At 40.4% G+C, this 72089-nt stretch overlaps 1 protein-coding gene across 3 annotated transcripts; it reads left to right on the forward strand.

Moving 5' to 3' along the window:
* The first annotated feature begins 1048 nt into the window (after window positions 1-1048).
* On the forward strand, window positions 1049-28394 carry ZNF92 (zinc finger protein 92). Of its 3 annotated transcripts, XM_019030798.4 has the most exons (4): window positions 1052-1320; window positions 15214-15340; window positions 16121-16216; window positions 25646-28394. In XM_019030798.4, exons 1-4 carry the CDS (start codon window positions 1318-1320, stop codon window positions 27181-27183), a joined length of 1764 nt encoding a protein of 587 aa, XP_018886343.2. In that variant the 5' UTR covers window positions 1052-1317; the 3' UTR covers window positions 27184-28394. The 3 variants fall into 3 exon arrangements, with proteins under 3 accessions (XP_055202920.1, XP_018886343.2, XP_055202921.1); XM_055346945.2 differs by lacking the exon at window positions 16121-16216 and having other exon boundaries at window positions 1049-1320; XM_055346946.2 differs by lacking the exons at window positions 1052-1320; window positions 15214-15340 and adding an exon at window positions 17172-17278 and having other exon boundaries at window positions 16203-16216.
* The last annotated feature ends 43695 nt before the right edge of the window (window positions 28395-72089 follow it).

Genomic DNA, 72089 nt, shown 5'->3' on the forward strand with positions numbered 1-72089 from the left:
GTGGTTATTTTATTCTTGCTGCCCTCTGCTCTTTCTATGGTGACTATCTTGTTCCACCCTCAAAACTGTAGAAAGATGTTGGTAAAGAGAGGCTGTCCCCTCACTTCTGGCAGAAAAGGGGTGTTCAGACCCTTCACCCTCCTGATGTCAGGGCTGCATTTCAATGTGGCAGCTATTGGCCATGTGTAGCTACTGGCTGCCTGGCATGTGGCTGGTCTGAATTGCAATGTGCTAGAAAGGTAAAATAGAGTTAATTTCAAAGATTCAGTTCCAAATAAATATATATACTTTATTAATAATTACATATCGCTCACATATTAGAATAAGGTTTTAGATATATTGGGTTAAATTGTTACAATCAATTCCACCTGTTTCTTGTTTCTTTTTAAAGTTTGGCTGCTAAAAAATGTACAATTCACGTATCGCCCACATTTTATTTCAGAGGATTGTCTTCTTTTTAAAATTTCAGGCTGCCTGCTTAAAAAAACAGAAGTTGGCCGGGCTCTGTGGCTCACACCTGTAATCCCGGCACTTTGGGAGGCCGAGGCGGGCGGATCACAAGATCAAGAGATCAAGACCATCCTGGCCAACATGGTGAAACCCCGTCTCTACTCAAAATACAAAAATTAGCTGGGTGTCGTGGCGTGCGCCTGTAGTCCCAGTTCCTCGGGAGGCTGAGACAGGAGAATCGCTTGAACCTGGGAGGCGGAGGTTGCAGCGAGCTGAGCTCGTGCCACTGCACTCCAGCCTGGCGACAGAGCTAGACTCTGTCTCAAAAAACAAAAACCAAAACCAAAACAAAACAAAAAAACCAGAAGCCAGGAAGGTCATAAAATCTGAAAATTTTGAATAATTGGTATTATATTCTTTGCATTTGTGAATAGACATATAATATACTATTTATAAATGCATATGGCCTTATTCACAAGGTTAAATGCAAATACTGTCTGGGGTGGGCCTGACTCAGCTCAGGGAGGAAGCCCCGTCTGAAAAGGCTGCAGCTTAGGCTGTCACTCTTCCTTCAGTCCAGCATCTGATCACATCTCCCGTCACTCAGGGCCTGAAGGGGCGGGGCCTTAAACTTTATCCAGTCAGGAACGCTGGGCTGGGAGCCATCCAATCAGGCACGCAACTGGAGCGGACAGCACAGCTTCCGGGATTTGGCGGGGCCTTTGTCTCTCGCTGCAGCCGGCGCTCCACGTCTAGTCTTCACTGCTCTGCGTCCTGTGCTGATAAAGGCTCGCCGCTGTGACCCTGTTACCTGCAAGAACTTGGAGGTTCACAGCTAAGACGCCAGGACCCCCTGGAAGCCTAGAAATGGTGAGCCTGCTGTGTCCCACATTCCCGAGAGAGGGGGAGGGTCTGGCTGGAACCGATTGGAAGTGGCTGTGGCGGGCCTCGGGCCTTCCCGCAGTCGGCTCCGAGATCAGCGGCCCGAGTTCTCCTTGGCGCAGCTCGGCCCTCAGTCTCCTTCAGCCATAAGATGGCGGCTGGGCTGACAGCCGGGACCCAGGGCGTCCTGTCTCCTCCCTGCGCAGTGACAGTGCTTTGGCCTGGAGCCCTCCCTGGGCAGCTCTGCACCCGCAGCGTCGCATCTCTCGCCGAGTGTGCAGGGACAACGGGAGAATAGTCAAGAGAAGAATCCTGACTCGGGGTGCGGGGTTTATGAATGGGAAGAGCTTTGGTCCGTGTGGTTCTCAGGTCCTCTTTTTTCCTATTAAAAATTTATGGGAGTCAAGGTAAAAATATTGAAGAATTTAATCAAAGAGCGATTCAGGAATTTTAGAGCACCCAGCTATGGTTTGTAGTTTGTGGTCCGTGGGAGGGGCTTGAAGGAAACACTTTTATAAGATGCATAATGAAAAAAAACAAGTTTAATAATTGGTTAGGTACAGTTCAACATCGTTTTTTAATTTGTATGATTAAGGTAGAAATTTCCTGGTCATGTAATCAGAGATTGTCAGTTTATAGTTGGTTAAGCCTGAATTTTGTTCCCTCGGTGTTATTTACCCTCCCCTCCCCCCGCCAAAAATGCATTTGAATTATATTTTTTTTAAAGTAGGAACCCAGGGACTAGAGCCACCTCAATCTAATTGCCTGCCACTTAATTATTTTCACATCCACAGGGGACTGATTTTCCCCTGCAGTTTTCACATGTGTCCCAAGCAGGGTCTCAAGTCTACCCCCCATCCCTCATTCCTCCAGCTTAATTCTGGCTTGCAGTAAAATACTAAATTTCCAGTTCCTTCTGACATTCCCAAATGCCAACTTACCCTCCCTAATTCGCATTAGCAAGTGTGTTTCCTTTAGTGTACATTTTCGATGCCGTATTTTAATTAATCATTTTTGGCAAAGCATTGGATGGCACATTTTAAAAGATTTGTTTCCTGTTTGTAAATATTTCCTATGAGAAGAAAGCAAAGAATAATCCCCTAACATTGTATTGTAAATCTTTGTGCCTCTTTTCTTTTTATCTTCCTTAGGCACAGAGATCTTATCAGAATGTTTTTGGGTCATGGTTGCTTTCCCTTTGGAAACTTTATGGGATGATGTGTTCTCAGCCACCCTTCAGTTCTTTTTCTGGTCCTGGGTTTTAGTACTGTCTGGGGCAAGATACCTACCATGGCAATGTCGCTAGATTGTCTAGTAAATATCAGCTCCTGGGTCATTTTCTCTCGTAGAATAACCTGAAGTATGGAATGTAGCTTCTCAAGGAAGCAGATGGATGCCCTGGGGCTGAGAAGCATCTCCTGGGCTACTCTACCTTTGAAAAGCTTACCCCTTGAGATATTAAGATTGTCTTCACTCAACCCAGCTTTCATTTCTTGGAGAAACATTGCTGGTCAGCCAATCAGATGCTGGTATTGGGAGGAAAACACCAAAATTATTTCTGTCCCCAGGATTCTCTAAGATTTGTGGAAAAAAAAAAAGTATTCCAAAAGATACAACAAAACCTGACCTGGAGATCGAGACCATCCTGGCCAATATGGTGAAAGCCGGTTTCTACTAAAATACAAAAAATTAGCCAGGCATGGTGGTGTATGCCTGTAATCCCAGCTACTCGGGAGGCTGAGGCAGGGGAATCGCTTGAACCCAGGAGAGGGAGATTGCAGTGAGCCAAGATCATGCCACTGCACTCCAGCCTCGAGACTCCGTCTCAAACAAACAAACAAACAAAAACAACCTGATCCCAGTGAGATGGTACAAGAACTTGCAAAGTAAAATACACCTGGGGTATAGTGTCTTCTGAGAGGGTGGTTATTGAGTCTCCCTCTATTGCCCAGGCTGGAGTGCAGTGGCGTGGTCTCGGCTCACTGCAACCTCTGCCTTCTGGGTTCAAGAGATTCTGCTGCCTCAGCCTCCCGAGTAGCTGGAATTACAGGCACGCACAACCACACCCGACTAGTGTTTTGTATTTTAGTAGAGACTGGGTTTCACTCTGTTGCCCAGGCTGGTCTCAAACTCCTGAGCTCAGGCAGTCCACCTGCCTTGGCCTCCCAAAGTGCTAGGATTACAGGCGTGAGGCACCACGCCTGCTGACAAATCTGTTTTCTGATCAGCACTGCTACTTCCTGGGTTTGTCACCTTGAAAATATTTTTTTTTACTTATTTTGACTTTCATTTTATTAGGGCTTGAAAGGTAAGACATATTTACAAAGGGCATAAAAGAGGTGAGTTTCAGGAAAAAATTAATATCTAATCACATATTCCATTTGCTAAAAATTCTTTTACCTTTTTCGTTTTTCTCAGAATGAGTTTAGGAATTTTCTCACTTGTTTTTGTTGTTTTTTGAGACAGACTCTTGCTCTGTCACCCAGGCTGGAGTGCAGTGGTGTGATCTCAGCTCACTGTGACCTCTGCCTCCCAGGTTCAAGCGATTCTGCTGCCTTAGCCTCCTGAGTAGCTGACATTACAGGTGCGTGCCACCATGCCTGGGTAATTTTTGTATTTTTGGTAGAGACAGGATTTCACCTTGTTGGTCAGGCTGGTCTTGAACCCCTGACCTCGTGATCTGCCCACCTTGGCTTCCCAAAATGTTGGGATTACAGGCGTGAGCCACCGCGCCTAGCCCACTTGTGTTTTTTATGGCTGGGTAATTACAAACATAATTCTAAGGCTTAGCTTTTAGAATGCTACCAAGGAAAAGAATAGGGATAATCTCTCTTCCATTTTGGCTGTAGAAAATGAATACATTTCCACAAGAAAATATGGTAGATAATTGGTGAGTTACATAGATTCACTTTGCAGAGTAAATTTGTTACAGTGAATATGTCTGTTCTATACCATGTTATCTTGATGTCTGAGTTTCACGCTAAATTTTACGAGATTAAACTTGGTACCTACTAAAAGTGTTCCCATATGACTACATGATTTTTAATGGAAATAATAAAATAATAAATCTGTTGTCTGAAGGTAATAGATACTTTTGCTTTTCTTATTGAGGTGTGAAATGTAAGCACCTTAAAATTTCCTTCCCTCGTATTTATACTGTGTTTGAGTAATTTTGCTGGATTTTTCAAACACTTAGTTTCAAAAACCAAGAGAATGACTCTAACATGGAAATTAAAGCTTCAGCCCAATGACTCCAAGCTATGGCTATTATTGAGCCTGCAAAAGGAGGTTATTAAAGGCCCAGTTAGGTTCTTTTTGGGGAGCCTCCCCTGAAGATGTCCCAGCCTGCTCACCCCAGCCATAGAAGAAGTCTTTATACTGAGAGAAGCTACAGAGCCCTGGAAAGCTGGGGACCCACAGGCAGATGGAGTTAACATTAAGATGGAAGGGGATTGGGAGGGTCTCACTGAAGATAAAGCTGTCATTATTTTGAGGCAGTTTCTAGAGGCAGTTTGTTTTGAGGCAGTTACTTTTTATTTATTTATTTATTTTTTTTGAGATGGAGTCTTGCTTTGTCGCCAGGCTGGAGTGCACTGGCACTATCTAGACTCACTGCAACCTCCGCCTCTCGAGTTCAAGCGATTCTCCTGCCTCAGCCTCCTGAGTAGCTGGGACTACAGGCGCGTGCCACCATACCCAGCTAATTTTTGTATTTTTAGTAGAGACGGGGTTTCACCGTGTTGGTCAGGATGGTGTCCATCTCTTGACCTCATGATCCACCCACCTCGGCCTCCCAAAGTGTTGGGATTACAGGCGTGAGCCACTGCACCCAGCCTGGCAGTTACTTTCTAAAATAAAACAAAGTTAGAATTATGTAAAAACATTTGAATTCCAAAGGAGTATTGCAACAGGAGGAAGTACCAACTACAAGATCTTTAAGGATTGCAAAGTTTAGGCAGACAAGGGCTTTCTTTCATAGGAGCAAACAAGATTAGAAAGAAGGTAGGCGGGGAACTGCAAATGGAGGGAATCAAACTTTAGGCCTGGCATGGTGGCTCATGCCTGTAATTCCAGCACTTTGGGAGACTGAGGTGGGCGGATCTACTAAAAGTACAAAAATCAGCTGGGTGTGGTGGCGGGCAACTGTAATCCCAGTTACTCAGGATGCTGAGGCAGGAGAATCCCTTGAACCTGGGAGATGGAGGTTGCAGTGAACTGAGCGTTACTGCACTCCAGCCTGGGCAACAGAGGCAGACTCTGCCTCAAAAAAAAAAAAAAATCAGATTTTAGATGAGAGAATGTTTTACCTTGAAGTCAGTATATTCTTAGAAGGGACATAAAGTGAGGTTGTATGTTGGCTCAGACTGAAGGTAGCTCAAAGCGCAGGAGTTGGTGGGAAGGAGATAAGTAAAGTCTGATTAAGAAGTATTTTTGGCCGGGCGTGGTGGCTCACACCTGTAATCCCAGCACTGTGGGAGGCCGAGGTGGGCGGATCACAAGGTCAGGAGATCGAGACCATCCTGGCTAACATGGTGAAACTCCATCTCTACTAAAAATACAAAAAATTAGCCGGGCGTGGTGGCGGGCGCCTGTAGTCCCAGCTACTCGGGAGGCTGAGGCAGGAGAATGGTGTGAACCCGGGAGGCAGAGCTTGCGGTGAGCCGAGATCGTGCCACTGCACTCCAGCCTGGGCGACAGAGCAAGACTCCGTCTCAAAAAAAAAAAAAAGTATTTTTCTTTTGACCACTGAAGCCAAATTCAGCTGATTTTTTTAATGAGAAAAATAAAATGTGCAGTCTTTATCTGACTATGTGATAGGTAAGAAAAGAGAGCACCATCTAAGTCATAATGGTAAGGGTGATTCTTTCCATAAACTGTTCCTGGAGAACAGAAAGGATGGAGAATTTTGTTAATCACAGCTATTTACCAGGATTATCTATGTGCTTCATTTTTCCCTGCATCTTTTTTTTGTCCTATACATTTTTTCCATTTGACTTTTCCCGGGTTGTATCATTTATAATAAACTGGTCAACATAACCACAGTGTTTTGCTGAGTTCTGTGAGCAGCTCTATCAAATTATTGAACTGGAGGGAGGTTATGGGAGTCCCCAGTTTTTAAGCAGTAGCTAAGAAGAATAGATGGACCAATGAGGTTTTTGACTGACATCGGCAGTGAAGACAGTGTTGTGGGACTGAATCCTGAATCAGGGTCCATGCAGACTCTGGATAGTGTCAGAATTCAAATGTTAGAAAATGAATTGGTGTTGGAGAATTGCTTGGTGTTCACCAATCTACAGATCTGGGGACAGAAGAAAGATATCACGGAGGCCTGGCCTGGAATGGAACTCTGGGTGTCTGGGAATGGGAGGCTCTGCTCTCCTGTACACAGGCTGTCACACTGCCCGTTGTCCTAGGATTCCAGGTCTCCTGCCATGGTGAGAGAGGACTGAAAACTTAGAGGAAAGAAGCTCTGATAACAGACATCCTTTCCCCACAGCTGCCACCACATGATTCCCACCCACTTACAAACATACTCGCTAGACATTGATGTGCACACACTCCTCCCAGGACTAGGCACCACCCTCAGGAATTTCACCACAGCATTTTTGAACCTGTTTCTTGCTCACAAAATTGTCTACAAGTCTCCTGGCATATCCCCACCTCCACACTGAATCTACAGCATCAGCCTGCTTTCTCCACCAACCTAGGGTTCTGCACCACCTGTTCATAATCTCATCTGCCTGCATGGACACAAATAAATGAGAGGACAGCCCCACGCCACTATCTGTAGCACCAGCCAGTCTTTCCATCTACATTGCAGTCTCCCCCACCCATGGATCTTTTCTGTTTTGTTTTTGGTTCGGGAGTACACATGCAGGATTGTTCTATAGGTAAAATTGTGTTGTGGGTGTTTGGTGTAGACTATTTTGTCTCTGAGGTACTAAGCATAGAACCAAATGGGTATTTTTTTCCTGATCCTCTTTGTCCTGCCACCCTCTACCCTCAACTAGGCCTCAGTGTCTGTTTTTCCTCTTATTGTCTCCATGTGTTGTTGTTATTTAGCTCTTATAAATGATAGCATGCATTTGGTTTTCTGTTTCTGCATTAGTTTTCTAAGGATAATGGTCTCCAGCTCCATCCATGTTGCTGCAAAGAAAATGATCTTGTTCTTGTTTTATGGCCACACAATATTCCACTATTTTTATGTACCATATTTTGTTTTTATTAAATCTTTATTTTATTTATTTCTGAAGACAGGGTCTCACTCTGTCGCCCAGGCTGGAGTGCAGTGGTGTGATCTTGGCTCACTGCAGCCTCAATCTCAATCTCCTGGGCTCAAGCAATCCTCCTACCTAAGCCCCCCAAGTAGCTGGGACTACAGCGTGCACGACCACACCTGGCTAATTTTTCTTTTTGTATTTTTTGTACAGACAGAGTTTTGCCATGTTTCCCAGGCTGGTCGCCAACTCCTGAGCTCACGCAATCCACCTGCCTCACCCTGCCAAAGTGCTGGGATTACAGGCGTGAACCACTATGCTCAACTACAATGTATTTTCTTTATCTAGCCTACCATTGAGGGTATTTAGGTTAATTCCATGTCTTTGGTACTGTCACTAGTGCTGCAATGAAGATGCATGTGCATGGGTCTTTATGATAGAATAATTTGTATTCTTTGGGTATACACCTAATTAGGAGGTGGGTCAAATGGTAATTCTGTTTTTAATTTTGTGAGGAATTGTCACACTGCTTTTCACAATGGTTGAACTAATTTACACTCCCACCAGCAGAGTATAAGCATTCTCTTTACCCTGCAACTTTGCCAGCACATCTATTATTTTTTTGACTTTTTTGGTAATTGCCATTCTTACTGGTGTGAGATGGTATCTCATTGTGGTGTTTTTTTTTGTTGTTGTTTGCATCTCTCTAATGATTAGTGATGAGCACTTTTTTAATATGCTTGTTAGCCACATGTATGCTTTCTCTTTTTTTTCTTTTCTTTTCTTTTTGGAGACGGAGTCTCGCTCTGTTATCCAGGCTGGAGTGCAGTGGCACGATCTCGGCTCACTGCAACCTCCACCTCCTGGGTTCAAGCAATTCTCCCTCAGCCTCCCAAGTAGCTGGGATTACAGGCACGCCCCACCATGCCTGACTAATTTTTGTATTTTTTTTAGTAGAGACGGGGGTTTCACCATATTGGCCAGGCTGGTCTCGAACTCTTGACCTTGTGATCCACCCGCCTCGGCCTCCCAGAGTGCTAGGATTACAGGTGTGAGGCACCACACCCACCTGCTTTCTCTTAAAAAGTGTGTTTATGTCCTTTGCCTACTTTTTAATAAGGTTTTTTTTTCTTGTAAACTTGCTTAAGTTCCTTATGAATTCTGGATATTAGACCTTTGTCAGAAGCATAGTTTGCAAATATTTTTCTTTATTCTCTAGGTTGTCTGTTTACTCCGTTGATAGTTTCTTGTGGGTTTTGTTTTTGTTTTCTGTGAAGATGCTCTTTAGTTTAATTTGGTCCCATTTATCGATTTTTGCTTTTGTGGCGATTGCTTTTGGTATCTTCATCATAATATCGTTGGCAGTTTCTGTGTCTGGAATTGTATTTCCTAGGTTATCTTCCAGGGCATTTTATAATTTTAAGTTTTACATTTCAGTCCTTAATTTATCTTGTGTTTATTTTTGGATATAGTGTAAGCAGGGAGTCCAGTTTTAATCTTTTACGTAGTGCTAGCTAGTTATTACAACACCATTTATTAAACAGGGAATCTCTCCTACATTTCTCTTGTCAGCTTTGTCAAAAATACGATGATTGTAGGTGTGCCACATTATTTCTGGGCTCTCTATTCTGTTGCATTGGTCTCTGAGCCTGTTTTTGTACTGGTATCATGTTGCTGTGGTAGTGCCCAGAGTAGAGAGCTATTGCTTTAAAATGCAAATAGCCAAAAAGAGAGCACTATATTCAACAATTTCTATAGGAGAGTGAGAGCCTACCTTCAGCAGGCACCTGGCTTCAAATTGCAAAACTACCTCCTGTCACGAAGATGTGAAAAGTTTATTTTGTCATTGAATATAGCCAATTAGCTTACACGGATGGCCTCCCCAGTTGCCAGGTGAATTTAGGATGAACTATGTATAACATGGTACTGTAAATTCTTCTACTTATGGACTAATTATTGTGACCGTCTTTCTGTCTTTGCAGTCTCTTAAGCAGATTGTGATGCGTGTCACATTCTGGTTTAATTGTGTAATAAAACAGTTTTCTTTCTGTTTTATCATTGTGGAGTTACTCTGGGGCTGGAGAAAACTTTCCTTTTAATTATATTTTCCAAACACTGTTTAAACTTACCACACATGATATAAACATATAAGGTGCCAACCAAGCTTTAATCTAGATGGAGCTTTTTGTCTCAGGCTTCCAGTCAACTCATGATTGTGCTGCAAAATGCATGCTGTCCCCTGAATATGCAGGCAGAGTCGTGCCTCTGCCTATTTGGTATCTAGTCCTGTATAATCACATCTAGAGAGGCTAGACCCAATTTCTAAATACTTCACAGAACAGCAATTAGCCATTTTACCTCTTTCAATGACTCTTGTATCTTTAGACCTGAAACTGATTCAGAGACTGTGGGGCCCGTTAGAGTAACATGTATGCATTGAGTAGACATATAGGCATGAGAATCTCCACTTTCCCCTTCCTTCTCTTTTTAAAATGCCCACAAATGTGCAGGTAACACTTACTGCTATTCTACCCATCCAGGACCTAAACTAGTGGCTCCACATTCTGAATCTGGATCTTGCAGTAAACCTTTTATCTGAGAAATGCAAATCCTTTTAGTTATAAGGCTCAAAGAGACATTAAAACGAGACCACAATTGTGTCTTTCTCTCTCCTTTGAGCTATGTATTTATCTCTTGAAACTGCTTGATATTGCCACGAGTAGCTATAAATTAAACTAATAATGCTACACTGAACACTATAACCCACACCCTATACAGCTTAGAAATGTATGTCAATCAGTAATCAAGGTTGTTTTTAGTAAATAAGTAAGAATTCCTGACAATTTTGTATCAGCCCACTCTCTATCTCTTTTTGCCTTTAAAAATCCACTTGTAACTGCTGCTAGATTCCAGGCAACTTGAATCTTTGCTCCCAGTTTACAATCTTCAAGCTTGGCCCAAGTGAACTGTCTACTTACATTTGTGGTTCCTCAGCTTTTTCCTATTAAGGAGGAAATTAAGGACATATTATTTAGAATGTGCCAGAGTAGCCTTTATGAGGGGATCTCTCCTTTGGTTGTACTTTTGCTGTAACACCCAAGAATGCAGAGCCAGGTTGACCCCATCTAGAATCTTCACATGTCTGGCCTGGGATTTACAAGACAGGAGCAGACTTTGGATTGAAAATGTACAGAAAACCAAGAGGAGGCATTCTCTGCATTGTGAGATGTCAACATAGACATCTTAAAGCTACCTCCTTTGAGAGTGTGGCTATTTGAGCTTTTCAGATCTTGTTCAGTGACCTGTTACTGTTACGTAAGAGGTGCCAGGTGTAAATAGAATCTGATGGCAGAATCTGTAAATGTAAACAAAGCATCTTAGGAGTGAGAGATCAAGGCCACAAAGTATCCAGAGCCATGACTACAACTATACCTACCTGTAAAAAATGTGATACTGGAGTAGAGTATTCTTGTCCTTTCTGTTACCCAAAGACTACCTGATCAGGACAGGTGATCCAGGTTCTGGAGCTCCACCAGGGCAGTTCTGTTTTCTATTTAGAATCAGCCTAAGTCTCTACTGCCTGGCTTACCACTGGGCCATCAGCCCAGGATCACTGAGAACCCTCTCACAATCACCTAGGCATCTTTGAAACATTTGAGGATGTCCAGAGTAAAACTGTGTTAGGCTGACAAGAGTGGTTCATTCTGCTTTTGTCTCAGTGTAGGAGAAATGAGTCACACCAAAAAATGGGGGCTTCATTTGGGCCACTTCTTTATATTGTTGTGACTTCTGAGGTCATCATTTGAATGGATGTTTATGGACGGAAGAGTTGTTATTATTATTTCTGTTTCTTTTACCTTGTTAAGAATACATATTTATCTTCTAATACAATTACACTAGAAAGCCCTAAGAGATTTGTTTAAATTGCTTATTAGTATATGTTATAAAATTGACAGGGCAGTGGCTAAAAAAGATTAAAATTACACAAACTGTGGGATTTAAGTTTCTCTTAGGTAAGCTTAGGAAAAACAGAACGGAAATACCCCAGTGGCATAGAGAGCAGAATTCTACATAGTGTCCTCTCCCTGCCCCATTTCTGTTCAGATTCACCCTTTTTGGAGGCCTTATTGAAGTCTGGCTTCACCTTGGAGTCTAGCCTCACAGAACTGATTGAAAGAGAAGTGTTTTGGGTGATGAATTCGGCTGCCTTTCTAGAGCTGTTGCTCAGAATTTCTTGAAATCTAAAAGCAGATAAATGGGAAAAATAAAGTAATATTTTAGGGCCTTAATTTCTTAATTTTGTATTAAAATCAGTGCATGCAGAAACATGCCATTTAGCAACTTATTCCTTATTCTATTCCTGAAGACCCAGTAGTTGCTCCACAAGCCACAAACAAGTAAATATAAACACAATAAAAATTCCTCCAAACTACGTTAAACTCTTTTCTTTATTCCTCTCATCTGTCTATATGTAGCTTTTATTCTGTACATTTTTCAAAAAGAAAATGACGAAATAAAAATGCTGGGCCCTTTTTCTAAATTCTGGCAATTATTAAACAAAACCAACTCCCAGGGTGTTATGAGGATTAAATCACGTAATGTTTTATTCCTAGCAGTACTCTGTAACATACTCTTGAGGACATAGTACCTGTTTAATAAACATTGCATTAGTGCATGTGTAAATGTTGTTTTCCAAATGCAGACTTACTTGGACATTGCTGGCCTCTGTTTCCTCTGTAAACTTTAAAGAGCCAACAAAGAATATACTTTAGGATGAAGATTGGTTGTCTTTATTTGTACCAGAAGTATTTGTATTGTGACAAGAGTGCTGAGTGTAAGGGATTCTGTGATGTGCCTGCTTTGTCTAACTAGTGCTAATAATGAGCACAGGGGGAGCAACATCAGCATCTATAGAGGACTTGTTTAAAATACCCTTTCATGGACCATTTTCAAACCTGCAGAATCACATTACATAGAGTGGGGCCAAAATCACCAAGTGATTTATAAGCTTATCAGTGCTTGAGAGATAATAATTAGCTAAGCGTTTATCAGCCCAGGCTTCTAATTAAGATTACATAGCCAGTTTGCAGAAATCTCTATTTGTGCCCTCCCCACAGGTTCTGTTCTATTGTTCTGGAAACATCCATATTGCTTTAAGGGCCTCATGTGACTCTAAGGTGAGGCCAGAATCAAGTATGAGGGATTCAAGATACATTCGTGAGTGTTAAGTTCTATCTTCGCACTAAAGGGTGGTCACAAGGCCTGTTTTCTTTGGGTTTGGTAGGGACAGGGCAGAGTGCCCCATATTTCCATTACTTTAGCAAAAATTGTTGGTGTCTGTGGTAGCAGAGGGCACCTGAGGACGGAAAAGGAGAAACTTATATCATTATCTCCATAAAGCAGCTTATTTTTCGTGAATCTCTTCTGTTATAGAGGACAGAAATGGGTGGACTTTTTCTGCAGGTCTTGGACCTTCTGCGTGTGGGTGTGGTGGTAGCAGGTAAACAGGTGGTGCCGACACCTTTAAAGGCATATTCTTAAGATTCAGGTGTAATTTCTCCAGAGAATCATCTGAGAAAGAATCCCAGAGCAGGAAGAGAAAGAGGAAAAAATGGCTATTTTTCCGCTAAAAGTGTCTCAGATCAAGAGCTGTGTCCACTGTGCCTCCTGGAATGCCATGTGTTTAGTACTTATAAACATTCTCTACTTGTGCTTTTCCTCCCTAATGAGTTTGTTTTAACTACTGTAAAAAATTTTTCATTATAGTCAAGTATCTGAAAAATTTTTATTTATTTATTTTTGAGAAGGAGTCTCACTCTGTCACCCAGGCTGGAGTGCAGCGGCATGATCTTATCTTGGCTCACTGCAACCTCTGCCTCCCAGGTTCAAGCAATTCTCCTGCCTCAGCCTCCTAACTAGCTGGGATTACAGGCGCGTGCCACCATGCCCAGCTAATTTTTGTATTTTTGGTAGAGACAGGGTTTCACCGTGTTGGCCAGGCTGGTCTCGAACTCCTGACCTTGTGATCCGCCTGTCTTGGCCTCCCAAAAGTGCTGGGATTACAGGCATGAGCCACTGCACCCAGGCAAATATTTCTTCCTATGTACTGGAGCCTTCTCTACATCATGGCTTCTTATATGCCATGTAGAATTCTCACCATGAATTTATGATCTTAAAAATGTTCCCTTTGTGACTGTTGAATATGGGAGGATGAATATACTCAAGATTCCTATTGGGGAAAAGCTGGGGTCCTTAGTCAAGGAGAACATGTAATATTGAGGTTTCATCTGTCTTCTCCATTAGCTCTATGCAGAACAGGATTAAGAAAATGCTTTTTGAAACAGGATGGCATTTACTACCCAGAAAGTTCTGAAGAAAATTATTAGGAGATATATGTTGTCTAGGGTGCTAAAGAAAGACTATTTAAAATTACTATTAAAAATTACAGAACATGGGAGATATCTGTATCTCAAACTTTGCATAAAATGGATGTTTCTTTATGGTTAAATTCAGGCTATAATTTACTTTTTGGGGAAGTAATATCCCAGCAGTGATGCTGTGTCCTTCTGTTCATCAGCACATTATAAAAATTTGTCCTAGTTCAGTTGATATTAATGATTCACTTGGTTAAAGAGCTCTCTGACAGATTTTTTCACTATAGAGTTAGTAATTTTTCTCTCGATTATTAAGTATCTGTTTTCTTTCTTCTTTTTTTTTTTTGAGACGGAGTTTCACTCTTGTTCCCCAGGCTAGAGTGCAGTGGCGCAATCTCGGCTCACTGCAACCTCCGCCTCCTGGGTTCAAGCGATTCTCCTGCCTCAGCCTCCTGAGTAGCTGGGATTACAGGCGCGCGCCACCATGCCCGGCTAATTTTTTGTATTTTTAGTAGAAACGGGGTTTCACCATGTTAGCCAGGCTGGTCTCTGAACTCCTGACCTCAGGTGATCTGCCCACCGCAGCCTTCCAAACTGCTGGGATTATAGGTATAAGCCACTGGGCCCAGCCAGTTATTAAGTATCTTTATGCAGCTGATGTGCATAAACCATTACAGTTAATCTGGCAGCTGCCCTTCTTTATTAGGTTTTCTTTGCATATATCTGTCTTTGGAAAATGAAGGCTCTCGTCTTTGTTTATGGGTCAGAAAAACTGGGAAAACCCACACTCCTCCCACTTACTGGATGCTTGACAAAATAATCTTCTTGGGCAAAAATCATTGGCATTATTGGTGATCTTCTTAGAAATTAAGAGACTCAGACTTTATTCCAGATGTTCTGAAAAAATATATGCATAACAAGATCTTCAGTTTATCATACACATTAAAATTTGAGAGGTCACTTTTAACTCCATGTCTTTTCCATCTGAAACATATACACTCAAAAATGTACGTTTGTGTTCATGCCCTTAATTTTATACTTTATCATCCAGAAAAGTATCGTGTATACACTGGTGTTATGGATCTTATGTCATTCTCTTTTCTCAGAGTTAGAGAATACATTAGAAAATATTTCTGTATTGAAAATTATTTTATTGGATCATTTCAGTCACTCCTGTAAGTCAGAACTTGTTCTCTTTACTCTTTCATTTCACCTTAAGTCAAATAAAAAATTCTGCCCATGGCCACTTAGTAAACATATGTGTGTTTGTTTGTGTGTGTGTTTTTCAGGGACCACTGACATTTAGGGATGTGAAAATAGAATTCTCTCTAGAGGAATGGCAATGCCTGGACACTGCGCAGCGGAATTTATATAGAGATGTGATGTTAGAGAACTACAGAAACCTGGTCTTCCTTGGTGAGGATAACTTCAATACACAATACACAATGCTCTAAAAGTTTCATTTCTCCTCTTTGTAAAATGTTTTTTGGTAATTTATACTTTGCATAAATGAGTTTCAGATCCCAGTTTTCAAGAAAACAGAGATTTGTCAGTATAGAAAAGAACTTCTTCAAGATGTTTCATTTTGACCTGAACTCTCCACATTCCTGAGCTGATCTATATCCTTCACTCTAAATTAGTGGTAATTCCAGAAATTTATTGGCATAAAATATTGTTGCTACCACCAATTTTTCATTTAGTAGTACTGGGCAGTATTAAATAAAATTAAAGATCTACAAATGTAGGCTGGGCGTGGTGGCTCATGCCTGTAATCCCAGCACTTTGGGAGGCTGAGGTGGGTGGATTACCTGAGGTCAGGAGTTCGAGAGCAGCCTGGCCAACATGGTGAAACCCTGTCTCTACTAAAAATAAAAAAATTAGCCAGGCGTGTTGGTGGGCGCCTGTAATCCAACTACTCAGGAGGCTGAGGCAGGAGAATCGCTTGAACCCGGGAGGCAGAGATTGCAGTGAGCTGAGATCGTGCCATTGCACTCCAGCCTGGGTGACAGAGTGAGGCTCTGTCTTTAAAAAAAAAAAAAATCTACAAATTTAAAATATTTAGATATTTGTCATAAATTAGTATTTGGGGATTAATTTACTAGATTAATCTATTGCATCCTCTTTACTGAGCATATTACTATGTTGGTAATTGGAGAATATGAGCACGATTTATGTTATTTATTTTTAATAAAACAGGTATTGCTGTCTCTAAGCCAGACCTGATCACCTGGCTGGAGCAAGGAAAAGAGCCCTGGAATCTGAAGAGACATGAGATGGTAGACAAAACCCCAGGTAGGTGACAGTTAATACAACAGACAACACAAATGAGAGGTCCAAAAGTCAAGGAGAAGGCCAGTCATTTTTTCTTAGTCAGAGTTTTGACCTTGTTGTCCAGGCTGGAGTGCAAGGGTGTGATCTTGGCTTACTGCAACCTCTGCCTCCCAGGTTCAAGCGATTCTCCTGCTTCAGCCTCCCGAATAGCTGGGATTACAGGCACCCACCACCATGCCTGGCTAATTTTGTATTTTTAGTAGAGACGGGTTGTCTCCATGTTGGTCAGGCTAGTCTCGAACTCTCGACTTCAGGTGATCCGCCCTCCTCAGCCTTCCAAAAGTGCTGGGATTACAGGCGTGAGCCACTGCGCCTGGCCTCAGTCTTTAAAATGTAATTTGGGAAGCTGTTTCCAAAAAAAATAGTTTCTGGGAAGCCTGAAACTTTTATTTTGCTCTCACATAGGGGCATTTTCTGTCTAATGCTTTTAAATTTTCTAAGGTGATCTTCTTCAAGTTTACAGTGAGAGCCAAAGTCCTTTTCATGGGAGTAAGAGACTGCACAATCTGACTACTTTTCCATTGCTTTTGAGGACACACAAATAACTGCATAATTTTGAGAAACTCTGTTAAACTACTTTTCTTTTTGTTTTTTTGAGACGGAGTCTCGCTCTGTCGCCAGGCTGGAGTGCAGTGGCGCGAGCTCGGCTCACAGCAACCTCTGCCTCCTGGGTTCGAGCAATTCTCCTGCCTCAGCCTCCCGAGTAGCTGGGACTATAGGCATGCACCACCACGTCCAGCTAATTTTTGTATTTTTAGTAGAGATGGGGTTTCTCCACGTTGGCCAGGATGGTCTTGATCTCTTGACCTCGTGATCCGCCCGCCTCGGCCTCCCAAAGTGCTGGGATTACAGGTGTGAGCTACTGTGCCTAGCCCAGAAATGTATTATTAATATTACTATTATTTTTCTGAGACAGAGTCTCACTCTGTTGCCCAGGCTGGAGACCAGTGGCGCAATGCAAGCTCCGCCTCCCGAGTTCACACCATTCTCCTGCCTCAGCCTGCCAAGTAGCTGGGACTACAGGTGCGAACCACCATCCCTGGCTAATTTTTTGTATTTTTAGTAGAGATGGGGTTTCACCATGTTAGCCAGGATGGAGAAATGTATTATTTTAATGGTATTACAAATAAGATTGTTTTTTCCTCTTTTATATCATGTAGCTTATTTTAAGTGTATGGAACCATAACTTGTATGTTAATTTCATATTGTGCTGAGTTATTATTAGTTTAGACATGTTTAAATGTTTATGATTTTCTCTATATAAGATTATGTGATCTACAAACAGCAACTTTTTACCTGTCTTCAATTTCAATGGCTTTTTAAATTTTTTGAATTCTTTTGCCACATAATTCCAGTGCTATGTTAAAATAGAAGCATTGACATTGGCACAATATAGTTTTGCATTGGTGTCTGTAAATTTGAAGGAGCAAACAGCTCTTCAAGTTTTTATAAGCTGGTTTTAGAAGGTAAAGATCTTTTGTTGGGTTCCCAGGGTGATGGGATACCCTCTGGATTTGTAGTAGAGAGGGGTGTAGCTTGGTCACAAGGCTGCTGGGTCTACGCTAGGGTCCACCTTTAGTGGCTTATTACAAGGGGCTTGGGTATTTGTAATTTCCATTTTATTTTTAGACAGACTGAATATCCTCCAGGACTTTGCTCTGTAGGGCAGACACTAGGGCAGGTTTCTGTAGTCGAGTCTGCATATAATGGACCTTGTATCAGGATGTGGATGAGTATGGCTTTCACTGAGTACCAGAGAGGATTTCCCCAGGCCACTGTGTAGGTTTCTGTGTAGATACAACTGGCCATAAACTGTGGCTCAGAGAGTTGGAACTGAGTCATTAAACTGCTTCAGAGACCACAGTAAAGGCCAAGGTCTGCAAGCCGGCCTGCCTGCATGGCTATAAATGGTTGTCTTCCTCCAGGCCGCTGGAAGGGCAGGACCTTTTCCAGACTGTGGCTGGGAGAAGTTTGGGATGGTTGCAGAGTAAGTTCAGAATTCTCAGTGGGACCAAGTTTGGTGGGCCATTTTCTGGTCTGTAGCCAAGAACAGGAGTCCTTTAGTTTGCCGCCTGAATGAGGGCCTGCCTTCTAAAAACAACACTCCTCAATCTTGGGTTTAGCATTTCACAACTCCCTCCCTGGATCTCAAAGCTCTCTTAAAGGCGCTTATTTTTGAGATGGGGTCTTGCTTCATAACCCATTCTGGTCTTGAAATCCTGGCCTGAAGCAATTCTCCAACCTCAATCTATGATAAAGCTTTCATTACAGGTGTGAGCCATGATGCCTGGGTCTCTCAAAAGGCCTTTTTATGAGGGATGGCTGACAAATTTTCTTGCTGTTGGAGGATAACAAAATAAGGCACCTTTTATTGTCCTATCTTCCTGATGTCACTCTTCCTATACATTTTTACTTTCTATTTTCTATTTCAAATTTGTCTGTAACTTTAGAATCAGACCTTTGGGACAATATGCTAGAATTTACATGTTATGCATGAAGTAAATTAGATAATTTACTCCATAATTACTAAAATAGTTACTTATAAATTTAAGTTTGCGGCAGGCAAAAAGGAATAGTATTTTCACCCACTTTTTAGCCTATATCTAAGTAATAACATAATGTATCCCCCAAATATTTGTTTTATATATCAGAGGCACTAACCATATTCAGCAAAATAAAAATTTTTTCTTTATTTGGCAACGTAAGGCTATTCTTTGCTTCTGTAGTTGGACTGCAGCAGTTTCATCTAGTGTAAGAATAGCATATATTTAAAACATAAAAATTATCTCAATTTTTAAAAATGCTTACTTATTAAGTTTTTTATTAGAATCCTCTATGTATGATTATACTGCATTTTCTCTGAAATTTTACTGCCATACAGTGCATGCCAGTGATTCAAATACTTGCCTTCCATGAGTACACAGTTACACTCAAATATTGCAGTTATCTAGACAAATTCTTTTTAATGGTACATCAATATTGCAAACCAGGTTTTATGAGTAAACATTTCTTTTAATGTTTTACAGTTCCATATTAGTGTTTTTTGTTTAGTGTAGGTTTCTTATCAGTTTTTGTTTCTTGTTTTTACAGTTTTAGCAATTTGCACTTCTGTTTGTACACTTTAAGTGAATGTTGGGTTTAACTGGGAAATAAGTCAGCCATATGTCCATCATAGTCTGATTATATATGTGTGTGTTTTTATCTATAAATATGACTTTAATTTTGGTTATGGCATATCTTGTGTATATTCTTTCTTAGCTGATTTTCAATGGTTGTTTTGTCTAAGTGAGTAGTCATGGAAATAGTCTTTCTACCATGTGTTTAATGATAAATATTGTATAATTTCCTTTGGTTAAGAGAAACACTTTTGTAATGTGAAGGTAATTTTTGGAAATATTTGTAATTCTATTTTTTTTTTTTTTTTTAGTTTTTCTTTTAAAAAATAATTGTTGTAAAAACACATAACCTAAAATTTACCATCTTAAATCTATTTAAGTTTACATTTCATTGCCAGGCATGGTGGTGGCTCACATCTGTAATCCTCAGATTTTGGGAGGCCAAGACAGGAGCATCACTTGAGCCCACATTTTTTTTTTTTTTGAGATGGAGTTTTGCTTTTGTTGCCCAGGCTGGAGTACAATGGTGTCATCTCGGCTCACCGTAACCTCCGCCTCCTGAGTTCAAGTGATTCTCCTGCCTCAGCCTCCCGAGTAGCTGGGATTACAGGCATGTGCTACCATGCCTGGCTAATTTTGTATTTTTAGTAGAGACGGGGTTTCTCCATGTTGGTCAGGCTGTTCTCCACCTCCCGACCTCAGGTGATCCACCCGCCTCAGCCTCCCAAAAGTGCTGGGATTACAGGAGTGAGCCACCGTGCCTGGCCAGAGCCCAAATGTTTGAGGCCAGCTTGGACAACATGTGGAGACCCTCTCTCTACAACTTTTCAAAAAAATAGCCTGACATGGTGGTTGTCACCTGTGGTCCCAGCTACTTGGGAGATTGAGGGGAGAGGATTACTTAAGCCTGGAAGTTTGAGGCTGCAGTGAGCCTTAATTGTGCCACTGCACTGCAGCTTGGGTGACAAGTGAGACCCTGTCTCCAAAAAGCTGTACATTTCAGGCATGTTAACTATATTCACATCATTATGCAAAAGACTTCTTGAAATTTTACATCTTGTAAAACTAAAACTCAGTACCCGTTAAGCAATAACTGCCCATTTTACCCTCTCTCCAGCCCTTGACAAACACCCTTCCACTTACTATTTTTATGAGTGTGACTGTTTAAGATATCTCATATAAGTGGGATCACACAGTATCCATCATTTTGTTACTGGCTTATGTCAGGTGACAAAATATTCTCAAAGTTTATCTTAAAATGTGACAATTTTCTTTTTTAAGGCTGAAAAATATTCCACTGTATTTGTATGTTATATTTTTTGATGTGTTTATAAATCAAGAAGACAGTTGGGTTGCTTCAGCCTTTTGGCTTTTGTGAATACTGGTACAATAAACATGGATGTTCAAATATATTTTTAAGATCCTATGTTGCATAGTTTGGATATAGATTCATAAATGGGATACAGTATTTAATAATAATTCCATCTTTAATTATTTGAGAAACATGTATATAATATTTTAAAATGATGGCTACATCCTTGTTTTTCACCAAAAAATAACATGGGTTTTATTTTCATTGCATCAACAGATTTGGTGCCTTTTAAAAAATGTATAGTGGCCATTCTAACTGGTATGAGGTGATTTTGTTTTTCATTGTGCTTTTTATGCATTTCTCTATAAGTTAGTAATTTTGTCTGTCCTTTCAAATGCTTTTTCCCGTGTATATATATCTCTTGATACAGATTCAATTATTTAAAATTCAATATTATTGAACTTTATATGATACTTTATATGATAAACTTTATATGATAAAGTTCAATTATTCATTTCTGTTCTTCATATCTTCATTTCTCATCAAGTTATTCAACTTTATTGTTCAGTTTGAAGAGTTGTTTATATATTCTGAATATTAGCTCCTATCACATGTGATTTGCAAACATTTTCACTTATTTCCTGGGGGACATTGTCACTCTCTTGAATGTTTTCTTTGATGTGTAAAAATTTTGAAGTATAGCGTAATTCAGTTTTTCTGTTCTTTTCTTTGTTGCTCATGCATTAATATCATAAGTGGTGCCAAGACCAACGTAATGTCTTTCCTCTATATTTTTCCTAAGAGATTTGTTAGTTTTTTTTATGTCTAAGTATTTTATTTAAAATATTTTTTGTATATGGTTCAAGGAAAGGATCAAACTTTATAAGTGTTAGTGTCCAGTTTCACCATTATTTTTTGAAGAGACTATCTTTCCTCTATTGTGTGCTCATGGCAACTTTGGAAGATCATTTGATCATATACAGAAGGGTTCATTTCTAGGCTCTCTATTCTGTTCTTTCATCTCTTTATCTGTCTTTGTGTCAGTACCACATTGTTTTTGTTATTGTAGATTTTAATATGTTGTGAAATCAGGAAGTATAATGGCTGTTTGTTCTTTTTCATGGGTGTTTGGATAGTTATAGGTTTTAATCAAATTTTAAAAATTTAGACAATATTTCTGTTAAAAACTGTGCTATAGTATTTTTATAGAGATTATGTTGAATTTCTTTACCACTGTAGGTTGTATTGACATCTTAACAAAATGAAGTTTTTTTGTTTGTTTTTTGAGACGTTGTTTCGCTCTTGTTGCCCAGGCCAGAATGCAATGGCTGGTGCGATCTGGGCTCACTGCAACCTCTGCCTCCCAGGTTCAAGCGATTCTCGTGCCTCAGCCTCCCAATTACAGGTGCCTGCCTCCACGCCCAGCTAATTTTTTTGTATTTTTAGTAGAGACAGGGTTTCACCATGTTGGCCAAACTGGTCTCAAACTCCTGACCTCAGGTGATCCACCCGCCTTGGCCTCCCAAAATGCTGGGATTACAGGCATGAGCCACTGTGCCTAGCCCAAAATGAAGTTTTTTGACCCTTGAGCAAAAATATGTTGAAGAATGTGTTTTATTTTCACATTTCTTTTAATTCCTAGTTTCTTTCAGTTTTGGTCAGAAAACATACCATTTATTATTTTGGTCTTAAGTTTATTTATTGTTGTTTCTGAGACAGGCTGGAGTGCAGTGGCATAATTTTGTCTCACTAGAGCCTCAGTCTCCTGTGCTCAAGTGATCCTTTTCCTCAGCCTCCTGAACAGCTGGGACTACAGACATGCACTACCATGCCTGGCTAATATTTTGATCATTTGTAGGGACAGATTCTCACTGTGTTGCCCAGGCTGGCCTCAAACTTCTGGCTTTAAGTCATCCTCCCACCTTGAAATCCCAGAGTGTTGGGTTATAGGCATGAGCCCCTGCACCCAGCTGGTATTCTTATATTAATAAGACTTGGTATGTGTCCTAACAGAATACACCAGCTGCAAATAAGAATATTGTGTATTCCCTTGCTTTTGACTAGAAAGTTTTGTACATGTCTGTTAAGCCTAGTTGGTCTATGATATTGTTTGGATGTTCATGTTCTTCAAACCTCATGCTGCGATGTAATCCTCAATGTTTGATGTGGGACCTGGAGGAAGGTGCTTGGGTCATGGGGGAAATTCCTTATGAATGGCTTGGCACTATCCTCTTGGTAATCAAAAAGTTTACACTCCATCAATTCAAGTGAGAGCTAGTTTATTAAAAGAGTAGACAGTTATGGTAGTTATAGATTCCTGGTAAATTGACCCGTTTTACAATTATATAACATCAGTCTTTATCTCATGCTGGTACTTGACTTAAAGCATATATGTCTGATATAATTATGACTGCCTCACCCAATTGTGGTTGCAATTTGTATAGATATAGATCTTTTTCATTCTGTTACTTTCAGCATATTTGGCTTAGTGCCAAAATGGATCTCTTTTAGGCAGTATATTGTATGCTTTCTTATTTATTTTTTTTTGAGATAGGGTCTCACTCTGTCAACCAGGCTGGTTTGCAGTGGTGTGATCATGGCAATGAGCTGCAGCCTCAACCTCCCAAACTCAGATGATCTTCTCATTTCAGCCTGTCAAGTAGCTGGTTACAGGCATGTGCCATCATACCCAGCTAGTTTTTTGTATTTTCTGTAAAGACAGGGTTTTGCCATGTTGCTGAGACTGGTCTCAAACTCCTGCAATCAAGTGATCAGCTCACCTTGACCTCCCAAAGTCCTGGGATTACATTTCTTTTTATTAACTAGTTTATATTTAAAATGATTTTTTAAAGAAATGATGTTACTATTACCAGTTTCATTGTTATTGTTTCTTGTGTTTTTTAGATACGTTTTTTCTCATTTCCTATTTTACTCCTTGAATTTTTGTTTAATCTCATAGTGACCTGCTTTATTTTTTGTTTTGCATAGTTTCTATAAATATTATCTTTGTAATCATCTTGAAAAATGAAGATTATATAAAACATCTTAAAGTTAAAACGTTTTCTAGTTTGTTACTAATACTACAAATTATATTGTGTTTCTATTAACAGATTTATTCAGATTTATATTTTGTTTCTCATATTCTATAGGAGAACTTGAAGGGTTTGATGCTCCATCATTATGATAGTAAAGAATTCTGTGTGTGTCTATATTTACATTTAATAGAGAGCTTTATATTTATATATGGTTTTATGATGCTGTCCAGCATTATTTTATTTTTCAACATAATGGAGTCATTTTAGCATTTCTCTTTTTGTATATGCAGTGTCTCACTATGTTGCTCAGGCTGATCTTGAACTCCTGGTCTCAAGTGATTGATTGCCTTGGCCTCCTAAAGCTGTAGGATTACAGGCATGAGCCATGGTGCCTGCTCACCATGTAGCATTTCCTGTAGGACTGTGCAAGGGATAATAAACACCCTTACCTTTTATTTTGGAAAATCTATTTTTTTCTTGTTTTTAAAGTAAAACAATTTCTAACCAAGTTATTGGTTAGGAATATTTTTTCTCTTATTACGTCAAAATTTGGAAAGTTCTCAGCCTTTTTTATCTTCAAGTATCCTCTGTACTACTTTTTTTTTTCTATATTCTTCTAAGATTTCTCCCATGAATATATTGATTTAATTGATGGTGGCCAGTAAGTTTTACATTCTGTGTTATAATTTTGTTTTGGACTTTGACTACATCACACAGTTTCTTTATGGCCTGCAAAATTTTTGTTGACAGTTCACTGGTTATCTCGTAAGAGTATGCACATAAAATGATGCATTACTTTTATCTTGCAGCTCCCAAGACTCTCTTCTTGTCTGTAACTTCTGAAATTGTGCTTATATATGTGTTTGTTATAAGTATCTTTTTGTGTATCCTAGTTTGTCTAGCTTCTTCATGTTTTATTTTTCAGTTTCTTTTTGTATTTTTTACCTCCACAATTTCTGAGGGGGTGTCGATATTTTGAATATTTTTGTTATCCTCATTTATCTGATTTTCAGAAATCGTCTGTGTTTCTGTTTCACTCATTGAATATTATTCAGTTTATTTTCAATTTCTTTATAACTTTATTTTTTATGGTTGCTTTCTAAAAATTTTATATTTTTTTGACAGGGCCATGTTGCCCTAATATTTTGTATACATTGTAATGTTTGATTGAGATTTGGACATTAAAAAAAAGCTGCCTATTACAATCTTTATTATGTAGCCTTGTCCTGGCATAGTCTTAAACCAACTGTCTTGGCTAGAGATTCCGGGAGTCTCTCAGACATGTTCTTAGGATGTGCCTTGTCTGAAATTTTGTGTTTACTTTTTAGTTAAAGGAGTTCGTTTGTGTTTTTTGTTAAGTCAGTAATCAGTTGCTACACGTGTTCGCTGTCTGTGGTGCTGCTGCATTCTCTCTGCTGCTGTAATGTTTACCTTTGGTCTCAGCAGACAAACTGTCATTCCAAAGTATACCACCATTTCCTTCAGCACTTTATGGCATGGGAGACAGAAACCAGTGTCTTGAAAGGCTCCTAGAGGCCAGAAATAAAGATGTATGTGCCAGTATTTTTCTTGTCTTTTAAAAAGAAACCAGGAGTTGGCAATTTGTTGCTGAAGACACTAGGTTATTGAGGAGCAGGAAGAGCTGTGTTGGGTAAATGTAACACAGTTTTCTTTTCCTTCTATGTAGCTCTTTGCATTGTTCTCACCTGGGGCACTGTACACATTTAACTCATTTATAGCTTTTCTACAAATGTATTTTGGTCAGTATATTTTTGTTACATTTATATTTCTATAAGGAATTAGGGCTTGTATTTTGCTATGCCATCTTGCTTATGTTGTAGTTTGTACAATTTTATAGGTTAAATTTGTAAAGTATATTCATCTGAGTCTAGTAAGTGAAGTAACTTGTTATTTTTATTTTTTTCAGTTATGTGTTCTCATTTTGCCCAAGATGTTTGGCCAGAGCACAGCATAAAAGATTCTTTCCAAAAAATGATACTGAGAACATATGGAAAATATGGACATGAGAATTTACAGCTAAGAAAAGACCATAAAAGTGTGGATGCATGTAAGGTGTACAAAGGAGGTTATTATAATGGACTTAACCAGTGTTTGACAACTACTGACAGCAAGATATTTCAGTGTGATAAATATGTGAAAGTCTTTCATAAATTTCCAAATGTAAATAGAAATAAGATAAGACATACTGGAAAGAAACCTTTCAAATGTAAAAACCGTGGCAAATCATTTTGCATGCTTTCACAATTAACTCAACATAAGAAAATTCATACTAGAGAGTATTCTTACAAATGTGAAGAATGTGGTAAAGCCTTTAACTGGTCCTCAACCCTTACTAAACATAAGATAATTCATACTGGAGAAAAACCCTACAAATGTGAAGAATGTGGCAAAGCTTTTAACCGGTCCTCAAATCTTACTAAACATAAAATAATTCATACTGGAGAGAAACCCTACAAATGTGAAGAATGTGGCAAAGCTTTTAACCGGTCCTCAACCCTTACTAAACATAAAAGAATTCATACAGAAGAGAAACCCTACAAATGTGAAGAATGTGGCAAGGCCTTTAACCAGTTCTCGATTCTTAATAAACATAAGAGAATTCATATGGAAGATAAACCCTACAAATGTGAAGAATGTGGCAAAGCCTTTAGAGTATTCTCAATTCTTAAAAAACATAAGATAATTCATACTGGGGAAAAACCATACAAATGTGAAGAATGTGGCAAAGCCTTTAACCAGTTCTCAAACCTTACTAAACATAAGATAATTCATACTGGAGAGAAACCCTACAAATGTGATGAATGTGGCAAAGCCTTTAACCAGTCCTCAACCCTTACTAAACATAAAAGAATTCATACGGGAGAAAAACCCTACAAATGTGAAGAATGTGGCAAAGCTTTTAAACAGTCCTCAACCCTTACTGAACATAAGATAATTCATACTGGAGAGAAACCCTACAAATGTGAAAAATGTGGCAAGGCCTTTAGCTGGTCCTCAGCTTTTACTAAACATAAGAGAAATCATATGGAAGATAAACCGTACAAATGTGAAGAATGTGGCAAAGCCTTTAGTGTATTCTCAACCCTTACTAAACATAAAATAATTCATACTAGAGAAAAACCCTACAAATGTGAAGAATGTGGCAAAGCCTTTAACCAGTCCTCAATTTTTACTAAACATAAGATAATTCACACTGAAGGGAAATCCTACAAATGTGAAAAATGTGGCAATGCTTTTAACCAGTCCTCAGACCTTACTGCACATAAGATAATTTATACTGGAGAGAAACCCTACAAATATGAAGAATGTGACAAAGCCTTTAACAAGTTCTCAACCCTTATTACACACCAGATAATTTATACCGGAGAGAAACCCTGCAAACATGAATGTGGCAGAGCCTTTAACAAATCCTCAAATTATACTAAAGAGAAACTACAAACCTGAAAGATGTGACAGTGATTTTCACTACACCGCAAACTTTTCTAAACATAAACCATATCGGTGCCCTAGAAATGTGAGGAATGTGGCAAGGCCTTTAAATGGTTGTCACGCTTGATTGTAGGTAAGATAATTTATATTGGAGAAAAATCCTCCAAGTATGAAGAATGTGGCAAACTTTTAACCAATCCTCACACCTTATTGCACAGGAAAGCATTTATACTTGAGAAAAATTGTATAAAGAATATGGAAAAGCCATTTATATCTGCTCACATGTAAAAACATCCGTTCATACTTAATAAGTGCAATTACTGTCAAATCTTTCAGAAAATATAAGCCTTTAATACGAGGAAGAGTATTCTTAAGATGAACATTACAAATAGAAAGAGGGTTGTAGTACCTTTAGTTTTATGATAGATCTTATTGTACACATTTTGTACCACAGGAAAACCCTAAAGCATTAGTTGCTCAAGCTTTGTTCGACATCAGGGAATTTATATTGGAGAAAAACCCTGCAAATGTAATAAATATGGAAAAACATTTTTTCAAAAACTACAGCTTGGAAAACATCAGAGAGTTCATACTAAAATATATTTTTGCAGATGCAGTAAATATGAAAAATATTTAATCCCAAATTAAGTCTATGTAAATATCAGAATTCACAGTAGAAATCATAAGGCATAAGGCACTGACACTTCAGACATTACACTAAATTAGAGTGTTGAGTATAGGAGATCCAAAACTAAAATTGTTAGGTAAGTTATTTATATATAACTTTAAAAGAAGTAGAAGATTTTTTGGAGATTTATAATTACATTCAAAGTATACTTTTTTCTTGAAAAAAATTACAGATTTTTTGAAAAGCAATTGATGTAATTTAACTCTCAGATTCATGTTTTTCTTCATTCCTATTGTATTGACATGTGAAAGCAAGTGATCTGTTGTTGCTGAATCAGAGATATAAGAGATTCTTTTTTATAGGTGGGCATTATTTATGCCCCTTTCTGTGGAAGAGTAAGAAAATTAAAATATAAGATGCATGAGGAAAATGTAGAGACGCTCTTTGTGATTAACTTAGAATATTAAGTGCTACTTGAGGTACATGTTCAGACTAACATTCTTTTGCAGTATAGTGAGAAAAAAACATTTTAAATTAAAATTAATGTATCATTTTGTTGATTGTGCTTTTATGTAATAAAATGCAGTACTTTAGAAAATTTAGATTGTGTGTGAACTTTTGTAATTAAACATTTTTTTTAGCATGCTAAGACTTGTGTATTCGATGAAGTGTTATTATGCCACTAACTTTAACCTTATCCTACCTTACTCAAGGGTGTGGGGTAAATTTATTTTTCTTATTTTTTGTGGGTACATAGTGTGTGTATATATTTATTGCCATATATGCCATATTTTGATACAGACATACAATATGTAATAATGACATCAGGGTAAAAGAGGTCTTCACCTCTAGCATTTATTCTTTGTATTACAGACAATCCAGTTCTATCTAAAAATGAGGAAAAAATTATTTTAATAAGGTGACTAATTTACTAGAAAACTAAAAACCTCAAATATGTGTAAGGCAAATCTATACACTGCTTTGTATTGAATTCATGACTATAAGATCTTATGGCTTATGGTTCATAACCTCCCCAGGCAATTTCTCTGTTTTACTTGCCTGGTACTCATGCTAGACCCATAATTTTTTTGTTTCTTATAATTATTTTGTTTTATAGTTTTTGAAGTATTCATTATGTGAGCTCATCAGGGATTATAAGAATTATTTTTATAAAATTTAGTGCACACAAAATTTTTAGATGTAATTGCACATCTAGTGTATTTTATTTAGTTAGAACATTCCATTTTGTTATTTTACTTGGAGAACCCTATATAAGCCTACTTTTGAGATGGAATTTCGCTCTTGTTGCTCAGGATGGAGTTCAATGGCATGATCTCGGCTCACCGCAGCCTCCGCCTCTGCCTCCTGGGTTCAAGTGATTCTCCTGCCTCGGCCTCCCGAGTAGCTGGGATTACAGGCATGTGCCACCATGCCTGTCTAACTTTGTATTATTAGTAGAGACAGGGTTTCTCCATGTTGGTCAGGTTGCCTCGAACTCCCGACCTCAGGTGATTCGCCTGCCTTGTTCTCCCAAAGTGCTGGGATTACAGGTGTGAGCCACGGCACCCGGCTGTAAGCCTACTTGTATTTAGTTATTGCTGCTTTCAGATTTTTTTTTTTTTTTTTTTTGAGACGTAGGCTTGTTCTTGTTGCCCAGGCTGGAGTGCAACGGCATGATCTCGGCTCATTGTAACCTCCACCTCCCGGGTTCAAGAAATTCTCCTACCTCAGCCTCCTGAGTAGCCAGGATTACAGGTGCCCACCACCACACCCTGCTAATTTTTGTATTTTTAGTAGAGACAGGGTTTTGCCTTGTTGGCCAGGGTGATTTCAAACTCCTGACCTTGTGATCTGCCTGCCTCGGCCCCCCAAAATGCTGGAATTACAGACGTGAGCCACCGTGCCCAGCTGCTTTCAGATTTTTTAATTGACATAAGTAAATGTATGTATTGAGCCAATTTGTTCAGGTATGTACTAGGGAGGCTTCATAAGTCAGGATTTTTTTTTTTTTTTTTTTTTTTGAGGCAGAGTCTCGCACTGTTGCCTAGGCTGGAGTGCAGTGGCATGATCTCGGCTCACTGCAACCTCTGCCTCCCAGGTTCAAGTGATTCTCGTGCCTCAGCCTCCCAAGTAGCTGGGATTACAGGCACCCACCACCAAGCCCAGCTAATTTTTTGTATTTTTAGTAGAGATGAGTTTCACTATGTCGGCCAGGCTGGTCTCAAACTCCTGACCTCGTGATCTGTCCCCCTTGGCCTCCCAAAGTGCTGGGATTACAGGTGTGAGCCACTGCACCCGGCCAGGATGATGTTTTTTATATAAGTGCAGCAAACAAACACGACAGTGCTTGCTGTATAAGAGTACACTCGTCTTGGCTCACTACAACCTCTCACCTCCCAGGTTCAAGCAATTCTTCTGTCTCAGCCTCTGGAGTAGCTTGGTCTACAGGCACGCACCATTACACCTGGTTAATTTTTTGTATTTTTAGTATAGATGGGGTTTCACCATGTTGGCTAGGGCCTGGTCTTGAACTCCTGATCTTAAGTGATCTGCCCACCTCAGCCTCCAAAAATACTGGGATTACATGCATGAGCCACTGTGCTCAGCCTTCAGTGCCATTTTTTATAGATTTAGAAGAAGTAAACTTTTAAAATTCACATGGAATAATAAAAGAGCCCAAATAGCCACAGCAAGTTTAAACAAAAACAATAATCCTGGATGTCTCACATTACCTAACTTCAAATTGTACTGCAAGCTACAGTAACCAATACAGCATGGTTCTGGTACAAAAATATAGGCTAATGAAACAGAGGAGAGAGCCCAGAAAAAAAAGCTACACTTCTACAATCAACATATTGGTGACAAAGTCAACAGAAATAAACCAAGGGAAATAATCCCCTATGCAATAAATGGTACAGGGAAAAACTGGTTAGTCATATTCAGAAGAAGAAAACTGGACCTCTGCCTCTCACCATATAAAGAATATAACTCAAGAGAGATTAAAGGCCGGGCGCGGTGGCTCATGCCTGTAATCCTAGCACTTTGGGAGGCCGAGGTGGGCAGATCACGAGGTCAGGAGATCGAGATCATCCTGGCTAACATGGTGAAACCCCGTCTCTACTTAAAGAAACAAATACGAAAATTTAGATGGGCATGGTGGCGGGCGCCTGTAGTCCCAGCTACTCAGGAGGCTGAGGCAGGAGAATGGCATGAACCCGGGAGGCAGAGCTTGCAGTGAGCTGAGATAGCACCACTGCACTCCAGCCAGGGCGACAGAGCAGACTCCATCTCAAAAAAAAAAAAAAAAAAAAATTGTACTTAAATAGTAAGGGGATTTTATGTCCAGAAGTTTAACCAGAGTCACTGCCTAAGAATAAATACCGTAGTCCCGGCCATAATAGCAGAATATAGAGTTCAATCCAGTATATTTCCTCCATTAAAGGAGCCTTGCCCAAATACAACTGGTAAATAGTCTTTCCTGAGATTTATCTATTGGGGAGCCACACAGATCACATAAACCAAGGAAGTCAAAGGCAAATCACCAATAAAGGGCTAGAATTGTATGGGTAAGCATGACTTACCCCATTGCTTAGTTCCTCTTGATCCATGGCTGAGTGTCACACCTGCATCCATGGGTGACACCTTTAACAAGTGCTGTGGCTCAGGGGACAAAGGAGGACAAACAGGGACACCCCACTGTCTTCCCCTCCACACTGGGCCATTCCAAAGAAAAGAAAGGAGACTAAAAAGAAGAATTTTTCTCACTTATCTTTCTAGATGGGTAACAGATCATCCTTGACCTGCACTACTCTGGAGTGCATTCTGAAGCATTGGGATGCCTTTGACCCCAAGAGTTTTTGTTTTGTTTTGTTTTGTTTTTAAAAACCAGCTGATTTTCTTTTATGCAAGAGTTTAGCCTTCTTACCATCTTGAACTAGCCTGGCCCATGGAGGGAAGCCTTGGTTTTAATACCACCTAACAATTAGATCTTTCCTGTAAATGGGAGGGGAAATGGTCCAAGATCCCCTATGTACAGGTGTTCTTTTCCCGGCAAGACAACCTAGACCTTTGCAAACATTGAACAATCAACTCACCTCTTTTAGCAGTCATATCAGGCAGGCCCAAAAAAGAGATTCCCCAAAACTAGAGAATAAACTTCCAGGGGAATCATCTGAGGCAGCTGTAGAGTGTCTGGGCCCTTCTTGTTCCCCTCATTTTGGGCCCCCTCCAACCATGCCATCAGTTCCTACAGCTCCACCATTTCCAAAACTCCCCACTCCCCCAGCTTCAATCTTATCCTTACAGAAAGTGCCCAATGGAGGTGATGCCACTAGGATTCAAACTCCTTTCACATTGCAGGACCAGGACCTTAGGCAAATAAAGGGAGACTTAGGCCAATTTTCTGATGACCCCAATAGGTATATTGAAGCTTTCCAAAATTTAACTCAGGTGTATGACCTCTCATGAAGGGATGTTATGCTGCGCCTAAGCCAAAACCCTAGCCACAGCTGAAAAATAGACAGCTCTGCAGGTGGCAGAGAATTTTGGAGATGAGCAATGTGTCTCCTGTAGTAGTCCAAAAAGAAAAAGAGAAAATAGGAAAGGTGAAGAGTTAGGGGAACCATCATATCCAATAGTAAGAAAGACAGTACCTCTTTATAACCCTGATTGGAACTCCAATGACTGCATAGATGAATGGAAAAGAAAACATTTTGTAATGTGTGTATTGGAGGGCCTACAAAGAACTAGAGCCAAACTCTGAATCACTCTAAACTGTTTGTGATAGACCAAAAGCCAGATGAGAATCCCTCAGGCTTTATGGAAAGGCTGAGAGAGGCACTAATAAAACATACCTCCTTATCCCCTAATTCAGTTGAGAGACAGTTCATCCTCATCCTAAAGGGCAAGTTTATTACACCGGCGGTTCCCAATATTTGAAGAAAACTGCAAAAACAAGCTGTAGGACCAGATAGCACCTTGGAAAACCTCCTGAGGATAGTCACCTCAGTCTTTTCTAATAGGGACAAGGAGGAGGCTCAAGAGAAAGAGAGAAAGCAAAAGAGAAGGATATAGCTGCGTTGCAGACTTGCAAAGCCCAGGATCCCCAAGGCGCATCTACTAGTTGCTACTGGTGTGGCAACTCAGGGCACTTTAGGAAGGAGTGCCCAGGCAGCAAGAAGAAGCCATCTTGACCTTGTGCAGCTTGTGGTGAGAATCACTGGAGATTGGACTGCCCCCAGAGATGGAGGTCACTGGATTCAGAACCAATCTCACAGTAGTCCAACGGGACTGACAGGTCCTGGGGCTCAAATTCCTGGCTCCAGTGGCTCAAAATGCCATTACTGCATAAGAACCCCAGGTGATTATAGAAATTGAAGAAAGGAGGGTGGACCTCATAGACACTGGAGGTAGCCTTTCTCTTCTCCTCTCTAGTCCAGGCCTCCCCGTCCTTGTAGCATAACCATGATGAGTGTCTCAGGAAAGGTGCTAACCTCATATTTTTCTCAACTTATTAGTTGTAGTTTGGGGGGCCTATTATTTACACATGCCTTTTTAATCATGGCTGAAAGTCCTATTCCTTTATTAGGTAGAGATATTTTAGTGCACTTGGGGGCCAGCATCTTTATAGCCCCAGGACAAACTCTTTGTCTCCTCCTGGTGGAAGCTAATATTAATCCAGAAGTGTGGGCAACACAAGGAAGAATTGGTCAAGCTATAACTGTTTGGCCAGTCTGGATCCATCTTAAGGATCCCACTTCTTTTCCTAACAGAGACAATAGCCCCTAAAGCCAGAGGATAGGAAATGGCTAGAAGCCATTATTAATAACCTGACAATGTGGGGCCACCTCAAACCCTGTAACAGTTCCTGCAACACCCCAATATTAGGAATGCAAAAACCTAGAGGGAATGAAGGCTAGTTCAGCACCTTGCCTCATTAATGAAGCTGTAGTTCCAATCCATGCAGTGGTACCTAATCCCTATACCTGAGGGAACTAAATGGTTCTCAGTATTAGATCCAAAGGATGCGTTTTTCTGTATAACATTACATCCTGACCCTCAATAACGATTTGCTTTCGAAGATTCCTCTGGCCAAACAACCCAGTTAACATGGATGGTGTTGCCGCAGGGATTTTGATACAGTCCTCACTTATCTGGCCAGGCACTGTCAAAGGACCTCTCTGAGTTTTCCCATCTCAGATCAGGGTCTTGCGATCTGCAGATGACCTACTGCTCTGCTCATTTTAGTATGCAACCTGCATTGCTTTAATATATTATTCCTTCAGTTTTGATCCTCCAGGATATGATTCAGTTCTTCAGGATATGATTCAGTTCTTCAGGATATGATGGTGATGTACAGATGGGGTTTTGGTGAGGATGTCCTTTCTGTTTGTTAGTTTTCCTTCTAACAGTCAGGACCCTCAGCTGCAGGTCTGTTGGAGTTTGCTGGAGGTCCACTCCAGACCCTGTTTGCCTGGGTATCAGGAGTGGTGGCTGAAGAACAGTGGATATTGGTGAACCGCAAATGCTGCTGCCTGATCGTTCATCTGGAAGTTTTGTCTCAGAGGAGTACCTGGCTGTGTGAGGTGTCAGTCTGCCCCTACTGGGGGGTGCCTCCCAGTTAGGCTACTCGGAGGTCAGGGACCCACTTGAGGAGGCAGTCTCTCCATTCTCAGATCTCAAGCTGCGTGCTGGGAGAACCACTACTCTCTTCAAAGCTGTCAGACAGGGACATTGAAGTCTGCAGAGGTTTCTGCTGCCTTTTGTTTGGCTATGCCCTGCCCCCAGAGGTGGAGTCTACAGAGGCAGGCAGGCCTCCTTGAGCTGCAGTGGGCCCCACCCAGTTCGAGCTTCCCGGCTGCTTTGTTCACCTACTCAAGCCTCGGCAATGGTGGTCGCCCCTCCCCCAGCCTCCCTGCCGCCTTGCAGTTTGATCTTAGACTGATGTGCTAGCAGTAAGTGAGGCTCCGTGGGCATAGGACCCTCCGAGCCATGCGCAGGATATAATCTCCTGGTGTGCCATTTGCTAAGACCGTTGGAAAAGTGCAGTATTAGGGTGGGAGTGACCCGATTTTCCAGGTGCCGTTTGTCACCCCTTTCTTTGACTAGGAAAGGGAATTCCCTGACCCCTTGCACTTCCCATGTGCTTATTAAATGAATGAAATCGAGAGAAGGCTCTGAAACAGTTTAGCACCTTTCTACACTAGTGGCTCCGATGACCCTCTGCTTAATGTCTACCAGTAGAGAAAATTCCCTACTGACATTTTCACTTGAAAGTCCCATAGTAGCTCAAACTCAGCATGTTCCTTACAAAATGTGTGCTTCTCCTCAATTCTGTGGAGACTTGCCATGTTCTCTTTATCTGTGAATGGCCCCATAATTTATCCTATTATTGAAACTAGAGGCCAGGCACAGTGGCTCATGTCTGTAATCCCAGCACTTTGGAATGCCGAGGTGGGAGGGTCACTCGAGCTCAGGCACTCAAGACCAGCCTGGCCAACATAGTGAGAGCCCTGGTTTTTTCAAAAAAATTTTTAATAAATTATCTGGGTGTAGTAGTGCACACTTGTGGTCCTAGCTACTCAGGAGGCTGAGGTGGGAGGATAGCTTGAGCCCAGGAGTTCAAGGCTGCAGGGAGCCATGATTACACTTCTACACTCCAGCCTGGGTGACAGAGTGACACCCTGTCTCAAAAAAAAAAAAAAAAGACTCAAGCCTGTAATCCCAGCACTTTGGGAGGTCAAGGCAGGTGGATCACCTGAGGTCAGGAGTTTGAAACCAGCCTGGCCAACATGGTGAAACCCCGTCTCTACTAAAAATACCAAAAACAATTAGCCGGGCATGGTGGTGCCTGCCTGTAATCCCATGTAATCCCAGCTGCTTGGGAGGCTGAGGCAGGACAATCGCTTGAACCCAGGAGGTGGAAGTTGCAGTGAGCCGAGATCGCACCACTGCACTCCAGCCTGGACAACAAGAGTGAAACTCCATCTCAAAAAAAAAAAAAAAAAGAAAGAAAAGAAAAGAAAAGAAATTACAAACCTGAGAGTCACACTTTTTTCCGTATTCCCTAATATCTTTAAATCACTAACTTGTAAGCATTTGGTTTTTCCTAATATCTCTTAAACCTTCTTCCTTCGCTCCATTCCCACTGTCATTGCCTTAACACTGCCTCTCGTTGCTTCTCTTGTAGATGATTTCAAGAGTCTCCTAGCTCATCACCCTGTTTCTAGTCTCGCCACACAACCCCTTCAAACTTATACTCTGCACCGCTGCCAGAGTGATATTCCTAACACATATCTGAGTATATTATCCTCTAGCTTGAAATCTTCAAGGGGTCCTTGTGATCTTTAGGATAAAGTCCAAACTTCTTATCACAGCACACATGACTCCCATGACCTGGACCCTGACTGGCTTTCCAACCTTGTTTTTCATCACTTTCTCACACATATCTTTGGCTCCATTTCTCAACTGGGGGCAATTTTGTCCCATAGGGAACATCTTGCAATGCTGGTGGTATTTTTGGTTGTCACAACTCAGAGAAGTAAGGTGCTACTGACATTTAGTGAGTAGAATTCAGGTATACTGATGGTAAACATGCTGCAGTACACAGGACAGCCTCCCACAACAAAGAATTATCCAGCCCCAAATATCAGCAATAACTGTATTAATACTTTGTATTAATACAAAACACTAATACTTTGTATTAATTAATAAACTATTAATTAATAATTAATAAACAATTAATTAATAATTAATTAATCATTAAATAAAATACTGTAATAATACTTTGTAAGCATGCTGCTTTTACTTGTGTGCATCCAAAATGTGCTTGGAATGCCTTTCTCCCCCTTTTGCATTAGGCTCACTCCCACTTGCCCTTCAAAACAACATGAAATTCTCACCTCTTTTGGGAAGCCTTCCCTGACCTCCCATCATAAATTAGATGTCCCTCCTTTGTCTCTTATGGCCCTCAGTGCCTGCCTTCCCATAACAATTATTAGATAGCATTGTAATTATTGTAATTATTTTATTGTCTGTTCCCTGGAGAGACTGAATTCCTTGACAGCAGATATCACAGTTTATTCATCATTGTATCCCCTGTATGTGGCACATGGTACATGTTTCAATAAATGTTTGTTACATGAATGGCCACAGAACCCATACAAATGACCGCTTAGATCCCAAAGAGTAGAAGTTGTTGCTTGTCATCACCTTCACCACTGGTGTGTCTTTAAAATGATGCCTAAAATATTTATGGTGTTGCCGGGATAACACCTGTAATTCCAGCACTTTGAGAGGCCGAGGCAGGTAGACTGCTTGAGGTCAGGAGCTGGGGCAACAGTAGAATAATGAAAAGCTCACTAATGCAGAAACAGTTAAGGTTCATAGAAACAGTTAACATTAACTTTGGCACTGTGTGTCAAGCGAGGCCTAGGCCTGTTATCTCCTTCCCAAGAGTCTCTCAAACTCAACTGTAACACTAAGGTAACCAAATGCAAAGAGGTAAATCTCTACATTTTAAAAAGTGTTCTAATGATATTTATTCTACCTAATTGAATTGCTTTAGGCTGAACCAATGCTAGGAAAAGACTCATTTAGACTGCGATTGGAAAAAATGTTATGAGAAAGATAAACTTTTAAACTTCAGTATGAGAGACCATGCGAGGACAGTATCCTCCAGATGCCCAGAGAAATTTCCGATTGAGATAACATCAGGAGGCTGGGCGCAGTGGCTCAAGCCTGTAATCTCAGCATTTTGGGAGGCCGAGGTGGGTGGATTATCTGAGGTTAGGAGTTTGACACCAGCCTGGCCAACATGGTGAAACCCCATCTCTACTAAAAATATGAAAATTAGCCAGGTTTGGTGGTACGTGCCTGTAATCTTAGCTACTTGGGAGGCTGAGACTGGAGAATCACTTGAACCTGGGAGTCGGAGGTTGCAGTGAGCCGAGATCGCCCCATTGCACTCCAGCCTGGAGAATAAGAGCAAAACTTAGTCTCAAAAAAAAAAAAAGGAGATAACATCAGGAGTTTTTATGGAGTCTCTGGGCAGCAGAGGAAACCTCCCATTTCATTGATCTATTAATTTAACAAGTATTTATTGAGCACCAACTAAACACCAAGCACCTGGGTACTAGACATGCAGCACTGGGGAGGAGAGGAGCAGACAAAAATCTCCAATTTAATGGAGATACTGTTGGGTGCACATTTGGTGAACAAAAGTAAACTGCTCTGCATATGTGTGGGAGTGCCTACTCTGTTCATGTTCAGCTCCCCAAGGAAGATCTGGCAAGTAGAGATGCTGGGTTCCTTCCAGATTCTGTAACTTGTGGGGAGCTACGCTAGATGGATATATCAAATCACGATGAAACTGCTTTGACCCTTAGAAGCAGTTTGAGTTTTCCCCCAAACACCTTTCAGGACTTAGTGGCTGTAAATGGAATCATTCTGGTTCTCAGGAACCATAATTAAGCTCCTCTGGTTGCATGTTCAAATCTTGAGGTTGCCCCTTGGGCATTTGGAGAGCATTTAGCACACTCAGCAGCCTCTGCAACCGAAGCCAAAGTGGCAGCAGGAGGGTATTCCATAAAAGCAGCTCTCTTCCTAAAGTCTGTTATTAGAATGTATTAACTACGTCCTCTTTGCATCTGGTACATGGCAATTCAAGGGTGGCAGAGGCAGAATGGAAAAGGGACCCATAAAAATGTTCTGCTATCTGTAAAGTTAATAAGTTGGTCTTTATTCTCACTTGTCCCCTGGAAATCAGGTTTTTTCCTGCCTGAGTATTAGATACTTATGGAAGCCACACTATCCTCAGAGCGAGATACTATATGCAAACCACTTACTACAGTTACTGGCAAATCATAAGAATTCAACAAATGACAGCTATCATCGTCAACATTATCATCCTTATACCAGCACTTCACCATCTTACAGAGAAAAAGACACTATAGAAGAAAACATTTTGGATTGAGATTTAGAAGTTCAGGTCTGTAATCTGGTTTTGTAAGTAATTAGTCATGGGATCTGTGGGAGCTCACTTAATTTTAAGACTGGGATGACTCATGTGGCATGATAACGAGCTGAGTCTTTGGCAGTATGAGTTAAGGAGGAGGGTGGAAGTGGAAAGAATTATGAGTAGGGCAGATTGGGGTTAGGAAGTAAATCAACCCATTGCATAGTGTTACTGGATGTTCAGAGCCACTCTTCAGCCTGCCCTGTGCCACTGCAGGCTGATCTATATGGATACATTAATGGGCTCCCTTGCTTCCTGACCCCTGATTATGTTTGGCACCAAATGGAGATCGGCAGGTAGGAGGAGAATGAAGTTGGAGTGTTTATTCCCCAGGCTCTTTCTTGATGGGCCAAGTATTGGCAGTGGCTGCGTCCCTCTACTGAAAATCACAGCTCTTATAAAGCCACCCTCTTCATACTCTTCCCTCTTCTTGGCCCTCCAGGCCTAGAGGGGTAATGGCTCCCTGCTGTTACTATCTCTAAGGTACCACCCCATCTCTTGTGGGGTTCCTAGCCTCTACCCACACTTTTCTAAATAGCCTCTTTATGAAATGCTCCCCAGATTACTCAGTTTGAGTGTGCCATCTGTTTCCTGTCCAGACCTTGATGGATAAACCTAGGTGTTTTTAAACTATATCCCAAGCCCCTAGCACAGTGCTTGGTACATGATAGGTACGCAGTAAAGATAAGTTAGAGCAATATATTAATGAACTTGGATTAGGATAGTGGAGTGGTCCAAAGGACATAGGTAACTCAGGTATAAGTCTGAGTATCATTAGTTCTAGGAGGACCAGTCTGGTAGATGGATCCAGCTTTCAGAAGAAAGCTGGAAAAAATTGAGTAAGTATAGTATTTAGGATCCTAGTCGCAGACTGGGGTTCAAACAGGGCCCAATTATGTGTATTTAAGGCCAGAAAAAGCAGCAACGCAGAGTTCAACTTAACCATTGGGGTTTTGAGGGGAAAAGAGTATCCTGACTGGTCAACTTAATGTCTGGGATCTATGGTGAAGGGAAGACAGAGTCTAATTCACTAGGCTAGCATAGTTTGAGGACTCTAAAGTATTCATTCATGTAAGATATTTATTGAGTTCTTTGTTCTGATTTTGGCACTCATCAAACAATCTTCAGGACCTCACTCAGTTTCCATCATCTTCCTTCTTGGGGAAAGAAAGCACAAAGTAGCCAACAGCTCTCTTTTTCAGTATAAAACAATGAGGGGCTGTGAGTGTAGGTGTTAAGGACATTGGCATTAGAATCAGACAGACTTCATTATAAGAATCCCAACTTGACCAGCTTGGGCAAGTCATAACCTTTCAGAGCCTCTGTTTATTTAAAAACTGAAGGTGGTAATACTACTTTACTCACAGTGTTGCCATGAGTGTTAAATGAGATAATTCATGTAAAGTACTTAGAACGTCTCTTGGCATATACTAAATACGTAGTAAATCAATTTTAGTTTATTTTTATTTATTTATTTATTTTTGAGACAAGGTCTTGCTCTGCTGTCCAGGCTGGAGTGCAGTGGCGCAATCACGGCTCACTGCAGCCTTGACCTCCCGGGCTCAAGCAGTCTTCCCACCTCAGCCTTTCAGATAGCTGAACTACAGGCGTGTGCCACCAGGCTTTGCTAATTTTTGTATTTTTGGTAGAGATGCAGTTTCACCATGTTGCTTAGGCTGGTCTCAAACTTCTGGGCTCAAGTGATCTGCCTGCCTCTGCCTCCCAAAGTGCTAGGATTACAGGTGTGAACTACCATGCCCAGCCCCTAGTTTATCATTTATATTAATATGTGTCTTTTTGATTTATCATGGGTCAATCCCCTGAATCTGATTAGCCCTACAGCAACACATAAAATTAAATTTCCAAATGTGCAAAACTGAGAAGGAGCCCCACCACCTGTGGCAGCATCTTCATGGTGCTACTGCAGTCTTTCCCTGCCATATTCCTGGGCCAATCACTAGCACTGGCCAGTGGAGAGCAGTTATCTATCCCCTGGGCTTCCCCAAGCCTTCGGTTCATGCTTCTGTAACAGTGTTTATCACTTTTTACGTGTCCGTTTTCCCTACTGGGCAGGGCTAGGCACAAGAATAAGGGCTCAGAAATGCTTGAAATTTTTTTAAAATAAATTTTCATTTGCACACATCTTCCTAGGTCCTCAGCTTCTTCTGAATAATAAGCTGGGCACTTCATTCAGGATGTTGGGGCACGTGCTTTTCTCCTCTTATTCTGATCCCTATTTCTTCCATCCCCAGACACCTGCCGCCTGCACTGAACAAGTGTTGGAAAGCAAATATGGCAGAAATAAATACCAGTCAAGCAGTGCCTACACTGCAGGGAGCCCATAAAAGGAGAAGGCCCCTCTAAACTGGAAGATATGTTTATTTTACAATTAGCAAAAGGTCAGTAGGCCTGGTATAGAATCCAAGTGTTACTCTGCTGTGTTAGCAAGAATTGTGGGGTTGGGAAGTTATTGCTGGGGATTTGGAATTTTTATTATTAATTCCAGGAAACCAGTGGTTTCTGAATAATACATGAATCACAGGAAAGTAGTCTGCCATCCTTTGACAAAAAGTTGGCTCCTTTTTGGTGACATAACAAGGTCAATAGGTCATGGGAGCTCTTCTGGGTTACCTTAAAATGACCCCTTTTGAGGATGTAACAGATTATTAATTAAGAGCCATATCAAGGAGCTATGGCTAGGCGGGGGCAAGCCTTCAATCTTTGATTTAGAAGCTGGGAATTTTCAGTTCTCTTTAGTCTGCAGAACCCTAAATTGGCCTTACAAAACTCTAATAGGAATATTTGTTTAGCTGTTGCTCTTTTCATCACAAGGAATCATGGGATATCATCCATTCCAGAAAGTTTATTGAGCACCTATTATGTACCAGGTATTGAGCTAGGGTGGATACATACAAGTAAAAAAGACCCTGTCCTCAAAGTACTTAAACTCTAGTGGGGCACACAGACATGAAAACAAAAGGATACAATCAATTGTCACAGGTGACATGATGGAGTATGTTCGGCATAGTGAGACCTAAAGATTGGAGTAGCCCACTGTAGCCAGGGAAAGAGTGAGGAACAGGAAAGCCTTCATAAAGGAGGTGGCCCATTTCAACTGTACAAATAAAAAGAACCATTTCAGTAAGAAAAATGCCTCCCTAAGATACACTCACACTTGTTTTGGCCACAGCATCTTTGATTCTGCATTTATTTGAGCCCTCTTCTACTGAGTTAGATCTACTTGTACTTTGAAAATTAGTTTTGAAGTCTTAGTTGTAAGATTGTGCATCTCAAATTCATTGAATTTGCCTTTGAAGCCAAAATGCCAATGCTCTTCTATCCCTCAGTTAATGCATATATTTGGTTGCTTGACAACGGAACATTTCTGTACTGCCTGTGTCATCTCAGACTGGAAACTTCTTGGAAGGGGAATCCCTTTGTTTTTATAAACTGCCTGGTAAGCTTTGAAAGCTTATTTCAGGAGGTGCATGGTGGGAGGTGAGGGATTAGAAAGTATTTGGGCTGCAAAGCCCACTTCAGAATATCTTCCTCCTAGCTCCAAACTGCCTCAGACTCTCAGTCACATTTTTTACCTGTCGCGAGCCAGGGATGTTCATATCACCACAGCCTTGACATTCCCTCTCTATTGATGAGAATGAGAACCAGAGCAGTATCTCTGTTCCTATTTTCATTCCTGGGTCTCTGAAAAGTTTTCTCAACAGCAAGTCACCATTCCCGTGATGAAGAAAGCAAATGCAACTATGAATCAATATGTACATAGGAAGCCAAAGACCTTTTATAGTTTCTGAACCTAGCTTGATATCTTTCTGGGAAACTAACTGTTCCACACAAACTGGAACCCTTGGCGTGATGGGCTTCTACAGGCTTTACAGCTGAAGTGCTCTTTATCTGATTCAAAAAACCACATTATCATTTAAATATTCTCTTTCCACATGTCCCTCAAATTGATCATAGCTATATTTTCTTAAGCATGTGGCTTATAGCTTGAGGATCTTGGAAAATATTCAAAAGTAGCACATAACAGGTATTGTAACCAAGGGAGGTTTCAAAGAGAGTGACTGGTCACAGCATCTTCTAGGATATTTCCTTTTTAAAAAAAAAGTTTTGGAAAAAAACATAATTCACAAATAAAAAATGTATGTATTCAAGGTGTACAATGTGAGGATTTGATACACATTTACATTGTGTACTGACTACTGAAGTCAAATTAACACATCCATCACCACCAGTAATTGTCATTCTGTGTGGGGAGGTGGGGTGAGGACACTTAAAATCTGCTCTTTTACCACATTTCAAGTAAACAGTTCAGTGTATTATTAACTGCAGTTACCACGCTGTATGTTAGATCCCCAGAACTTATTCATTCCATAACTGAAGGTTTGTACCCTTTGAACAACATCTCCCCATTTCCTCAAACCCCCAACTTCTGGCAATCATTGTTCTACTCTCTGCTTCCATGAGTTCAACTGTTTTAGATTCCACATATAAATGCCATCATACAGTATTTGTCTTTCTGTGTCTGGCTTATTTCCTTTGACATAATGTCCTCCAGGTTCATCCATGCTGTGGCAAATGACAGGATCTCCTTTTTTAAGGCTGAATAATATTTCATTGTATATATATATAATATATATTAATTATAATTATATATATAATATATATATAATTATAATTATATATTATATTAATATGTTATAAAATATAATATATAATATAATATAATACATATATAATATATTATATATATGTCAGATTTTCTTTATCCATTCATCCTTCAATGCATGTTTAGGTTGTTTTCACATTTTGGCTGTTTTGTATAATGCTGCATGAACATGGGTTTGCTGATATTTCTTTGAGATACTGATTTCATTTCTAGGATCCTTCTAAGCCATCCCACTGGTGAGTATTTGTGCTTCCTGTACATGCTGAATGTAAACTAATTTATTTTATTTTATTTTTTTAAGATGGAGTCTTGCTCTGTCGCCCAGGCTGGAGTGCAGTGGCGCGATCTCAGCTCACTGAAATCTCCACCTCCTGGGTTCACACCATTCTCCTGCCTCAGCCTCCCCAGTAGCTGGGACTACAGGTGCCTGCCACCAAGCCTGGCTAATTTTTTGTATTTTTAGCAGAGATGGGGTTTCACCGTGTTAGCCAGGATGGTCTCGATCTCCTGATCTCGTGATCTGCCTGCCTCGGCCTCCCAAAGTGCTGGGATTACAGGCATGAGCCACCGCGCCCGGCCAAGCTAATTTAATTTTACATTAGCCTAATAATGACTTTCATGAAAATGAAAGAGAGTCAGTCTAAGGAAAACAAAGCTGTTGAGCACTAAGCAAGAAAGTCAGCATCCATTCTTGTTGCAATTTAACTTTGTAGTGAAAACCAAGGTAAATAATCAATAGAGAGAAATTGTCACCTATTGATCCTAATAGTAAGATGTCAAGTGATGTGTTTCAGATAGAGAGACAGAGAGAGAGGCAGAGAGAGAAAGAGATCCCCTCTTTGTGTTTACCATTTGCAAACTACTTGAAAATCTGTCTCAGCAAAATCTCATCTATTTGGACTAATGGGGGTGGGGGGCAGGTAGACCAATGTGAATTAGTGACAGGTTGGAATTCTAGAATGTTTTAAAACATGACCTTTCATTAGTTGAAGTCTATGTGTACCATAACTCAAACTAACTGCACACAGTGGTTCCCAAGAGAGATCCTCAGAGATTGGCTTTCATGAATAGATAAGACCCATTGGTTACTAGCAGTATTCATTGACTCATAAACAATGTGCTAAAGTCCTTAGAAACAGTTTGTTTCTTTAAGATGAAAAGGCCTTTGTGATGTGATTTAAAGAATCCTGCCCAGCAAACTTTACCCTCATGGAGAATGCAAAGATCTCTCTCTCTAGAATCTCACACACACAGTTGGCGGCACCTGAGGGATTGAGGTGTGACTGTACTGATGCGGTAAGGTAAAGGGGGTTCACCCTGCTGTCTCTGTTAAGAGATGCATAGAATGTAAAGTTGGGAGAAACATCCTATCCCCACCTCAGCCTCTGCTGGCGTACTTCTGGCAGCAGGAATGGAGACCATTACCTCTGGAGGCTGGTCAGTACTAATGTTTGGAAATGGTTTTCCTTGACCGTCCATTACTTGATGGGCCAACAGGTCCTCTAAGTCTGTGAGTGTGGACTTGATACATCAATATCCCTTGCCTCTCCAGCCTCCTCCACATGGGTGTGAAAGGGGGAAGTTGATCTTGGTTGCCCACCCGTCTCCTTTCTTCTCCCATTGCTTCCTCTCTCATCTTGGACCCCCATAATAAAAAAAAAAATGGGAGGCCAACTGTTAGCTAGAAAATAACTTTGCCCCTTTCTGGTTTCTTTGTCTACTCCTAAGGAATTGCAGAATTTCCTAATCCTTAAAGAGTCAAAAGAAAGAGCTAAAATTTCAGAACATATGACAAGCAATGGAGTTGATATATTTTTGAGAAATGGATCACCAATAATATTTAGTCAAGTCACACTGTGTGGACAGCCTGCCCTCCCTCCATCCTAAAATGCACTCATCTTTGCTCTGTTGGGTAATGTAAATATTCAGCTTCCTCTCCGTATCTAGGCTGAATGTTTGTCTTCTCTTGTCCGTATGGCCTTGACATGCCTGGCCACATCATGAAGGGTCTGTATTACAATGTAAACTCCAGCAAAGGGTTCGTGTTTGTTAATCTTTGTACAATTCTAAAAAAAAGAATGTTTAATAAGTGGCTTTAAACAATTTCTAATTGTGGCAAAATACACATAACATAAAATTTATCATCACAACCATTTCTAAGTGTACAGTTTAGTAATGAGAAGTATGTTCACATTATTGTGGAACCAATCTACAAAACTGTTTCATCTTGCAAAACTGAAACTCTATACTCAGTACACAGTAACTCCCCATTCCTTCCTCCCCCCAGTCCCTGGCAACCCCAATTCTACTTTCTATCTCTGTGAATTTGTCTATTCTAGATAACTCATATAAGTGGAGTCATATAGAATTTGTCTTTTTGTGACTGGCTTATTACACTTAGCATAATGTTCTCCAGGTTCATCCATGTTGTAGCATGTGTCAGAATTTCCTTCCTTTTTAAGGCTGGATAATATTTCATTTTATGTATATACCATATTTTGTTTCTTCATTCATCTGCTGATGGACATTTGGGTTGCTTCCACTTTTTGGCTACTGTGGATAATGCTGCTATGAACATTGACATAGGAATATTTATCTGTTTGATTTTATGCTTTCAACTCTCTTGGGAATATACCTAGTAGTGAAATGGCTGGATTATAGGTTAATCCTATTTTTATTTTTAGTAGAGACAAGGTCTTGCTATGTTGCCCAGGCTGGTCTTGAACTTGTAGGCTCATTATTCTATTTTTAATTATTTGAGGATAATAATGTTTTTCAATGAGACTGAGAAGGAGAAACATAAGCTATATGCATTATCATATAAGAGTGTCTCCCATTTCCCCACATATCTACTGAGTACCTATTATGTTCTTAGTGCTGTTTCTAGTAGGATTTGGGACCCTATGGTTCCTTCTTTTCTGTCACTAGAATATGACCTCCATGGGGGTAGGGATTTTTGTCTATTTATTTCTTCTTTACTGCTGCATGCCCAGGACCTAGGATAGTGTCCAACATTCATTCATTCCTTTGTTCAGCAAATACTTATTGAGTACCTAGTATGTACCACATGCAAAACGATTATGAAAGTGATTATGAAAGTCAATTAAGAAACCAATATTTCTTTTCTGCTTGGCTAATGGGCAGAGTTGATGAAAGGAAGCAACAGGTCTTTCTGATCACTTTGTGCTCCATCAGCTAAATGTTAATGACCCCTTTACTTGCAAAGGAGGATAGGGTTAAATTTAGGACTGTGTAGGGTCCAGCCCCACAGGATTGGTGGGTTTTCTCCCCGTGTGCAGAGACAAGAGAGTGTAGAAATAAAGACACAAGACAAAGAGATAAAAGAAAAGCCAGTTTGGCCCAGGGGACCACTATTACCAAGACGCAGAGACCAGTAGTGGCCCCAAATGCCAGGCTGCATTGATATTTATTGGATACAAAACAAAGGGGCAGGGTAAGCAGTGTGAGCCATCTCCAATGATAGGTAAGGTCACGTGGGTCACATGTCCACTGGACAGGGGGCCCTTCCCTGCCTGGCAGCTGAGGTAGAGAGAGAGAGATGGAGAGAGAGAGACAGCTTATGCCATTATTTCTGCATATCAGAGACTTTTAGTACTTTCACTAATTTTGCTACTGTTATCTAAAAGACAGAGCCAGGTGTACCAGATGGAACATGAAGGCGGACTAGGAGTGTGACCACTGAAGCACAGAATCACAGGGAGTCAGTTAGGCCTCTGGATAACTGTGGGTGGGCCTGACTGATGTCAGGGCCTCCACAAGAGGTGGAAGAGTAGAGTCTTCTCTAAACTCCCCCGGGGAAAGGGAGACTCCCTTTCCCGGTCTGCTAAGTAGCCGGTGTTTTTCCTTGACACTGATGCTACCGCGAGACCACGGTCCACTTGGCAATGGGCGTCTTCCCAGACGCTGGTGTTACTGCTAGACCAAGGAGCCCTCTGATGGCCCTGTCTGGGCATAACAGAAGGCTCGCACTCTTGTCTTCTGCTCACTTCTCACTATGTCCCCTCAGCTCCTATCGCTGTACGGCCTGGTTTTTCCTAGGTTATGATTGTGGAGTGAGGATTATTATAATATTGGAATAAAGAGTAATTGCTACAAACTAATGATTAATGATATTCATATATAATCATATCTAAGATCTATATCTAGTATAACTATTCTTATTTTATATATTTTATTATACTGGAACAGCTCGTGCCCTTGGTCTCTTGCCTCGGCACCTGGGTGGCTTGCTGCCCACAGGACTGGAAGAGAGCAACTCAGCTAGAAGAGAAGATCAGTGGAGGCAAAAGCCTTTTCCAACTAATCCCGGATGGACAACTGCTCATTCACCAATACTGAAGCCATTTTTGAATTCAGAGGAGAGCAGAAAGTGGTGCCTGATTAGCAGCAACTTCAAATTAGAAGACTGAACAAACTCACCTAAATCTTACCTGGTACACAGTCAATCCCACTTAGTTCATTCAATAAGGTGATATTTAAAGAATATTCCCAGAGCTCTCTGGAGTTCACAAAATGGTGCATTCAGTTAACAACATCCATTTAAGTCTCCTCCTTTAAACTGCCATGAGATATGCTATTAGAGAAATTCAGCAGGTTAAGGGGCTGGCAGGAGCTATCTAGGATTCCTTCCAGTTAGGCCCTCAAAGGCATTTTGCAGTCCCATGCTGGCCCCCAATATGCCAGTGTGGGACTGCATGCTGTGAACATATGAAAAGCCCTTCTGTGAGCCCCAGAGATTGTTTTTCTCTCCCTTCTGTGAGCCCCAGAGATTGTTCATGTCTATCTTTCTACTTTAAAACCACTGCTACTTACCATTTCTTAGGGTCCTTTTCATCTCCAGACTGGCCTATGTGGTAGGACGTAACCTTGCCAGCTACCCTCTTCTCACTGTCCTCCCAAATAACACTGATACCATGGAGATAAGAAAGTTACAAATATGGGAAATAGTTATACAGACTTGAGATATTTCACAAAAGTTCCTGTAATCAATGTCTGTGCTTCTTTTGATTGAAGGTACTCTGAAGCTTCAGTGGTCTGCTCTATTTTATCTGTGAGAGTGGTGCTCTTTATTGCTTATAGGCTAAGGCTACACTAATTAGCCTACCATTCAAGGCCCTCTCCAAGCAGACTATGGTCTACCATTCCATTATTACCTCCTACTCATCTTCTAGTCCACACAAACTGTCTGCTCCCATCAAATGGCACACTAATTATTTTCTCCCAGACTATTTTCATTAATATTTCCTGGTCTTTGTTCACATTAATTCCCTCAAACTCTCTACCCTTTCTTTGGGGCCTGGAGCCCTACCTTTTGTGACCACCCCTGGCCCTTGGGGCAGAATTGCTCCCTCCTTGGAATTCTGATAATCTTTCTAGTCTGCACCACTTCTCTGGATTTGACATATTGGAGTATATGTGTGTGCGTGTGAGACTAAAAGCAGGCACATTTTTATATTTCTAGGGCTAACACAGTGCCACACACTGAGTGGGGACTCAGAAAGCATTTATTTTTTAATGATGATGTCATGTTCTTGAGGCCTATTCTTTCTTTCACTAGGTAATGTTTACTAATGTGAATGAAGTGCTGCTGAGGCTTGCTCATGTTTTTTAAAAAGATGAAGATGGTGATCACTCAGTGGCAAGACCTTTTGGCAGAGAATTCTTCTTGAAAATACTTGTACTATCCTAGCAACACATGTGTAACAAGGGGAAACTGCCAGAACAGCCCTAAGGTAAAAGCAGGGCAGATTGTAGGATTTTAACAGGCAGGATTCTCTTCTCTCCTCTCCTCTCCTCTCCTCTCCTCCCCTCCACTCTCCCTCCTCCCCTTCCCCCTCCCCCCTTCCCTTCTCTTCTCCTCTCCTCTCCCTGTCTCTCTCCCTCTCTCTTTCTTCCATCCTTCCTTTCTTTTTATTTATTTACTCTCTTTTTCTTTCTTTCCTTCTTTTCCATCCTCTCTCCTTCCCTCCCTCCTTTCTTTCCTTTCTTCCCTCCTTCTTCCCTCCCTTTCTTCTGTCAAAGTAATTAAACTTTGGAATGAGTTATGGAGGGAGATTATTGAGAAAATTTGAACAATTTACTCATTCATTCTAAGAAAAACTTGGAGACAAAGTAAAGGAAAGGGGAAAAGTTTAAGTAAGAAGGATTTGGCATTTATCCACAGAAAACAAAGGAAGGCAGATAAAACCTTCCTTCCTTCCTTTCTACCTTCCTTCCTTCCGTACTTTTTGGTCTCAACTCTGTGTGGCTTCCCCAGCAGGATGAACGCTGTGGTGGGTGGGGCTACTTCTTCACTGTGTTGTAGAGCCATCAAGCAGGCCAATAAAAATTTAAAAAGGCACAGATGGTTTTCTCTGTGAAGAAGTGGTTGAAACAGTTACTGAGTAACTATTTCTCTTAATGTGGATATACCTTCAGCCCCCAATTGACCCAACCAGGCCAACAACTTTAGCTCTTAAATACTTTACCCAAAGCAGTGCTGGAGTGATGGGTGGGAAAAGACCTGTTGTTGCCTCAGGAGTTGGAAAAAGACAGACTCCCACAAGTGGCAGGACAAGAGGTAAGGGAACAACCAAAAAAAAGTAGCATAAAAAGTTACAAAACGGAAACAAGGAAACAAAAATTGAAATGTTAAAGGGACACTAACTACATAGGAAGCAAGTGTGGAAATTTGTCTGTGATTAGATTCTTGGAGAAAAGTATAGACAATGTGGTATAAAATACTTTAGTCCCAGAAACACCCGTTCTAGAGCTATTCATTTATAAAACAATTTTAGGTGTGTAAGACTAGAAATCTGGGCAGGGCGTGGTGGCTCACACCTGTAATCCCAGCACGGTGGGAGGCCAAGGTGGGTGGATCAGGAGGTCAGGAGTTCAAGACCAGCCTGGCCAACATGGTGAAACCCCATCTCTACTAAAAATACAAAAATTAGCTGGGCGTAGTGGCAGGCTCCTGTAATCCCAGCTACTTGGGAGGCTGAGGCAGGAGAATCACTTGAACCCAGGAAGTGGAGGCTGCAGGGAGCTGAGACTGTGCCATTGCACTCCAGCCTGGGTGAAAGAGCGAGACTCTGTCAAAAAAAAAAAAAGACTAGAAATCTGTATTTTTTAAAAAATAGAGATGGGGTCTCACTCTGTTGTCCAGGCTGGTCTCAACTCCTGGCCTCAAGCAATCCTCCCACCTCAACCTCCCAAAGTTCTGGGATTACAGGCATGAGCCACCATACCCAGCTGAAATTTGTATTTTTAGTAAGTGCTTCTGCTGATTCTTAAGATCGAGTAAGTTTGGGAAGCACTAGCCTGTAACATAGTAGAAGGAGTTTCATTAAAGTGCAGAAACAGCAGCAAATAATTTGCTTGAAAGACAATTCATGAGACGGGAAGAAGAAGACAGGAGATAAAGATCAAACTTTGAAATAGGAGAATAAATAATTATATTTCTCTTTTGCACCTCTCGCTCCTGAAATAATTTAAAGTAGCAATGTTATAATATGAATAATGAACACATCTTGAGTGCTTACTGTTGGCTTGGCACTACACATGCATTTTCTCATTTAACACTCACAACAACTCCATGACTACTATTGTGTTTTTCATTTTACAGATGAGGAAAATAAAAGGTTAAGATAGGAAAGGGTAGAGCTGGGAGCCAAGTGTTAAGTATTTTAGTCCCCAGAGTCTCTGCTCTTGCCTCACTATATTGCTTCCAAACATCAAAACAAACAGAAAACCAGAAAGCCCAGAAACAACAGGAAAGCCAAAAAGCACAACTAAGTGAAGAAACTTAGATGAAGGAAAAATAAAGGAAGACAAACAGGTGAAGCTGAGGTGAGGTCCTGTGCATTGATTAGAAGGGGTTGGGGACACACATTTGGCTGTGGGCTTTCCAACAGCCAAAGCAAAGAAGGAAGAGTGTCTTCATGCAGGGTAGTCACAAGATAAAAGCAAACCCACTTTTTAGAAGAAACATAGCAGTTTCTGGTAGCATTTTCTGGGAGAAATGACCCTTGTAATACTTCAAAAAGAGGAGAAATGATTCTATTGAAAAGATTTGAAAGGATTTTTTTTCAAAGAACTTTACTGTTCATTAATTTTTTAAAAATTGGGTAAGCAAATGTTTTAAAAAGGAAATCATTTAAATATGGATGATAATATTATTCCCTTGTAAATATGTTTTACAGTTCACACTTTTATAATAAAATAACTGCATGTGGAGTTTTTGTCCTTGGAGATCTTAAAGAAAAGAGTGGCTATTCCTCTGGCTCAGATGCCCGAAGGCAAGGACAGGCTTAAGGGGGCTCCTTCCAACTCCGAGGCTGCGATTCTATACTTTTGGAGCTGTGCAAACACTTCTACCTGAGGCAGCTTAACTAGTCTCAAACCGAAAGACTCAGCCACAGCAATGGCAATGAAGGCTTCCATTGTGGAAATCCTTTCTGATAAAATAAGTGCTTAAAACACACACACACAGACAATAAAACAAAACCTCCTCAACACTTGGGATTAAGACACTCTCAAGTAAGACATTTGCAGAAACAAAAGTTTTACTTAGTAAATGCTTGTCACTGGGGATGGAGAGTCAGCACTTAGGCACCACTGATTTAACTCTGAGAGTGTTTGCTGAAGTCCTTTGTGTCTTAGACATCAAAGAAATATTTTCTAAGAGTGCCATCAGCACCACCTCAGGGGTGATGTTTTAAGCCTAATATGAAAAAAGAGAACTTTGCTGAAATTTCTTACATGATTAACATGGCTGAATGCCCTTTATGACAAAGCATGAGGAGCGCAAATAAAATTATCTTCAAGAGGAGACCTTCTCCCTGTTTTTTTTTTTTCTTCTTCTTAAATCATTTCTTAGTAATGCAGCACAAGAAAAGAACGTTCACATTTTGGGGTGGGAGGAGGAAGCCCAGAGAGGTATAGCTGTGCCGTTGAAACTGACCGAACTCATTACATATTGGGTCAAATGGCTCACAGGAGGCTTCCTTGCTGAATGTCATCCAAATGCAACCCATAAAAGGTGAGAATCAAGTTACCATCATTGTGTGCATTAGGAAATGTGGTGCGGCAACGGCTAATAAAAAACCATTGGTTCTTTATAGAGTCTGTTGGGATCTTTGGCCTTCTGGCTAGCATGGGGCATCCAAGAAGAAGGCACACATCTATAGTTTCCATAATTAGTTGTCAAATTCCACTGGCCTGAGGAAGTGCAATTCAGATGCTTTCAAAGGCCACTTCTTTCAGACTTATCATTTTGATTTCTTCATTTACCTTACTGATAACATGATGAAAGTAGAACAGACACAGACTTTCCTTGAATGACTTATCCTTACTTTTCACTTGTGAGCAAGAAAAGTTTCTCTAAACATTTAAATTGAACTGTAAGGGTGATCTTGAAAATGTCTTCTGCTTTTATTTTCACAAATTCTGAATGAACTGTATGACACAAACTCATTTTTCTACTGCCCACAGTACTTTTCTATCTGTGCACACTGCAGTGAAGAGAAGAGCACAAGAAATATTCTGAAATTTGACCCATTTATATTGTTCTCAACTTTTCTCTCTCATCTAGTAAATCCCAAATTGGCATTTTTCATAACATATCATTTTTCCTGCCTGGCTCTTTAAGGTGAATATTGATTCCCATAAGCCTTCCATAGATATCTGGATAACATTCAAAGTTTTTGCCTATGACATTTAGGTTTTAAAGCACTGCCACATGGCTTGTTGGGATTTTTTCTTTTCTTTTAGACTTGGGGTATGGTCCTGTCTTCATTGCTGACCAGCTATGTGACTTTGGTATTGCCACTTTACCTCTCTCAATCTCAGAGGGTTTCCTATGAATATTATGGGGGTAATAATACTTGCTTGCCTGGTCTGTCTATCTGATAGGGCTGTTGGAAAGAACAATCGGATAAGGTATGAGGAAGTCCTTTGTGAGAAGTAGGAAGTTTTAAACAAATACAAGAGGTTCTGAAAGGAGACAATTTAACTGGGATTATTAGCTAGTCCTGGAAATATGGCTCTTCTTTCTCAGATTAAGAGGTTTGTTATCAGGTCCCCAAATTTTACTATGTGTTACCATTACTGTAATCCCTGTTTGTTGAATTGAAACACCCCAAAAGATCAAATTCTAAGGAAAAAATGCTATGAGTGGATATACTGCCTAAGATTTGAGAATCAATAATATTAGTACAGGGATAAGGACATCTGGCAGGGTTGAATTTTTTTAATGTTACTGATACTATGAATATGTTATAGTGCATCAGTATTACGAGTTCTGTTTGTAGCAAAACTAGGATGAGAAATAGAGATCTCTCGATTTCAAAATTGTGGCTGTTTCAGGTGTGAATACAATACAGCTCATAGGCTGGGCCAGGTGGCTCACACCTGTAATCCTAGAGCTTTTGGAGTCCGAGGTGGGTGGATTACTTGAGGTCAGGAGTTCAAAACCAGCCTGGCTTACATGGTGAAACCTGATCTCTACTGAAAAAAAAAACAGCTAGGCATGTTTGTGGACACCTCTAATCCCAACTACTTGGGAGGCTGAGGCAGGAGAATCACTCAAACCCGGGAGGTGGAGGTTGCAGTGAGCTGAGATCACGCCATTGCACTCTGACCTGGGCAACAGGAGCAAAACTCCATCTCAAAAGAAAAAAAAGAAACTGAACTGCTCATAGAACAATACTCTGCTGATCTTTTTATATTAATGAGAACTAAACCATTTTTTTGGGAAAATACACAGAAAAACAGTAGGTGATTCCATCCTTCATTCTTTGATGTTTCTCTTTAACTGGCTCATCCTTGAGTGGTGTAGGGCATTTGATAAGCCCCAGATGGTTTAGAAGCACACAGGTAATATATCTGCTTTTTATTATCATCTTGTCTAGCTGCTTGCATGTGACTAAATGACCTCTTTGCCATAAGACCAGTTATACCAAGGAAGGTGAACTTTCTCTTCTATATGTGAGGTAACTGTTTTCCCTCCACACCATAGAGTATTAGCTGAGAGACTGACATTGTTTCCATTTACTGGCCTTTTTCCTCTGAACAAGAGTCACTTCATTACCTAGTACCAAGCAGAAGAAAAGAAAGTAAATATGGCATGATATTTCCATAAGGTGACAAATTAGAAATGGTATGAATATATGTGAGTTTGATGGTGAAGTTGAAAACTGGGGTAGATCTGGCTGTAAGCTCAAGTTTGAAATCTTTTTTCAGAGGTGAATTTAAGCTCCTGTAGTTACATCCAGGAAATATGAACCATTACTAAGATCTGGGAATTGAGGGTAAGGCCAAAAGATAAAACAGGTCTGGAAATGTAATTGTAATTGGGGAGGCCAAATGACAGAGGTTAAGCCCTGAGAAATGGAAAGGCAAATTGGTGTCTGAGAATTCCTGGGCCTTTGGCAGGTCTCTTGCTGGATCCAGGCCAGCACTGAACACTTCTTAGCTCCCGTACTCTCCACATGGACTTTAATTTTAAGGAGAAGCTGGAGGAAGACTAAGCAGGATCCAACACCGTGAAGTTAAAGGAGACCGTCTAAGGGCATATGCCTGCCTTCAAACTTACAAATCTGCAAACCTTTGGTAAGCTGGCACTCCCAAAAGCTGGCATTTGTGGCAAACCTGCCAATGAACTCACAACTAAAGACGCAAGATCTCAGTCATTTCTGATCACTCTGGAGGTTAAAAACAAACCTGGCTAAGGACCATGAGGATGAGAATTTTACCCTCATCACTGTATCACCAGTGCTTAGAACACAGTGACTGCTGAATAAATGTTAGTAATAAATGAAAGAGAAAGAAACAAGTAAATAAAGTAATGTTTGTTAAAACAAACAAAGCCAAACCTGGCTTTGATGGCCTTTAAAAGAAGTAGCCTTAAGGTTCAAACAATAATGTGAATGCCTGCAATATGCCAGACACTTTACCTGTATGAACTCTGGTCCCTTCAAAGATTTGGCAAGATTGTATTTTTCTTAGCATACAGAGAAGTTGTACAATGCACTGTAATATATGTGTAATATCACATGGGTCTATGTATCCATCCATTCACTGACCAAGATTAAGTTTAAAAAAATTGTGATAAGAATGCTTAATATGAGATCCCCCTCTTAACAAAATTTTAAGCATATTATACATTATCATTGACTATGGGTACAATGTTGTACCCATAGTACAAATTTCTAGAGCCTATTCCTCTTGCTTAACTGAAACTTCATGTCCTATTCTTCCTTATCCCCAGTCCCTGGTAAACACTATTCTACTCTTTGTATCTATGTATTTGAACATTTTAGATACTTTTTGTAAGTGTAATTGTTCAGTACTTGTCCTTCTGTATCTGGCTTTTCTCACTTAGCATAATGTCCTCCAGGTTCATCCATGTTGTTAGAAATGGCAAGATTTCCTTCCTTTTGAAGGCCAAATAGCATTCCATTACATGTGGATACCTCATTGTCTTTTTAAAAAACTTTTATCAAAACTTCAGGGTTATATGTGCAGGATGTGCAGGTTTGTTACATAGGTAAATGTATGCCACGGGGGGCTGTTGTACAGATTATTTCATCATGCATGTATTAAGCCTAGTATCTATTAGTTATTTTTCCTGATCCTCTCCCTCCTCCTACCTTCCACCCTCCAATAGGCCCTAGTGTGTGTTGTTCCCCTCTATGTGTCTGTGTGTTCTCATCATTTAGCTCCCACTTATAAGTGAGAACATGTGGTATTTGGTTTTCTGTCACATTGTCTTTATCTATTCATCTGTCCATTGTCATTTAGGTTGTTTTCACTTCTTGGCTATTGCAAATACTGCTGCAGTGAACAGGAGAGTGCTAATATCTGTTTAGGATCCCGATTTCAATTCTTTTAATGAATACCCAGAAGTGGGATTGCTGGATCATATGATAGTTCCATTTTTAATTTTTTGAAGAGCCTCCATACTGTTTTCCATAGCAGTTGCACCATTTTATATTCCCATCAACAGTATACAAGTTTCCAGTTTCCACATCCTCACTAATACTTGTGGTCTTTTTGAAGGTTAACTTTTTAATCCTTATTGTAAGTGAAGGCTTAGACCGATAAGGCTACTTGCCCAACGTTATCTAGCTAGTAAATAATAGAGTTGAAATTTGGACCTAGGACTATCTGACTGTGGAACTTATGTCCATTCCACAACACTGTCCAGCTCTCGTGATCACTGTGTTGCAACATAAGTTAAAGCGAGTCATCTGGAGAGTGAGTTGAAATAGCTGTTATTGAAAATGATTGCTGTTTAACTGAGGTTAAACCAAACGAACGACCTAGAAAGGGCTACTTTAGCCTTTGATTCCAGAATTACAGTTTTTAAAAAGCAGACCAATGCAGGACAGCCTGTATCTGTATATGCTGAATCATACATTAAAGAGGAAGAGAAAACTTATTTCAGAGGATTTGTTATTTTTTAAAAATCAAATTTCATGATGTGTAGTAGGCCCAATACAGACTCAAGCTCATTGTCTTACCGTTTTTGTATATTTACAAAATCGTACAAAAATTGAATATGCTAAAACAGAGCATCAAGGATAGGTTATATTAGATTTCATATGCTTTGTTTACTAAGGCAGAGAAATAGGCAATACATTTTGGAAGGATTTCCATAGAAGGGACTGACACAGGTTTTCCAATAGGAAAAAATTAATAATAAATCTTCCTAAAACATTACTATAATCATTTCCAAACAATAAAATAATCAATTAGACCCCCATAGAGTGAGATTTAGATAAATATAGTCTCTCACCTTTAGTATTTTATAATCTTGAAGAATCAAAGCCTTGGTTATTTAAAAATGTTAATGAATTAACTTTTAAAATCTCTGACTTAGATTTCTGGAGATAAAGAAAATATGATAGAGGTATGTCTGTTTATATCTCCACTCTTGCAAAATTGCTTACAACAAACATTACTATCTTGCTTATTAGGAGAAAATTTAATATTTTTTTGAGATGTCTCGCTCTGTCACCCAGGCTAGAGTGCAGTGGTACAATCTTGGCTCACGGCAATCTCTGACTCTTGGGTTCAGGTGATTCTTGGGCCTAAGCCTCCCAAGTAGCTGGGATTACAGGCACATGCCACCATGCCCAGATAATTTTTGTAGTTTTGTAGAGACAGGTTTCACAATGTTGGCCGGGCTGGTCTCAAACTCCTGACCTCAAGTAATCCACCCGCCTCAGCCTCCCAAAATGCTGGGATTACAGGCATGAGCCACCATGCCCAATCAGGAGAAAATTAAAGTTTGTAATATTATTATATGGTACTTTGATTAAGATGAGCACTGATCAATGACTAATATTTCTTGAGCATCTCCAGTGGAGCCATTACTGGGGTCTGTGTCATGAGGAATACGTTTTGTCATGTCTTCAACAGTATGTATTGGGGGCCTACTGCATTCTAGGCAAGGTCTGGAGGCTATATACAGAAATATAAGATTCCTTCCCTCAAGGAGTTCACTGACATAGAAACACAGATGGTCAGAGGTAGAAGGAATTTTAGAAAGTACGTAGTCCACCATTCTCAATTTACAGTTAAGGAGGCTGTAGTCCAGAAGTGTTAAGTTACTGATCCAGAGTTGCAATGCTCAGAGTGGCAAAACAAGAACTAGAAATGAGTTCTTTGACTGCTGGACTGCCATTCTTTTCATTATTCCAATCTACTTGGGAAGGTGGGATACTCCCACATGAAACAACTGCTAACTTCAAAACAATACCAGACAAAAAACTGCTAACAAAACATATGGTATTAACTATAAGTTTAACAGGAGTTAGGGAAGAACTGGAGACATCCAACAGAGCATAAATCTTCTGAGTAATGACATGCAATGTATTTACGGCAGGGGAGACTTGCTATGCTTCTGACATGTTGTAAGGATGAATGAGATGAAGGCATTCCAAGGAAGCATTACTTCCTGCTGGATCTTATCATCTTGCTCTTAAAATGATATGCTTTGGTACACAGGCTAGTATCTCATTTACAACAGAAAACATGATATAAATTAGGAGGGAAATAATCGACAAAATAAAATACAAAGGCTATGGAATTCAACCTCTGTAATTTACACCAAGATCTTCTGAGATGCACGACCTCATGCAAGCCATAGTTACTCTCTTCTGAGTGTTTCTTCAATAAAAGTGAGCTGAAGAAGAAAAGCATTCTTACGTGATAATTTTTATAGCAGGACTACGTTAGCTAGAAATTTATCTTTAAATAAGCCACTTATTATTAGAAAGTTTTTATATGTTATTATCTTAATAGGAACTCTCCATAAATCAAGATGTGTGGATTTATTTTTGCAAAGAAAAGCATCACAGGGTTTCATTGAAAAACATTTACTAAGGGACTACTGCAGACCAAAGTACTATGCATATACTAGGGCAATGCTTCTCAAACTATCTATAGTAAAATCAGTTTATTTTATATTATTTTTATTTTCTATCTGACATAGACAAATACTTTGGGAAAACATCATAAAAATGATTTACTGGAAAAACTGAAAAAGAAATACAAAATACAAGGCCATTAAAAAAATTATTTGCCTCAATAGTGTGGCCAATTCTTCATGTGCTTACAAGTGGCAGCAACATAAAAATGCTATAAAAGTTTCTAGGGGCCAGGTGCAGTAGCTCATTCCTGTAATCTCAGGACTTTGGGAGGTGGAGGTGGAAGGATCTCTTGAATCCAGGAGTTCGAGATCAGCCTGGGCAACATTGTGAGACCCTCATCTCCGCATAAAATAAAAAAAATAATTAGCCAGGCATAGTGGTGCGTGTTTGCGGTCCCAGCTACTTTGGGAAGGGTGCTGAGGTGGGAGGATTGCTTGAGTCCAGGAGGTCAAGGCTGCAGCAAGCCAGGATCACACCACTCCAGTACAACCTGGGCAAGACCCTCTCTCAAAAAAAAAAAAGTTTGTAAATGTTTACTTGGTAGCAGTCAGAGATGCACAGACTGGTAGCAAATAGGGCACCGACCAGCACAGGTACACGGACTGCACTCTGAGTAGCACTGTACTACTACAGGGAGTACAGAAAAGAAGCATATGAATCCCTACTCATTTAAAGCTGTCAAGTTATTGTGGAGATACATATACAATGTGGTGAGTGTAGTGGTCACCCCAATATTGGTACTGCAAGTGAGGCAGCCCCTGGGCCTGGTTGGTAGGGTATGGTGTGGTTTGGACCTGCTCTCTCTTTCCTTTGACTGCAGGCCCCAACCAGACTGCCTCTCAAGAACACAGTTCTCACTGGGCGCGGTGGCTCACCCCTGTAACTCCAACACTTTGGGAGGCCGAGGTGGGTGGATCATAAGGTCAGAAGTTCAAGACCAGCCTGACCAACATGGTGAAACCCCGTCTTTACTAAAAACACAAAAATTTGCTGAGCATGGTGGTGCGTGCCTGTAATCCCAGCTATTCAGGAAGCTGAGGGAGGAGAATTGCTTGAACCCAAGAGGTGGAGGTGGCAGTGAGCTGAGATCGCACCACTGCACTTCAGCCTGGGTGACAGAGTGAGACTCCGTCTCAAAAAAAAAAAAAAAAAAAAAAGCAGTTCCTGAGGGATAATCTTTATAGTAACTACAGAATTACAGGTGGTGCTGGCGATGGCATTTTCTTATGAGATGCTACTTTTGAAATTCCACAAGACTTAGGAGTGTCTATAAGAGTTTGGGAAGGGGAAGGGAGAAGTTATCAAAAATATGAGTTGTTATCTGTGATGGTGGCTGTTGATTTCCCATCATATGTTGCTTGAAATTCAGGGAGCTCTGGTGATAGGAAAGGACCTTAATGGAAGCAAACACTTGGGATGTCAACTGTTAAATGCTAGTTGGCTTACTGGGGACCCAGGGTCCAGAGCATAAAGACCCAGAAAAAAACTTAGTGAAATAATTAAAGATTCTATACATCATACATCAAAATAGATATATTACGTTACCTGAACCACTGTGTTTTTTGGTCCAAAATCATTCAAATCAAAACAAAGTATGTGTGAATTGCCATGTGGCACATAAAGCCATGTCTCAGGCATCACCGGCATTTGGATTTAAAGCTACCGTGGTCTCAATCACCAAACTACAAATCCCTTACATTTTTATAGAAAACCAAATATCCTATGCAAGAGACACAAAATGTTAGATTTACATACAGTGTATCTGCCCACTCAAAAAGAAAAATCAATGGACTGGGTTTTGAAGAAATATGTTAGAAATCTAGGTCAATATCCCTTATACAAACAAACACAGAATAGAATATTTTTTTATTTGTGGTAACCAATATGATGCTACAAATAAAATTTTCAATAGTTTTTTCAAGCCTTGGACTCTGACTTACAAGAAGCTCAGTATATTTGGTGGATTTACTGAGTTCAAAGCATAGTCCCTCGTCTGAGGAGAGGCTACCCATCTACAACTCACAATGCAAGCATCTCAGCTGGGTCTATTAATTTTCCATACACACGGAGCCAAATTCTTCCTGGGATTATTATGCAATTTTCAAAATGGCTCTAAGTCTTTCAACTTACAAAGTTACCATTTATATTGCACTAGCCTGCTGGCTGGGATGAATAAATGAACACTTTTTCCCAAAGGACCATAATTCATTCTCTGGTCATAGCTTATATATTTGGGAGCATTGGGATCGGTGTGCCTGGTGCCTCCCCTCCCGTCTGCCCCACAAAGGAGTCATACACTTAAGAGAAGGGGAGAGAAAGTGGCCGTGTGCCATAGAGTGCAGAGGTGTGGCCAGGGAGGTGTTGACTGTGAGCAGCACCAGTCTAACATATAAGCAACTGTCTACATGATGTGATTTCAGGTGCACCAAACAAGGCTTCATTGCCCCTCCATTTAAACACTCCCTTCCCACTGGTGGATGCCTGGAATGCCACAGTTTTTAGAGCTCTGTTCCTTTGGTTAAAAGTTTTGATCTTGTTAAAATACTGATACCTCTGGGTAGGCAGCCCCATTATAACCTATCAACCATATACACTGTAAGAAGATGAGTTTTAAAGTGTCTTCTGAAAGTAGGTTTTGAGAGTGTGGTTCAGGGCAGAAGATACTGTGTACCTAAGGGAGATAGGGAGAGGAGAACATCACCTGGGGGGCAAAGGAAACTGGGCCCAGGTCAAACAATATGTGTGTCTATGTGTGTGTGTGTGTGGCTGTGTGCATGGCTGTGTATGAGCTCCTCCCATGGCAGCAGCTGTTGAACACCCTTTCTTAACCCTCTTCCAGAAAACTTGATTTTTGCTGCTTTTGGAGTCATAGAACCAGACTCTCCTCCCAGCCACAGCAAGATAATAGCTGCTGGCTACAGATGTGAATTCTCGAATTCTTTCAAACTGCAGACTAGGAGTGAAAGGTGAAAAAAGTTCTTCTGGGCCTGCTGTGCTAGTTAGCCTTCCTCTGGGATCCAAAGAGAAAGATGGGGCCCAATGGTGCTACCTAAATGCTTCCAAATGGGCCTGAAAGCACAGAATCATGAATTGTCAAATGTGAACACTGGCTCAATCACCACATCCTTTTGTGTTTCTAGACTGATTGTTTCTTTTTGTCTCTACTAGCTGACGAGTAAGGATGAATCACTGGCCTTACTTCTAACACAAGGAAGGGAGCCTTGAAAGGTAAGACAGTTGTTTATGTAAAGGAAGAAAAGAAAACCCAGTCTTAATTCACAGTCGCCAATATGGGCAGTATATAGTATGTAATGTAACAGATTGTATGCTTTGGTTAAGGATCTGGATTTTCATCAGTAAAATTCCAAGTTACTGGGTAGGCAGAGCAGACAGCTGCTCATGGCTTTCCTCAACCTCAGTTTAAATTCCACTATTAGAGTCATTGCTTAGGGACTGGGAGGTTAGAAAATCTTTGAGAGGCACTTATAAAAATGGAACCACTCCTTAAACCTAGCAAGTTTTATTAACTCCTACCTTAGGTTGGCTAAAAGCTCTGAAGCAGCTGCTTGGAGGGGCAGCAGAAGCCTTTAGGCCAAAGAACTATTTTTCAAAACCTCAGGGCCAGATTGCCTATGACATAGCCCAAATCCTAGTCATTCACATACCACCCCACACATTCTGTTATATCTTCATATTCCCATTACTATTAAATATTTTTTCTTCAAACCAGCTCCCATTTTAATTGAAATAAATTTATCATGGCACCAGCTACTTAGCTTTGTCCTAACAAAATCATGGGTTGGATGTACTAGTTACATATATTTTTTCTTATCCACCATTAAAATAAATATTTATTAAAATGAAAAGCAAAAACTTCATTGGTCCACTTCAGTGAACCCAGAGATTCACACACTTCACTATGGGAAGCACTGCCCTACCTCATACAAAGTGTATTAGATATAAAAGCATATATTAAAAATAAGTCACAGTCTCCCTTTTCCAGGTACTCAATACCCAGTAGTTGAGAACAACCACTGTCTCTGTAGTTAGTTGCATGAGCTCTGGAAGATCATGAATTTATGGGAGGTCATGTCTTCCTCTGTAAGGTCATGAAATTCAATCAATGCTTGCCTTCTAATCTGCCCTTTTGTCACAGGGCTCCACAGATGGAACATATCAAACTCACCAGCCAAATTATGACTCTTAATTGGTGTTTCTTTTTCTTTTTCTTTTTTTCCACCTTCCTGCATTTTTTATTTATTTATTTTATTTATTTTTTTTTTAATTTCATTATTATTATACTTTAAATTTTAGGGTACATGTGCACAACGTGCAGGTTAGTTACATATGTATACATGTGCCATGTTGGTGTGCTGCATTCATTAACTCGTCATTTAGCATTAGGTATATCTCCTAATGCTCTCCCTCCTGCCTGCCCCCACCCCACAACAGTCCCCAGTGTGTGATGTTCCCTTTCCTGTGTCCATGTGTTCTCATTGTTCAGTTACCACCTATGAGTGAAAACATGCGGTGTTTGTTTTTTTGTCCTTGTGATAGTTTGCTGAGAATGATGGTTTCCAGTTTCATCCATGTCCCTACAAAGGACATGAACTCATCATTTTTTATGGCTGCATAGCATTCCATGCTGTATATGTGCCACATTTTCTTAATCCAGTCTATCATTGTTGGACATTTGCGTTGGTTCCAAGTCTTTGTTATTGTGAATAGTGCCACAATAAGCACACATGTGCATGTGTCTTTATAGCAGCATGATTCATAATCCTTTGGGTACATACCAGTAATGGGATGGCTGGGTCAGATGGTATTTCTAGTTCTAGGTCCCTGAGGAATCACCACACTGACTTCCACAATGGTTGAACTAGTTTAGAGTCCCACCAAAAGTGTAAAAGTTTTCCTATTTCTCCACATCCTCTCCAGCACCTGTTGTTTCCTGACTTTTTAATGATCACCATTCTAACTGGTGTGAGATGGTATCTCATTGTGGTTTTGATTTGCATTTCTCTGATGGCCAGTGATGATGAGCATTTTTTCATGTGTTTTTTGGCTGCATAAATGTCTCCTTTTGAGAAGTGTCTGTTCATATCCTTTGCCCACTTGTTGATGAGTTTGTTTGTTTTTTTCTTGTAAATTTGTTTGAGTTCATTGTAGATTCTGGATATGAGCCCTTTGCCAGATGAGTAGGTTGCAAAAATTTTCTCCCATTCTGTAGGTTGCCTGTTCACTCTGATGGTAGTTTCTTTTGCTGTGCAGAAGCTCTTTAGTTTAATTAGATCCCATTTGTCAATTTTGGCTTTTCTTACCATTGCTTTTGGTGTTTTAGATATGAAGTCCTTGCCCATGCCTATGTCCTGAATGGTATTGCCTAGGTTTTCTTCTAGGGTTTTTATGGTTTTAGGTCTACCATGTAAGTCTTTAATCCATCTTGAATTAATTTTTGTATAAGGTGTAAGGAAGGGATCCAGTTTCAGCTTTCTACTTATGGCTAGCCAGTTCTCCCAGCACCATTTATTAAATAGGGAATCCTTTCCCATTGCTTGTTTTTGTCAGGTTTGTCAAAGATCAGATAGTTGTAGGTATGCAGCATTATTTCTGAGGGCTCTGTTCTGTTCCATTGATCTATATCTCTGTTTTGGTACCAGTACCATGCTGTTTTGGTTACTGTATCCTGGTAGTATAGTTTGAAGTCAGGTAGCAGGATGCCTCCAGCTTTGTTCTTTTGGCTTAGGATTGACTTGGCAATGCAGGCTCTTTTTTGGTTCCATATGAACTTTAAAGTAGTTTTTTCCAATTCTGTGAAGAAAGTCATTGGTAGCTTGATGGGGATGGCACTGAATCTATAAATTACCTTGGGCAGTATGGCCATTTTATGATATTGAGTCTTCCTACCCATGAGCATGGAATGTTCTTCCATTTGTTTGTATCCTCTTTTATTTCATTGAGCAGTGGTTTGCAGTTCTCCTTGAAGAGGTCCTTCACATCCCTTGTAAGTTGGATTCCTGGGTATTTTATTCTCTTTGAAGCAGTTGTGAATGGGAAGTCACTCATGATTTGGCTCTCTGTTTGTCTGTTATTGGTGTATAAGAATGCTTGTGATTTTTCCACATGGATTTTGTATCCTGAGACTTTGCTGAAGTTGCTTATCAGCTTAAGGAGATTTTGGGCTGAGACAATGGGGTTTTCTAGATATACAATCATGTCATCTGCAAACAGGGACAATTTGACTTCCTCTTTTCCTAACTGAATGCCCTTTATTTCCTTCTCCTGCCTAATTGCCCTGGCCAGAACTTCCAACACTGTGTTGAATAGGAGTGGTGAGAGAGGGCATCCCTGTCTTGTGCCAGTTTTCAAAGGGAACGCTTCCAGTTTTTGTCCATTCAGTATAATATTGGCTGTGGGTTTGTCACAGATAGCTTTCATTATTTTGAGATACGTCCTATCAATACTTGATTTATTGGGAAGTTTTAGCATGAAGCGTTGTTGAATTTTGTCAAAGGCCTTTTCTGCATCTACTGAGATAATCATGTGGTTTTTGTCTTTGGTTCTGTTTATATGCTGGATTACGTTTATTGATTTTCGTATGTTGAGCCAGCCTTGCATCCCAGGGATGAAGCCCACTTGATCATGGTGGATAAGCTTTTTGATGTGTTGCTGGATTCGGTTTGCCAGTATTTTATTGAGGATTTTTGCATCAATGTTCATCAGGGATGTTAGTCTAAAAGTCTCTTTTTTTGTTGTGTCTCTGTCAGGCTTTGGTATCAGGATGATGCTGGCCTCATAAAATGAGTTAGGGAGGATTCCCTCTTTTTCTATTGATTGGAATAGTTTCAGAAGGAATGGTACCAGCTTCTCCTTGTACCTCTGGTAGAATTCAGCTGTGAATCCACCTGGTCCTGGACTTTTTTTGGTTGGTAAGCTGTGAATTATTGCCTCAATTTCAGAGCCTGTTATGGGTCTATTCAGAGATTCAATTTCTTCCTCGTTTAGTCTTGGGAGGGTGTATGTGTTGAGGAATTTATCCATTTCTTCTAGATTTTCTAGTTTATTTGTGTAGAGGTGTTTATAGTATTCTCTGATGGTAGTGTGTATTTCTGTGGGATCAGTGGTGATATCCCCTTTGTCATTTTTTATTGCATCTATTGATTCTTCTCTCTATTCTTCTTTATTAGTCTTGTTAGCGGTCTAACAATTTTGTTGATCTTTTCAAAAAACCAGCTCCTGGATTCATTGATGTTTTGAAGGGTTTTTTGTGTCTCTATTTCCTTCAGTTCTGCTCTGATCTTAGTTATTTCTTGCCTTCTGCTAGCTTTTGAATGTGTTTGCTCTTGCTTCTCTAGCTCTTTTCATTGTGATGTTAGGGTGTCAATTTTAGATCTATCCTGCTTTCTCTTGTGGGGGCATTTAGTACTATAAATTTCCCTCTACACACTGCTTTGAATGTGTCCCAGAGATTCTGGTATGTTGTGTCTTTGTTCTCATTGGTTTCAAAGAACATCTTTATTTGTGCCTTCATTTTGTTATGTACCCAGTAGTCATTCAGGAGCATGTTATTCAGTTTCCATGTAGTTGAGCGGTTTTGAGTGAGTTTCTTAATGTTGAGTTCTAGTTTGATTGCACTGTGGTTTGAGAGACAGTTTGTTGTAATTTCAGTTCTTTTACATTTGCTGAGGAGTGCTTTGCTTCCAACTATGTGGTCAGTTTTGGAATAGGTGTGGTGTGGTGCTGAAAAGAATGTATATTCTGTTGATTTGGGGTGGAGAGTTCTGTAGATATCTATTAGGTCCACTTGGTGGAGAGCTGAGTTCAATTCCTGTATATTCTTGTTAACTTTCTGTCTTGTTCATCTGTCTAATGTTGACAGTGGGGTGTTAAAGTCTCCCATTATTATTGTGTGGGAATCTAAGTCTCTTTGTAGGTCACTAAGGACTTGCTTTATGAATCTGGGTGCTCCTGTATTGGGTGCATATACATTTAGGATAGTTAGTTCTTCTTGTTGAATTGATCCCTTTACCATTATGTAATGGCCTTCTTTGTCTCTTTTGACCTTTGTTGGTTTAAAGTCTGTTTTATCAGAAACTAGGATTGCCACCCCTGCCTTTTTTTGTTTTCCATTTGCTTGGTAGATCTTCCTCCATCCCTTTATTTTGAGCCTATGTGCGTCTCTGCACGTGAGATGGGTTTCCTGAATACAGCACACTGATGGGTCTTGACTCTTTATCCAATTTGCCAGTCTGTGCCTTTTAATTGGAACATTTAGCCCACTTACATTTAAGCTTAGTATTGTTATGTGTGAATTTGATCCTGTCATTATGATGTTAGCTGGTTATTTTGCTCATTAGTTGATGCAGTTTCTTCCTAGCCTTGATGGTCTTTACAATTTGGCATGTTTTTGCAGTGACTGGTACCGGTTGTTCCTTTCCATGTTTACTGCTTCCTTCAGGAGCTCTTTGAGGGCAGGCCTGGTGGTGACAAAATCTCTCAGGATTTGCTTGTCTGTAAAGTATTTTATTTCTCCTTCACTTATGAAGCTTAGTTTGGCTGGATATGAAATTCTGGGTTGAAAATTCTTTTCTTTAAGAATGTTGAATATTGTACCCTACTCTCTTCTGGCTTGTAGAGTTTCTGCCGAGAGATCAGCTGTTAGTCTGATGAGCTTCCCTTTGTGGGTAACCCGAGCTTTCTCTCCGGCTGCCCTTAACATTTTTTCCTTCATTTCAACTTTGGTGAATCTGACAATTATGTGTCTTGGAGTTGCTCTTCTCAAGGAGTATCTTTGTGGCATTCTCTGTATTTCCTGAATTTGGATATTTACCTGCCTTGCTAGATTGGGGAAGTTCTCCTGTATAATATCCGGCAGAGTGCTTTCCAACTTGGTTCCATTCTCCCCGTCACTGTCAGGTACACCAATCAGACGTAGATTTGATCTTTTCATATAGTCCCATTTTTCTTGGAGGTTTTGTTCATTTCTTTTTATTCTTTTTTCTCTAAACTTCTCTTCAAGCTTCATTTCATTCCTTTCGTCTTCCATCGCTGATACCCTTACTTCCAGTTGATCGCATCAGCTACTGAGGCTTGTGCATTCATGAAGCAGTTCTCGTGCTGTGATTTTTAGCTGCATCAGGTCCTTTAAGGACTTCTCTGCATTGATTATTCTAGTTAGCCATTTGTCTAATTTTTTTTCAAGGTTTTCAACTTCTTTGCCATGGGTTCGAACTTCCTCCTTTAGCTTGGAGCAGTTTGATCTTCTGAAGCCTTCTTCTCTCAACTCGTCAATGTCATTCTCCATCCAGCTTTATTCTGTTGCTGGTGAGGAGCTGCGTTCCTTTGGAGGAGGAGAGTTGCTCTGATTTTTAGAGTGTCCAGTTTTTCTGCTCTGTTTTTTCCCCATCTTTGTGGTTTTATCTACCTTTGGTCTTTGATGATAGTGACCTACAGATGGGTTTTTGGTGTGAATATCCTTTCTGTTTGTTAGTTTTCCTTCTAACAGTCAGGAACCTCAGCTGCAGGTCTGTTGGATTTTGCTGGAGGTTGCTCCAGACCCTGTTTGCCTAGGTATCAGCAGCGGTGGCTGCAGAACAGTGGATATTGGTGAGCAGCAAATGCTGCTGCCTGATCGTTCCTCTGGAAGTTTTGTCTCAGAGGAGTATCCGGCCATGTGAGGTGTCAGTCTGCCCCTACTGGCGTGTCCCTCCCATTTAGGCTACTTGGGGGTCAGGGACCCACTTGAGGAGGCAGTCTGCTGGTTCTCAGATCTCAAGCTGTATTCTGGGAGAACCACCACTCTCTTCAAAGCTGTCAGACAGGGACATTGAAGTCTGCAGAGGTTATTGCTGTCTTTTGTTTGTCTGTGCCCTGCCCCCAGAGGTGGAGCCTACAGAGGCAGGCAGGTATCCTTGAGCTGTGGTGGGCTCCACTCAGTTCGAGCTTCCTGGCCACTTTGTTTACCTACTCAAGCCTCGGCAATGGCGGGCACCTGTCCCCCAGCCTCGCTGCCACCTTGCAGTTTGATCTCAGACTGCTGTGCTAGCAATGAGCAAGGCTCCATGGGTGTAGGGCCCTCCGAGCCAGTTGCGGGATATAATCTCCTGGTGTGACATTTGTTAAGCCCATTGGAAAAGTGCAATATTAGGGTGGGAGTGACCCGATTTTCCAGGTGTCATCTGTCACCCCTTTCTTTGACTAGGAAAGGGAAATCCCTGACCCCTTGCACTTCCCAGGTGAGGCGATGCCTTGCCCTGCTTTGGCTCATGCTAGGTTCACTGCACCCACTGTCCTGCACCCACTGTCCAGCACTCCCCAGTGAAATGAACCCAGTACCTCAGTTGGAAATGTAGAAATCACCCGTCTTCTGCGTCACTCATGCTCTGAAGTTCATGTTTCTAATGATAACTTCCCTACTAGACTGTGATCGTCTTGAAGATATTATTATTATTTTGTATCCCAGTGTCTAGCACAGTAGAGGATACAAATAATGGGTACTCAATATATATTTATAGACTAAATGAATGAATGAACAGAGTTAGAAATGTATTGCAAACATAATATTTTCATAAAGCCAATATTTAAGTAGTTGATTTATTTTTACCAATGTACTAAGGTTTCTAAAGAAGTAACCAGTTTTTTTAGGTCAAAAAACCATTTGTTTTTTATAGGTAAGTGATAAAGGATATTGGTTTAATTCATTTGGCTCTACCATAACTCTCTGGAAGAAGTAGACTAGTCAAATCTTATAAGATGTGAGTATTTGGTGCTTGCTTATAAGATATTATAAGTAATTTCAAGATAAATTAAAGATATATTGTACATGTATATATAAATGCATATGTTTATCTTCACCTGACATACCTGTGGTATTGTTTGTGAAAATAATGCAACTTGGTGCCAGTTATGGGAACATACACTGAATGTATGTAAGTTTTTCTTCAGTGTTTGGTGTTTCTTACCTAAGACATCAAGTTTCATAAATGTACATTTAAACGGACATAATCCAGGCTGGGCATGGTGGCTCACACCAAGGCAGGTGGATTGCTTGAGCCCAGGAGTTCGAGACCAGCCTGGCCAACATGACAAAACCCCATCTCTACTAAAAATATAAAAATTAGCTGGACATGGTGGTACATGCCTGTAATCCCAGCTACTCAGGAGGCTGAGGAAGGAGAATCGCTTGAATCCCAGAGGCAGAGGTGTGGTGAGGTGAGATTGCTCCACTGCACTCTAGCCTGGGCAACACAGGAAGACTCCATCTCAAAAAAAAAAAAAAAGACATAATCCAAAGTGGATTTTCAAACATGGAAATTTCATTTGCGTAGGATAAAGGGCCTCATGAAAGTTCTCTTAATTTCTGTCTGCATTAGGCCAAACTTTCAAGTAGTTGCCTAGGTCAACTAATTGAAAGTTGAAGGAAAAGTTCTTTCAAATAGAGGCCTAAGTAGGAAAAAGGATAAAAAAGAAAGGGATGACGTTCATTTGAAAACAAAAATCAGAATTCTATTTGCATACTCTTCTCCTTAATTATGGCTCTGCTGCCTGTCTTCCAAACCCTGCATATCAGTACTTCCAGTGTGTATCACGTGACCCTGGGATTCTTCATTGCTCTTTGTCAAATTTTGGTTTGAGTGATTGAAGCTGATGGAAACGTGGTGAAGAGAGGAAGAGTTAGGGTGACAGATATAGGGAGGTGATTAAAAGCCTTCACTTGGTATATATTAAAAAGTTAACTGGCACATGACAGATGCAAAGGATTGGAAAATATTTGAATACAGAAATTTGCATGTGTGCAGAGATAATATAGAAGGGTGTCCCAATTGCACTGGGTTCAAAGAAATACTTTATCTGTACTTGTCACTTAGTATCCACATTTTTTGAAATACGTAGCTTATTCATGGCCTCTTCCAGACTCTATGCTTACTGAATGCAGGAGCCATGTTTGATTCATCGTGATATCCTCTAGAGTGGTGAGTAGAGTGCCATGTACAGAGGTTTTAATGGAATTAATTAGTTTGAATGAATGTAAGACTAAACCCCTAAAGACATAGTCTAGAGAACTTGACCACTGTCCAGTGAGATCCTGGGGTGGCATATCGCTGAAGAACATTGATTTTCTGAATGTATCATTGTCTAAACTGATTGGCAGCAAAGAATGAAGAAGGGGTGGTGAATTTGAAGTATATTTATTTATTCTCTGTGGCCCTGGGAGCCTTGTTGCCCCGCTTTTATTTTTTTCATTATTGTTTTTGAGACATGAGTCTCTTTTTTTGAGACAGAGTCTCACTCTGTTGCCCGGGCTGGAGTGTGGTGGCACAATCTCAGCTCACTCCAACCTCTGCCTCCCAGGTTCAAGAGATTTTACTGCCTCAGCCTCCTGAGTAGCTGAGATTACAGGCGCTCACCACCACACCCAGCTAATTTTTGTATTTTTAGTAGAGATGGCGTTTCGCCATGTTGGCCAGGCTGATCTTGAACTCCTGACTCAGGTGATCCACCTGCCTCAGCCTCCTCCCAAAGTGCTGGGATTACAGGTGTGAGCCAATTTTGTGCCCTGCGAGTTGCCCCTCTTTTAAAACTGAAGATTGAAGAGGAGGTGACAAGTAAAGAAATATTTTTTAAACTATAACTTTACCTAGTGTGGTGTTTGTATATGTTTTATATATTTACATACATAGATTTTATGTATGTATATAAAGATTTCATTATTTAGACAGCAATAATTAATAAATATTTCTGTTACTTAATGTTTGAAAATTAATTGTTACTCTAAACAGTAGGTGGTCTTTCACAATCATATCTTACATTTGTCTCATGAAAGCCTTGCTTTCATATATCTCATGTACACACAAGGAAACCGCTCATAAAGTGTCTGTCACTTCTGACTTCCAGCAACCTGCCTGGTTCCAGCACACACACACACACATATTTGTACACTCATACATACACACATATAATATCCCTACATCTTTATGCCTTTAATAATCTAGAGACTAAGTCTAATTTATGCTTGGAGAGATCTAGTGGGTACAGTTTTCTGAGATTGAAAAAGCCATTTTCAGCAGGATTGGCCTGAAACTGTTGCAGAGCTAATTGTCACTGATATCATAGAGCTACCACTCTTAAAATCAAGTTCCATCATTTCCCCAAGTACAC

Source organism: Gorilla gorilla, chromosome 6 (genome assembly GCF_029281585.2).
Source record: "Gorilla gorilla gorilla isolate KB3781 chromosome 6, NHGRI_mGorGor1-v2.1_pri, whole genome shotgun sequence".
Lineage (NCBI taxonomy): Eukaryota > Metazoa > Chordata > Mammalia > Primates > Hominidae > Gorilla > Gorilla gorilla.

Coding starts and splice junctions, on each gene's coding strand:
- ZNF92 (XM_019030798.4), top strand. Junction 15,341..16,120: donor CAGAAACCTGGTCTTCCTTG/GTGAGGATAACT, acceptor TTAATAAAACAG/GTATTGCTGTCTCTAAGCCA. Junction 16,217..25,645: donor GATGGTAGACAAAACCCCAG/GTAGGTGACAGT, acceptor TATTTTTTTCAG/TTATGTGTTCTCATTTTGCC.